Raw genomic sequence first — 72,089 nt, 5'->3', positions numbered from 1 at the left:
GAAGCGTTTCTCAACTAATCCATTGCCTTGATCTAATAGAGTGCGCGCGCACACATGCACAAACTTTTTACTGAATGGAAGCTAATAAGTATAAATTATGTTACGGATTTATAGATAATGACCTTCACTGGGCGCCTGGTTCACAAATGGTCCTTGAAAACCTTTGCAATACAAAATAAACATTCAAACAAAATGAAGGCTTCATGAACACTGGAACATATTTTCGTGCCAATTAAATCATGTGACTACTAACTTCAGCACTGAGTCTGTCTGGGGAAAAGACCATCTGTCTCTAGTACGTATGGCGGAGTGCTTGGCCTCATATGACTGTGATTCAGCTATTAGCTTCATGGATGCCTCGTGCTCTCATGACACAAAACACTCGGGGATTGCCGGTCTGTGTGCCTCTCCCGATCAAAATAGCAATTGGTATCATAATTCGTACTCTGCTAACTGCATCCTAAGATGATGAATTATGTGCTTTTACATGATCTGGGCCTGTAATTTTACCTACAGATGGCTGTCTGTATGGTTTGGTTTACAGGTAGGTGATCTTTTGATTTGACTCTCTGGAAAGGATAATAGAACAGATGGTCATCTGTGAAGAAAATGAAAACAAACACAGCCAGAAAGATTTAGCAGATGTTTCTTTATTCCCTTGCAATCATTAGCTCAATTTCTGTACTGTAACTTTTCAATCAAGATTCCCTAGCACGAAAAGTGTGTGTTAAAGTTTGCTGGTCACACTTATATGTGACAAAAAAAAATAGCACATTTTTACCACTAAATAGAAGTTACATTCAAAGTACTAACTGAACATCATAAAGGTTTTTTTATTAATCTTAATTTTAGTAAAAATGCAAATATTTATCTTCTTACTCAAGATTCTATTTCAGTCTAGCATATTTGATGGATCTACACAAGATTAAAGATACATGACATTGCCAAATTCTCTGCGACATAGGTACCCTTGTGACGTTTGTCATTGTATTAGCCAAATTTATTAGTCTCCAAATTACCGAGTTGAACTCTTTGAACATAGTACCTCCATACTCTGCCATTAAACAACGTACATAAAACATAGAGCCAGATGTATGAAGCCATTTAGCAGTCGCAAACCTGTGATATGCTCAATTGAAAGGGCTTGTGACTACGAATGACTTTTTAGTAGGTTCTAACCCAATTTTGTGATTCAGCAAGTGCTGATTGAATCTCAAAATGAGTTTAGAAATGCATACTGAATGGAGTTCAGAAGGGGTGTGTTTATGGCGTTCTTCCAAGTTGTGATTCACAATGCTGTGTATCAGTGGTTAGCCACTGCAGTTTCGGTCACCAACCGTAGATGGGTTACTGACTCCTCAAAGGAGGTAGTAACTCCCCAGCAATGGGGTTGTACAAGGGTGCAAACACAGCTTTGCTCTTTTGTGAAAAGTGGCTGACAAATGCTACGATGTTCAGAACTTGTAGCACAAGTTAAACAACTTCTGCTTTGGTACACCAAGCATTCCCACATCCTCAGCAAATGCCACTTGACTACCAAACCACAGGCTTAACTTAACTTCCGTGAAACGTAGATTCACAACAAACAGACTTCTTTTGAGCAGATCCTTGACCCTCAGTATCCTGGGGATTCAAGAGGAAATAGGAAGCCATCCTCCCTCTCTGAGCAGTATGGCCTATGTATTGGTTTCTTGTTCTGACTTATGGTCAAAATAGTCGTGCAATGCCAGGCACTCCATTTTCATGAGGTAGCCTCATCTAAGCCTTATCTTAGTTTCTATCTCTTTCCCTGCCAGCTACTCACAAATCCAAACTCCTATAGCTCCCTCCAGAATCAAACCCAAAACTAATACTTCACTTATAGTTTAATCACCCCCCCCCCCCCTTCACCCCCGAGAAAGTATGGCTTCTGTCATTCTCAGGAATCCACGAGCTTCAAAAGGGGCACTGTTGTGGTTTCCATCCGACTTATAATTACCAAAGTATGAGTCATGATGCCATTTGTGGAAGCTAACTTTTGAAGAGTGTCAAGCTGCCTTTGATACGGTTTAACTACTGAGATAGAAGCTACTGATAGCCTGCCAATCCTTTTTCTGAGCATGCCGAGATAAGTGGCAAGCTACATTTGTCCAATAACTCTGTGTGCAGAGGTAAGACACACTCTAGCTGTCAGGTATTGTAGGCTAACAAATAATGTTTTGGAGAGGCCATTGTATTAATGCCAGTCCCACCTGATGGTCAGTTTGGAATTTGTAGGAGCATTTTATGGAGTAGGCAGAGATGGAGACTGAACTTTTTGGCTACTGCATTGTTTTGCAGGATAAAAAGGAATTCTGAGTCAAAGAGTATCCCCACAATCCTAGCTTTTTTTAGGGATAGGGTTTGAAGGCCGGGTGCAAAGACGTGGCAACAATCGAAGAGCAGTGACAGATTCACTCGCTCCCATTAGGGTGTTTTCCGTCCTAGTTATATTCATTCAGAGAGAGAACCCACCTTCATACAGTGGACAACGTAGTTCAAGCACAAGGAGATGCTGATGGTGTGACGTGGAGTGTTGTATAGCCTAAAGTAGATTTGTGTGTCGTCGGGGTACATCTGTAAGTTTTCTTCATACTGTTTGGAAGCTGTTTCAAGGAACTCACAGGTGTTGAGCACTGGGTAGGAAAGGGATTATCCTTGGGGATTCCGGGCGTGTGGTTGACTCTGCGATATTTTGCTATAGTTCGAAAGATAGAGGACTGTTTGACGGCCAGTTTATTCTGTGCAGCGGTATCGATTGGTCAGCAGTGTAATAGGGCATGGATAGGTCGAGGAGTTTGTGAGCTTTTTTCTTATCTTCATTGAATGAGAGGAGGGGGGCCCCCTAATATCTATCGTGGTAGTTTCGTGCTCCTTGGGGGCCTAAAGCCAGACTGGGAGTTGTGATTCAATGAAAATCAATACTAAATGAGTCCAAGAAAGGCAGCATAAAATCGTGCCTTGTCTTATTGACAGTAGATTCAGAGTACTGAATGTTCATATGTTCGTCTCACATAAATACAAAACTCAAAGTACATGTTTTTCCTTAAAAGTTAGTAAACATTTTGCATTGTATTTTCTTATCATTCTGATAAGTTTACATACACCCACACTATACTGGACTGAACGAAAAACGCGCAGACTTGTACCGAAATGCACATTCTACTTAAGTTAATTACAACATTTTACTGCTTTTGGCAGGAATGCCCTTTACCTTTGTATTGGCATTTCGAATTGTATACCTTTACCTCTGATGCTACAAGGACGTCCAAAAAGAGGTGTCCTATAACGTATGAGTATTTTAACAAATGTCCATTAGTATTAACTCACTTGCGAAGGACATTGCTATGTCGTGGCACTACTATAATTTCTGAAAGTCTTTAGCCATGCATGGTGAAAATCATTAATACAAATAATATTTTTCAGAGCAAAACAAAAATATCAAACATATTTGAACATTATTACATTAAATTCCCTTACACCACAAGAGGGCAGAAGTGGTCTAAAAATGCATTCTATCCCCTATATACCAGTGTTGCTTACTTGGAGATACATTTTATTTACACAAACATAGTTTATACCTTGATGGTCAGCGAAATGCCGCACAAACACCTATATCTCTACTCGGAGAAAGACAAAGACGAAGATAGATGGCAAATATACAAATAAATATATCTTGTGATGTCATGTATGTAGTCTGAATATCAAAGTTGCTTCTTTATATTTGGTTTATTTTCTTCCATCTTTAATAATAAAACATATACATTCCCGTTTCGTGATCGGAACATTTTATTATTTAAATTTACGTGCTACAAGTAACTGACTAGTCTGTCCTTTTTTTTTCAAGTTATATAGTTTTTGAAACATTCCTTTGAAGATCATCTTCACCTGTATTTAATCAAAATAAACGTTACACCTTAAACATTAGGGCCCGTATTTATACTTTTTTTGCGCCGCATTTGCGTCGTTTTTTGATGCAAAAACGGCGCAAACTTGCAAAATGCCATTGTATTTTGTAGGTTTGCGCCGTTTTGCGTCAAAAAGCGGCGCAAATGCGGCGCTAAAAAAAGTAAAAATACGGACTACACCAACAGCCGACGTTACTACGGAGCTTATATGACAACCTTAGCATACAGTGGGAATGTTCTGCTCTAGACGGAGCTGCTGAAACCAAGACAAATAGAAGAACACAGAACTGCGAATGCTAGTTCTCCTCTGACAAAAGGGACGCCTGAGCAGGAGTAGTACACGAAGCTAGACTATGGGAGACATGTCCCCACTATTGTTATTGAAGAATGCTATACTACAAAAAAGTCACCTTGAAGGCATGACATGCAATCAATCCATCCAGTTTTTTAGATCCATCCTCAAGTTCATCGATGAATTTGGACCTCCTTAGGGAAAAATACCTGGAATTTACCCATAGAAACATAGGTGAGGAGGAAATGTAAAATTAGAACATGCATTTAAGTTCTCTATCTGCCTAGAAGCACCTAACCCAGTTCATTGGAGTTACTCAGTTCAGGTAGTTATGAATTAATTGTGTTTCTTCAATTGGTCCATTGTGGTGTATCATAACCGTTTTTGACTGGAACCTAGACACTGTCAAATATGGATTGATAATCTAATATATGAAAGCAGAAACCAATCAGATTCTCCTCTACCAAATATGTATAAAGTGCGTTAAAAGTTCAACGCGATCTATATGTACCAGTCACATGCAGGCTCCTTATTTAAGTTGTGACAAGGTCACGCGTTTAATTTCAAGTGGAAATCCATACAGAGTATTCACAATAGCCATGTGCAATCAATGAACCACCATGAGGGGGATCACAATGCCTTGTGGATCACCGTTTAGGCTAAGGGCATAGAAATGTCTTCAAATATCTTTTTACTTAGTCAAAAGTCTCGTATGTGGGTGATCTATTAAGAGTATCACGCTAACGGCCTGTAAAACATGAGACAATAAATCATTTTTTGTGCTGCTGCATTTCATTAAAGGTATCCATTGCCACTAGCAGCGTTGCCAGTGCAAATGTCAAATACCACGTCATAACAACTGTACAGAAAAAGTGATATGAGAAAAAGAATGTTTACTGCCTCAGAGATGGCATGTTACAAGGACTCTAAACAGGAATACACCTCTCCAGTCACGTGGCATCGTCAAGGTGATTTAACCTAATTGAACCAATATAACCACGGTGAAATAAATGACATAATATTGATGTAGGAGGCTGGCTCTCTACATAGTGTGCAAAATGGGCAAACACACGTTGGTTCACAGAGATAAAAACTAGACCACCTAATGTTTTAATTTTTATGGTAACTTGGTCGAGCAGTTAGGCCAGTTTTGGGGAAGTGCTAAGTATTTGTTGTACTCACAATATCAATAAATGAGGACACACACTCAAAGGAGGAACTCAAGATTAATTTACAAAAATATTTCGGATTTTTATAAATTTTTTAAGACCAAGATCATCAAAATCAGGTAAGTACTTTTAAAGTTATGATTTTTCAAAATTTAGAAAATGTCTTATTTCTGTGCATAGTTACGCACCATAGGAATCAATTGGAGATGTCCTGTGAGCCAGCTGAGGAAGGTTGGCAGTCCTCTGGAGTTTTAAAGAGTCTGTCCAATGTCTAGTCAACTCCTCAGCGGCGATTGTTGAGTCCTGAGTGCAGCAGGCAGTGTCTAGCGCCTTGTACTTTGTGCAGCAGGACTTCTGTTCTCGAACCTTCGATCTTCATTGTTGCTGGCCTTCTTGTGTCTGTAGAATCTGGCCTGATGGTCTAGGGCTGCCCACTAAAAACTGCATTTAGTGGGCGTTTAGGGGGGTTCCGAAGAGTGGCCAATGGGCCATCTACCTTAGGGTGGCTACACCCACTATGTGACCACTTCCCGTGGGAAGAGGTCACTTCCCTATCCCTGATTGGCTGTTTTCTTACCATGCAAAATGGAGGAAAATTAAATGGAGGGGTCACCTCGAATACAACACCTTAGAGTAGTCACTCCTCATGTCCATTGTGCATGTTCCCACCATTGCTCCTGCCAAAAGTGGGGATTTGGAATGGGGAGCCATCTGTTGCTAGCAGCAGGGCTGGGGGTCAAGTTTCAAGTGCGGCAAGCCCTTTGAAGGTCGCAGGCAGGGCTGTGCAGATTCCTGGGGGAGTAGGTGTAACAGCTCTGCCTAGAAAGGGCTTTGTTTTCTGGACTCAATGAGCAAAGGCTCTCACCCCAGGGTTCCAGAATCTTGTCTGCTGGTGGCAGGCTGGTTGTGGCCGGCCATAAACCATGCTGGGTTAGTTAGCTTGTGCAGGGCTCACCCTAAATGTGGCCCCTGGGTTAATTTTTAAATAAATCCAATATTAGTATCAGTTTGCATTTATTGTTCTGAGTTGTCTGATGCCAAACAACCCAGGGTTCAGAGTGGCCATCATGTAGCTGGGAAACTCATACTGACCAGTGTCCAGCACATGTATTTAAATTGGCTGCTCTGTATACTTACTTTGTCCCAGGTTTGGCAAGGACACTGTAGGTGCATATTGCTCAGGCATCTATGCCCACACATGCAGTATAGTGCACCCTACCTTAGGCCTGAAAGGCTTGCCAGAGCGGCTACTTACCTATGATGCATACAGTGTGAAGGGGACAGGCCAAACAGCCTGTGCACAAAGTCGGTTTTGCATTTCAGGATTGCACCAGGACACATAGCCTGCAATGGCAGTGCTGGGTGCACTTGGATGCATGGTCCCTGAGAAAATCCAGCTTATTGGTGAGGTTGGATTTTATATTACTATTCTAGAAATGCCACTTTTAGAAAGTGAGCATTTCTCTGCACTTAAAAAACATCTGTGCCTTACAGCCTGTCTCCAATCCACATCTGGGCAGGGCTGATTGACAGCTCCCTTGTGCATTTCACCCAGACAACCAAAACACAGGAAACCCAGTCACACCTGCACTCACCTGCATATTGAATAGGTCTTCCTGGGCTGGAATGGTGGAGGGCCTGACACTTACATTTCAAAGGCTAGTGGCCTGCCCTCACACAACAGACTGCCAAACCCCCTACTGGGACCCTGGCCGACAGGACTTCACAGAAATGGGAACTTGTGCACTTCAAAACCACTCTTTGAAGTCTCCCCCACTTCATAGGCATTTTTGGGTGTATAAACAGGGTCTCTGACCCCACCAACTCAGACACTTTTGGACCTACACCTCAACTCTTTCAGAAGACCTGCCCGGCTTCCCAAAGGATTCTATGGACTGCTTTGCTGAAAAGAACTGCTGCCATAATATTGCCCTGGTGCCCTGCTGGTCTCTGACTTTGCTGGAAGGATTCTGCCTTCCCACCAAAGTGCTCTCCAAGGGCTTGAATTAAGCTTGCCTTCTGTTCTGGTGCCTCACGTACTGCAAAGACCTCCACTACTAGCTTTTTGCTAGTACACCAATTTCAGTGACTTCGGAACCACTTCAGTGATGCCAGCGACACCACAGCCTGCTCCCGCTCCGTGGACATCGCTGCATGACTCCGGCCTGCAACTCAAGTCCAACGTCGATGTGACTCTGCTGACATCACCCAGGGTCATCACGACACTGGGAAGTCGACACCACGTCCTGACGGACAAGACCCAGTGACCCTCCCGGGTCACAAGGAATTGACGCATTGCAGACACCGCTGCATCATCTCCCCTTGCATCCGGACAAAGCTGATGCCGCACCTCCACCTGCTTCGCAGCGGGGAACCAATGCCTCTCTCCTCAGATGCCATAAGGGACTGATGCCACACCACTTCCATGACACCTCTGTCTGACTCTGTGTGATGCCCTTGTTCTTCGTTTTCCAAAGGTACCATACCTGGGGGTCAGTGTGACTCCGTGACCGGCACCGGTGGTGTCTGATTGTTGGGAACGACTCCGTCAATGATGCCGTGATAGCCCCAGTTGGAGCTATTGTGTTTTCTACGTGCTTTATTTGGATTTAATCTTTAAAAATTCATAACTTTGCTTGTGTACATTGGATTTTCACTGTTTCAAAGTATTTTATTCAGATAAATATTCTCTATTTTTTTAATCATGTGTGGTGTCTTTTTGTGGTGTTTTCACTGTGTTACTGTATGACTTATTGTACATATACTTTACACATCGCCTTCTAAGTTAAGCCTGACTGCTCAGTGCCAAGCTACCAGATGATGGGCACAGAGTAATTTGGACTTTGTGTGACTGACGCTGACTAGGATTGTGGTCCCTCCTTGGACAAGGATGTATACCTCTGCCAACTAGAGACCTCATTTCTAACACAAAGGTGTTTCCAATTGTGTCAATGCATCACAACAGTTTTGGGAAAGAGATCTGGTTAGCAGGGGCCATCGGCACGAACAATTTTGAAACCACATCAAATACCAAGCAAAAAGTGGGTGGCTAACCATGTCAAAAGAGTCACTTTCTCACAATTGATGGATTCAATCTTTAAATACAAAAATGTCACATAATAAATATAGTTCACAAAAACATTGACTTCCTATATGAAACTAATAAACTACAAATATCGAGAGATAACACATATCGTTGATGAAAATATAATTTTTTACTTATATTGAAAATGCAGATATCAGAAACAAAAATATTGTAACGTTTAATTAAACATATAATATATTCGACATTTTGATTCACACAATATTGACTACAATTATAGTGGCCAAAAAATTATATTGGCATTAATAAATATAAAAAATACACATCAACACCTTTAAATAAATGTATAATATGTCAAAAATATTGAATTACACAAAATCAACTACAACATGCCAAAATAATAATTTTTTTATTAAAAAATATAAATTAAATATTTTTACGTAGAGCAATTATTTAAAATAAACGTAAAGCATTTTATTCACGTTTGCATTGAATTTTAATGTATTACATCACTAAAATATAAATTTTAAAAAATCACGATACAACCTAAAAAAAAGAATTCTGCTTTCACTGCAAACCTTTAGACAGCACAGCTGATAAAAGATCTGGGAAAAGCATGGAGAACTGAATTAAATCAATGGATGGAGATGACTTCCCTAAAGAAGTATTTTGAACTCAAGAGAATACCCAAAGGCTTGCAAATAATGTTACTGCCGACTATAAGGACATGGATCATGACTTGTTAAGAAGGGGTGTGATAATACAGGGGAGTGCTGAATAAAACTAATGCAGACATTAATCAGACATACCAAAAGAAAGATGGAACAACAAGCCACAACAGTGGAAGATTATGAGAGAATTTGAAAAACTCAAAGAGGATACCATTACAAAGGACATGTTAACTAAAATGGAGACAAAATGAAATGCACAATTACCAATAAAAAATAATGAAGAGAAAAGCCCGTAAGGTTACAAGGGACAGTCTGGACTACCAATGTGGTCACATATATTCCTTTGGAAAGAAATACGACCATTTAAAAATAAAGGACAAAGCGGACAAATCTACTGATCAGAGACCATGTACTTATTTGCGCTACAATGTGAATGCAACAAATTGTATATTGGCAGCACCATTCACAAACTGAAAATTAGAGTTCTGCGACATATGCGAGCAATAAAAAATGGGGATAAAAGCTACCCTGTGGCTAGCCATTTTGAGAAATGTCATTGCTGTTCTCTGAATGGGTTCAAATTCTATGGACTAAATCACATAAAAAGACATGTATGAGGAGGTGACAGAGAAAAACACTTATGAAAAGAAGAATCTAGAGATAGTACTAACACTCATATTGCTGACATCATGAAATTAAATCAAATGGGTTTCACAACAGATATCATTGAACCAAGTAGCTATAAGGTCAGGTCAAGATTTTGCCCTCAACTAGCACTGGGTAATAAGATTGATCTCTTTCACAAATTAATTGTTGATGATCTAAACAATTTAAGAATTAAATGGCGGAACAACAAGCACACAGGTAACTTCTCCCCAAAGGATTGGCATGACATGTCTCTGTTGAAAAACAATACCTCCTTGATTATCAAACCCTCTGATAAAGGGGAAACATTGTGTTGATGGACCTTGAGACCTATCTAATGGAGGCAAAACGCCAATTAAATAATACAGCTCATTACCAATGTCTACCCCTTAATCCCATGAGAACCATGGGGAAAGAATTTCACCAAAAACTAACAGCCTGGTATGAGAAAAACTTATTGGACTGGGATGAATTGCAATATTTGAAAACAGAACATGCTAAGGTTGCAACTATCTATTTTCTCCCCAAAGTCCATAAGGACGTGAAAGCTCCACTTGGCAGGCCCATTGTGAGCTCTTGTGGATCACTTTTGGAAAATTGTTACAATATTTGGATCTGTTCCTTCAACCCTGGGTAACAACCTTACCTTCACATCTAAGAGACTCAACTGACTTCTTGAGAAAGAGAGATGATATTGTGTGGGAACCGGAGTACATCATGGTAATACTTGATGTGGTATCCTTTTACACCCCTGTTAATCATGAGGATGACATACAAGCATGTGAATACTTGCTTGGAGACAGGCTCTTGAGTATTTTGAGCATGCACAGATGGTATTGGATAAGTTGAGATATGGCATCACACATAGGCGGTCATTCTGACCCTGGCGGTCAAAGACCGCCAGGGCGGAGGACCGCGGGAGCACCGCCGACAGGCCGGCGGTGCTCCAATGGGGATTCCGACCGCGGCGGTAAAGCCGCGGTCGGACCGGCAACACTGGCGGTCTCCCGCCAGTGTACCGCCGCCCCATTGAATCCTCCAAGGCGGCGCAGCTTGCTGCGCCGCCGAGGGGATTCCGACCCCCCCTACCGCCATCCGGACCGCCGGGATCCGGATGGCGGTAGGGGGGGGTCGCGGGGCCCCTGGGGGCCCCTGCAGAGCCCATGCCACTGGCATGGGCATTGCAGGGGCCCCCGTCAGAGGGCCCCTAAATGTATTTCACTGTCTGCTGTGCAGACAGTGAAATACGCGACGGGTGCAACTGCACCCGTCGCACAGCTTCCACTCCGCCGGCTCGATTCCGAGCCGGCTTCATCGTGGAAGCCTCTTTCCCGCTGGGCTGGCGGGCGGCCTGAAGGCGACCGCCCGCCAGCCTAGCGGGAAAGTCAGAATTACCGCCGCGGTCTTTCGACCGCAGAACGGTAACCTGACGGCGGGACTTTGGCGGGCGGCCTCCGCCGCCCGCCAAGGTCAGAATGAGGGCCATAATGTGTTCATATTTAATGGTCAATACTATCTGCAAAAACAAAGAACAGCTATGGGCACCTCCTTTGCCCCCACCTACTCAAATGTGTTCATCGAGTTTGGGAGAAGGAGGTGGCCTGGGCTGAGAGCAATGACATATATATGGAGAATGTTGTAGTTTGGTCTTGATTTATAGAAGATCTGTTCATTCTATGGGAAGATGGAAGAACACATTTGGAGGAGTTCATTGAGAAATTAAACGGCAATAATGTATATTGTCAGTTGACCACAACATTGAGTAGCATTGTAGGAAGTTGGCTCTGTATGCACTATTTCAAAGTAAGGAATAGTATGCACAGAGTCCAAGGGTTCCCCTTAGAGGTAAGATAGTGGCAAAAAGAGATAATACTAATGCTCTATTTTGTGGTAGTGTGGTCGAGCAGTAGGCTTATCCAAGGAGTAGTGTTAAGCATTTGTTGTACATACACATAGACAATAAATGAGGTACACACACTCAGAGACAAATCCAGCCAATAGGGTTTTGTATAGAAAAATATCTTTTCTTAGTTTATTTTAAGAACCACAGGTTCAAATTCTACATGTAATATCTCACTCGAAAGGTATTGCAGGTAAGTACTTTAGGAACTTCAAATCATCAAAATTGCATGTATACTTTTCAAGTTATTCACAAATAGCTGTTTTAAAAGTGGACACAGTGCAATTTTCACAGTTCCTAGGGGAGGTAAGTATTTGTTAGGTTAACCAGGTAAGTAAGACACTTACAGGGCTTAGTTCTTGGTCCAAGGTAGCCCACCGTTGGGGGTTCAGAGCAACCCCAAAGTCACCACACCAGCAGCTCAGGGCCGGTCAGGTGCAGAGTTCAAAGTGGTGCCCAAAACACATAGGCTAGAATGGAGAGAAGGGGGTGCTCCGGTTCCGGTCTGCTTGCAGGTAAGTACCCGCGTCTTCGGAGGGCAGACCAGGGGGGTTTTGTAGGGCACCGGGGGGGACACAAGCCCACACAGAAATTTCACCCTCAGCAGCGCGGGGGCGGCCGGGTGCAGGGTAGAAACAAGCGTCGGGTTTGTAATGTTAGTCTATGAGAGATCTCGGGATCTCTTCAGCGCTGCAGGCAGGCAAGGGGGGGATTCCTCGGGGAAACCTCCACTTGGGCAAGGGAGAGGGACTCCTGGGGGTCACTTCTCCAGTGAAAGTCCGGTCCTTCAGGTCCTGGGGGCTGCGGGTGCAGGGTCTCTCCCAGGCGTCGGGACTTTAGGTTCAAAGAGTCGCGGTCAGGGGAAGCCTCGGGATTCCCTCTGCAGGCGGCGCTGTGGGGGCTCAGGGGGGACAGGTTTTGGTACTCACAGTATCAGAGTAGTCCTGGGGTCCCTCCTGAGGTGTCGGTTCTCCACCAGCCGAGTCGGGGTCGCCGGGTGCAGTGTGGCAAGTCTCACGCTTCTTGCGGGGAGCTTGCAGGGTTCTTTAAAGCTGCTGGAAACAAAGTTGCAGCTTTTCTTGGAGCAGGTCCGCTGTCCTCGGGAGTTTCTTGTCTTTTCGAAGTAGGGGCAGTCCTCAGAGGATGTCGAGGTCGCTGGTCCCTTTGGAAGGCGTCGCTGGAGCAGGATCTTTGGAAGGCAGGAGACAGGCCGGTGAGTTTCTGGAGCCAAGGCAGTTGTCGTCTTCTGGTCTTCCTCTGCAGGGGTTTTTCAGCTAGGCAGTCCTTCTTCTTGTAGTTGCAGGAATCTAATTTTCTAGGGTTCAGGGTAGCCCTTAAATACTAAATTTAAGGGCGTGTTTAGGTCTGGGGGGTTAGTAGCCAATGGCTACTAGCCCTGAGGGTGGGTACACCCTCTTTGTGCCTCCTCCCAAGGGGAGGGGGTCACAATCCTAACCCTATTGGGGGAATCCTCCATCTGCAAGATGGAGGATTTCTAAAAGTTAGAGTCACTTCAGCTCAGGACACCTTAGGGGCTGTCCTGACTGGCCAGTGACTCCTCCTTGTTTTTCTCATTATTTTCTCCGGCCTTGCCGCCAAAAGTGGGGCCTGGCCGGAGGGGGCGGGCAACTCCACTAGCTGGAGTGTCCTGCTGGGTTGGCACAAAGGAGGTGAGCCTTTGAGGCTCACCGCCAGGTGTGACAATTCCTGCCTGGGGGAGGTGTTAGCATCTCCACCCAGTGCAGGCTTTGTTACTGGCCTCAGAGTGACAAAGGCACTCTCCCCATGGGGCCAGCAACATGTCTCGGTTTGTGGCAGGCTGCTAAAACTAGTCAGCCTACACAGATAGTCGGTTAAGTTTCAGGGGGCACCTCTAAGGTGCCCTCTGTGGTGTATTTTACAATAAAATGTACACTGGCATCAGTGTGCATTTATTGTGCTGAGAAGTTTGATACCAAACTTCCCAGTTTTCAGTGTAGCCATTATGGTGCTGTGGAGTTCGTGTTTGACAGACTCCCAGACCATATACTCTTATGGCTACCCTGCACTTACAATGTCTAAGGTTTTGTTTAGACACTGTAGGGGTACCATGCTCATGCACTGGTACCCTCACCTATGGTATAGTGCACCCTGCCTTAGGGCTGTAAGGCCTGCTAGAGGGGTGGCTTACCTATACTGCATAGGCAGTGAGAGGCTGGCATGGCACCCTGAGGGGAGTGCCATGTCGACTTACTCGTTTTGTTCTCACTAGCACACACAAGCTGGCAAGCAGTGTGTCTGTGCTGAGTGAGAGGTCTCCAGGGTGGCATAAGACATGCTGCAGCCCTTAGAGACCTTCCTTGGCATCAGGGCCCTTGGTACTAGAAGTACCAGTTACAAGGGACTTATCTGGATGCCAGGGTCTGCCAATTGTGGATACAAAAGTACAGGTTAGGGAAAGAACACTGGTGCTGGGGCCTGGTTAGCAGGCCTCAGCACACTTTCAATTGTAAACATAGCATCAGCAAAGGCAAAAAGTCAGGGGGCAACCATGCCAAGGAGGCATTTCCTTACACAACCCCCCCCCAAACGAAAGAGGATGAGACTAACCTTTCCCAAGAGAGTCTTCATTTTCTAAGTGGAAGAACCTGGAAAGGCCATCTGCATTGGCATGGGCAGTCCCAGGTCTGTGTTCCACTATAAAGTCCATTCCCTGTAGGGAGATGGACCACCTCAACAGTTTAGGATTTTCACCTTTCATTTGCATCAGCCATTTGAGAGGTCTGTGGTCAGTTTGAACTAGGAAGTGAGTCCCAAAGAGGTATGGTCTCAGCTTCTTCAGGGACCAAACCACAGCAAAGGCCTCCCTCTCAATGGCACTCCAACGCTGCTCCCTGGGGAGTAACCTCCTGCTAATGAAAGCAACAGGCTGGTCAAGGCCATCATCATTGGTTTGGGACAAAACTGCCCCTATCCCATGTTCAGAGGCATCAGTCTGCACAATGAACTGCTTAGAATAATCTGGAGCTTTTAGAACTGGTGCTGAGCACATTGCCTGTTTCAGGGTGTCAAAGGCCTGTTGGCATTCCACAGTCCAGTTCACTTTCTTGGGCATTTTCTTGGAGGTGAGTTCAGTGAGGGCTGTCACAATGGATCCATATCCCTTCACAAACCTCCTGTAATACCCAGTCAAGCCAAGGAATGCCCTGACTTGAGTCTGGGTTTTTGGAGCTACCCAGTCCAGAATAGTCTGGATCTTGGGTTGGAGTGGCTGAACTTGGCCTCCACCTACAAGGTGTCCCAAGTAAACCACAGTTCCCTGCCCTATCTGGCATTTGGATGCCTTGATAGAGAGGCCTGCAGATTGCAGAGCCTTCAAAACCTTCCTCAGGTGGACCAGGTGATCCTGCCAGGTGGAGCTAAAGACAGCAATATCATCAAGATAAGCTGTGCTAAAGGACTCCAAGCCAGCAAGGACTTGATTCACCAACCTTTGGAAGGTGGCAGGGGCATTCTTTAAACCAAAGGGCATAACAGTAAACTGATAATGCCCATCAGGTGTGGAGAATGCTGTTTTCTCTTTTGCTCCAGGTGCCATTTTTATTTGCCAGTACCCTGCTGTCAAGTCAAAGGTACTTAGGAATTTGGCAGCACCTAATTTGTCTATGAGCTCATCAGCTCTTGGAATTGGATGAGCATCTGTCTTGGTGACAGAATTGAGCCCTCTGTAGTCCACACAAAACCTCATCTCTTTCTTTCCATCTTTGGTGTGAGGTTTGGGGACTAAGACCACTGGGCTAGCCCAGGGGCTGTCAGAGCGCTCAATTACTCCCAATTCCAGCATCTTGTGGACTTCCACCTTGATGCTTTCCTTAACATGGTCAGATTGTCTAAAGATTTTGTTCTTGACAGGCATGCTGTCTCCTGTGTCCACATCATGGGTACACAGGTGTGTCTGACCAGGGGTTAAGGAGAAGAGTTCAGGAAACTGTTGTAGGACTCTCCTACAATCAGCTTGCTGTTGGCCAGAGAGGGTGTCTGAGTAGATCACTCCATCTACTGTGCCATCTTTTGGGTCTGATGACAGAAGATCAGGGAGAGGTTCACTCTCTGCCTCCTGATCCTCATCTGTTACCATCAACAGATTGACATCAGCCCTGTCATGGAAGAGCTTAAGGCGGTTCACATGGATCACCCTCTTGGGGCTCCTGCTTGTGCCCAGGTCCACCAGGTAGGTGACCTGACTCTTCCTTTCTAGCACTGGGTAAGGGCCACTCCATTTGTCCTGGAGTGCCCTGGGAGCCACAGGCTCCAGAACCCAGACTTTCTGCCCTGGTTGGAACTCAACCAGTGCAGCCTTTTGGTCATACCAAAACTTCTGGAGCTGTTGGCTGGCCTCAAGGTTTTTGGTTGCCTTTTCCATGTACTCTGCCATTCTAGAGCGAAGGCCAAGTACATAGTCCACTATGTCCTGTTTAGGCTCATGGAGAGGTCTCTCCCAGCCTTCTTTAACAAGGGCAAGTGGTCCCCTTACAGGATGACCAAACAGAAGTTCAAAGGGTGAGAATCCTACTCCCTTCTGTGGCACCTCTCTGTAAGCGAAAAGCAGGCATGGCAAGAGGACATCCCATCTCCTTTTGAGTTTTTCTGGGAGCCCCATGATCATGCCTTTTAATGTCTTGTTGAATCTCTCAACCAAGCCATTAGTTTGTGGATGGTATGGTGTAGTGAATTTATAAGTCACTCCACACTCATTCCACATGTGCTTTAGGTATGCTGACATGAAGTTGGTACCTCTGTCAGACACCACCTCCTTAGGGAAACCCACTCTGGTAAAGATACCAATGAGGGCCTTGGCTACTGCAGGGGCAGTAGTCGACCTAAGGGGAATAGCTTCAGGATACCTGGTAGCATGATCCACTACTACCAGGATATACATATTTCCTGAGGCTGTGGGAGGTTCTAGTGGACCAACTATGTCCACACCCACTCTTTCAAAGGGAACCCCCACCACTGGAAGTGGAATGAGGGGGGCCTTTGGATGCCCACCTGTCTTACCACTGGCTTGACAGGTGGGGCAGGAGAGGCAAAACTCCTTAACCATGTTGGACATATTGGGCCAGTAGAAGTGGTTGACTAACCTCTCCCACGTCTTGGTTTGTCCCAAATGTCCAGCAAGGGGAATGTCATGGGCCAATGTTAGGATGAACTTCCTGAACAGCTGAGGCACTACCACTCTCCTAGTGGCACCAGGTTTGGGGTCTCTGGCCTCAGTGTACAGGAGTCCATCTTCCCAATAGACCCCATGCGTTCCATTTTTCTTGCCTTTGGACTCTTCAGCAGCTTGCTGCCTAAGGCCTTCAAGAGAGGGACAGGTTTCTTGTCCCGTACACAGCTCCTCCCTTGAGGGTCCCCCTGGGCCCAAGAGCTCAACCTGATAAGGTTCAAGCTCCAAAGGCTCAGTTCCCTCAGAGGGCAGAACTTCTTCCTGAGAAGAGAGGTTCCCTTTCTTTTGCTGTGTTGCAGTTGGTTTCCCAACTGACTTTCCTTTCCTCTTGGTAGGCTGGGCCATTCTTCCAGACTCCAGCTCTACTTGTTCACCCTGTGCCTTGCACTGTGCTCTTGTTTTCACACACACCAGTTCAGGGATACCCAGCATTGCTGCATGGGTTTTTAGTTCTACCTCAGCCCATGCTGAGGACTCCAGGTCATTTCCAAGCAGACAGTCCACTGGGATATTTGAGGAGACCACCACCTGTTTCAGGCCATTGACCCCTCCCCATTCTAAAGTAACCATTGCCATGGGATGTACTTTTCTCTGATTGTCAGCGTTGGTGACTGTGTAAGTTTTTCCAGTCAGGTATTGGCCAGGGGAAACCAGTTTCTCTGTCACCATGGTGACACTGGCACCTGTATCCCTCAGGCCCTCTATTCTAGTCCCATTAATTAAGAGTTGCTGTCTGTATTTTTGCATGTTAGGCGGCCAGACAGCTAGTGTGGCTAAATCCACCCCACCCTCAGAAACTAGAGTAGCTTCAGTGTGGACCCTGATTTGCTCTGGGCACACTGTTGATCCCACTTGGAGACTAGCCATACCAGTGTTACCTGGATGGGAGTTTGGAGTGGAACCTTTCTTGGGACAGGCCTTGTCTCCAGTTTGGTGTCCATGCTGTTTACAGCTATGACACCAGGCCTTTTTGGGATCAAAGTTTTTACCCTTGTACCCATTGTTTTGTGAAGAGGCTCTGGGCCCACCCTCCTGTGCAGGTTTTTGGGGGCCTGTAGAAGACTCTTTACTATTTTTAGTTTTGGTTGTCTCATCACCCTTCCCCTGGGGAGTCTTTGTGACCCCTTTCTTTTGGTCACCCCCTGTTGAAGTCTTGGACACCCTTGTCTTGACCCAATGGTCCGCCTTCTTTCCCAATTCTTGGGGAGAAATTGGTCCTAGGTCTACCAGATGCTGATGCAGTTTATCATTGAAACAATTACTTAACAGGTGTTCTTTCACAAATAAATTGTACAGCCCATCATAATTACTTACACCACTGCCTTGAATCCAACCATCTAGTGTTTTCACTGAGTAGTCTACAAAGTCAACCCAGGTCTGGCTCGAGGATTTTTGAGCCCCCCTGAATCTAATCCTATACTCCTCAGTGGAGAATCCAAAGCCCTCAATCAGGGTACCCTTCATGAGGTCATAAGATTCTGCATCTGGTCCAGAGAGTGTGAGGAGTCTATCCCTACACTTTCCAGTGAACATTTCCCAAAGGAGAGCACCCCAGTGAGATCTGTTCACTTTTCTGGTTACACAAGCCCTCTCAAAAGCTGTGAACCACTTGGTGATGTCATCACCATCTTCAAATTTTGTCACAATCCCTTTGGGGATTTTTAACATGTCAGGAGAATCTCTGACCCTATTTATATTGCTGCCACCATTGATGGGTCCTAGGCCCATCTCTTGTCTTTCCCTTTCTATGGCTAGGAGTTGTCTCTCTAAAGCCAATCTTTTGGCCATCCTGGCTAACAGGAGGTCATCTTCACTGAGAGTATCCTCAGTGATTTCAGAAATGTGGGACCCTCCTGTGAGGGACTCACTATTTCTGACTAACACAGTTGGAGACAGGACTTGAGGGGTCCTTTTCTCCCTATTTAGGACTGGAGGAGGGACATTGGCCTCCAAGTCACTAATTTCTTCCTCTGTGAGGTCATCATCAGAGGGGTTGGCTTTTTCGAACTCTGCCAACAGCTCCTGGAGCTGAATTTTGGTAGGTCTGGAGCCAATGGTTATTTTTTTGATATTACAGAGAGACCTTAGCTCCCTCATCTTAAGATGGAGGTAAGGTGTGGTGTCGAGTTCCACCACATTCATCTCTGTATCAGACATTATTTTGCTAAAAGTTGGAAGACTTTTTAGAGAATCTAAAACTGTTTCTAGAATCTAATTTCAAACTTTTACAAACTTTTAAACTCTAAAAGAAATGCTAACAGGGACTAACACAAGGCCCTAGCAGGACTTTAAAGAATTTAGAAAAATTTCAAATTGCAAAAATCAATTTCTAATGACAATTTTTGGAATTTGTCGTGTGATCAGGTATTGGCTGAGTAGTCCAGCAAATGCAAAGTCTTGTACCCCACCGCTGATCCACCAATGTAGGAAGTTGGCTCTGTATGCACTATTTCAAAGTAAGGAATAGTATGCACAGAGTCCAAGGGTTCCCCTTAGAGGTAAGATAGTGGCAAAAAGAGATAATACTAATGCTCTATTTTGTGGTAGTGTGGTCGAGCAGTAGGCTTATCCAAGGAGTAGTGTTAAGCATTTGTTGTACATACACATAGACAATAAATGAGGTACACACACTCAGAGACAAATCCAGCCAATAGGGTTTTGTATAGAAAAATATCTTTTCTTAGTTTATTTTAAGAACCACAGGTTCAAATTCTACATGTAATATCTCATTCGAAAGGTATTGCAGGTAAGTACTTTAGGAACTTCAAATCATCAAAATTGCATGTATACTTTTCAAGTTATTCACAAATAGCTGTTTTAAAAGTGGACACAGTGCAATTTTCACAGTTCCTAGGGGAGGTAAGTATTTGTTAGGTTAACCAGGTAAGTAAGACACTTACAGGGCTTAGTTCTTGGTCCAAGGTAGCCCACCGTTGGGGGTTCAGAGCAACCCCAAAGTCACCACACCAGCAGCTCAGGGCCGGTCAGGTGCAGAGTTCAAAGTGGTGCCCAAAACACATAGGCTAGAATGGAGAGAAGGGGGTGCTCCGGTTCCGGTCTGCTTGCAGGTAAGTACCCGCGTCTTCGGAGGGCAGACCAGGGGGGTTTTGTAGGGCACCGGGGGGGACACAAGCCCACACAGAAATTTCACCCTCAGCAGCGCGGGGGCGGCCGGGTGCAGGGTAGAAACAAGCGTCGGGTTTGTAATGTTAGTCTATGAGAGATCTCGGGATCTCTTCAGCGCTGCAGGCAGGCAAGGGGGGGATTCCTCGGGGAAACCTCCACTTGGGCAAGGGAGAGGGACTCCTGGGGGTCACTTCTCCAGTGAAAGTCCGGTCCTTCAGGTCCTGGGGGCTGCGGGTGCAGGGTCTCTCCCAGGCGTCGGGACTTTAGGTTCAAAGAGTCGCGGTCAGGGGAAGCCTCGGGATTCCCTCTGCAGGCGGCGCTGTGGGGGCTCAGGGGGGACAGGTTTTGGTACTCACAGTATCAGAGTAGTCCTGGGGTCCCTCCTGAGGTGTCGGTTCTCCACCAGCCGAGTCGGGGTCGCCGGGTGCAGTGTGGCAAGTCTCACGCTTCTTGCGGGGAGCTTGCAGGGTTCTTTAAAGCTGCTGGAAACAAAGTTGCAGCTTTTCTTGGAGCAGGTCCGCTGTCCTCGGGAGTTTCTTGTCTTTTCGAAGTAGGGGCAGTCCTCAGAGGATGTCGAGGTCGCTGGTCCCTTTGGAAGGCGTCGCTGGAGCAGGATCTTTGGAAGGCAGGAGACAGGCCGGTGAGTTTCTGGAGCCAAGGCAGTTGTCGTCTTCTGGTCTTCCTCTGCAGGGGTTTTTCAGCTAGGCAGTCCTTCTTCTTGTAGTTGCAGGAATCTAATTTTCTAGGGTTCAGGGTAGCCCTTAAATACTAAATTTAAGGGCGTGTTTAGGTCTGGGGGGTTAGTAGCCAATGGCTACTAGCCCTGAGGGTGGGTACACCCTCTTTGTGCCTCCTCCCAAGGGGAGGGGGTCACAATCCTAACCCTATTGGGGGAATCCTCCATCTGCAAGATGGAGGATTTCTAAAAGTTAGAGTCACTTCAGCTCAGGACACCTTAGGGGCTGTCCTGACTGGCCAGTGACTCCTCCTTGTTTTTCTCATTATTTTCTCCGGCCTTGCCGCCAAAAGTGGGGCCTGGCCGGAGGGGGCGGGCAACTCCACTAGCTGGAGTGTCCTGCTGGGTTGGCACAAAGGAGGTGAGCCTTTGAGGCTCACCGCCAGGTGTGACAATTCCTGCCTGGGGGAGGTGTTAGCATCTCCACCCAGTGCAGGCTTTGTTACTGGCCTCAGAGTGACAAAGGCACTCTCCCCATGGGGCCAGCAACATGTCTCGGTTTGTGGCAGGCTGCTAAAACTAGTCAGCCTACACAGATAGTCGGTTAAGTTTCAGGGGGCAACTCTAAGGTGCCCTCTGTGGTGTATTTTACAATAAAATGTACACTGGCATCAGTGTGCATTTATTGTGCTGAGAAGTTTGATACCAAACTTCCCAGTTTTCAGTGTAGCCATTATGGTGCTGTGGAGTTCGTGTTTGACAGACTCCCAGACCATATACTCTTATGGCTACCCTGCACTTACAATGTCTAAGGTTTTGTTTAGACACTGTAGGGGTACCATGCTCATGCACTGGTACCCTCACCTATGGTATAGTGCACCCTGCCTTAGGGCTGTAAGGCCTGCTAGAGGGGTGGCTTACCTATACTGCATAGGCAGTGAGAGGCTGGCATGGCACCCTGAGGGGAGTGCCATGTCGACTTACTCGTTTTGTTCTCACTAGCACACACAAGCTGGCAAGCAGTGTGTCTGTGCTGAGTGAGAGGTCTCCAGGGTGGCATAAGACATGCTGCAGCCCTTAGAGACCTTCCTTGGCATCAGGGCCCTTGGTACTAGAAGTACCAGTTACAAGGGACTTATCTGGATGCCAGGGTCTGCCAATTGTGGATACAAAAGTACAGGTTAGGGAAAGAACACTGGTGCTGGGGCCTGGTTAGCAGGCCTCAGCACACTTTCAATTGTAAACATAGCATCAGCAAAGGCAAAAAATCAGGGGGCAACCATGCCAAGGAGGCATTTCCTTACAAGCATACATTGTGAAATCCTCAATGTAGAGTTGAATGTTGTGAATGAAAAATTAACAACAACAATACATAGAAAAGTTACAGCCATTAACTCAATTCTATATGCGAATAGTGGACGTCCAGTGGTTTTAAAGTGGAGTATCCCATATTGTCAAATGTAGGGGGCAAAAAGAATTTGCTCTACCAGTAAGGAGTTTGAATCAGAGACAACAAAGTTGATGGAAAGATTCATGCAATAGGGATACCCTCAAAGTGTATTACTGGATCCTAAAGAAAGAGCAAAAAAGAAAACTGGAGAACAAGTATTACATCACATTGGAGGAGGGATGATGGACAGAAAGAAAGAGTATATAAATAGATTATTTCTGGAATTCAATCCATCTCAATCTACAGTGAAAAGGATATTACAACAAATTGGCATATTTCACAAAAATATTAGGAAGGTGTAATTTGAAATGGCCCCAGGATAACATCTAAAAAAACACCTGAGGGACAACCTCATACATAGTCACCTTTGAGCCTATGAAGGAAGGGAATTTGCTAACTAATATAAATGGTGACTTCACAAAATGCTACTCATGTAAAGCTTGTCAGTATGGCGTAAACCAAAAAACATATCGGACATTTGAAGGCCGCATAATTCCCATACGAGACAGGATAACAAATGGGATGGACCATGTACTTTTTTGCTCTACAATGTGAATGCAACAAATTGTATATTGGCAGCACCATTCACAAACTGAAAATTAGAGTTCTGCGACATATGCGAGCAATACAAAATGGGGATAAAAGCTACCCTGTGGCTAGCCATTTTGAGAAATGTCATTGCTGTTCTCTGAATGGGTTCAAATTCTATGGACTAAAGCACATAAAAAGACGTATGAGGAGGTGACAGAGAAAAACACTTAAGAAAAGAAGAATCTAAGTTGATTGTGTTATTGGGTACAGAAGTCCCATGGGGCCATAATACGAATGCTGAAATACATGTCCATCTACAGAGTTGAACTATAACAACATTGGGAACAGTATCACGCCTTCCACTGTCATCTGAAGCCATAATATTGAGGATTGTACTGTCCTCTAGAGGTCTAGATAAGTGATTGCTGATAGAAATCCCCCATTCATCTGTATGTTAATCATTTTTAAGATCAAGACTTAATTAGATAATTGTGTAAAAATATATATTGGATTTTAGGTTTATATAACATTGTGCCATCACACTGGTGTTAGAAATGGGGTATTTGGTTGGCAGTCAGGTTACCCCCTGTCCAAGCAAGGACCCTCACTCTAGTCAGGGTAGAAGAGAATCACCCTCAGCTAACCCCTGCTCACCCCCTTGGTAGCTTGGCACAAGCAGTAGGCTTAACTTCAGAGTGCTAGGTGTAAAGTATTTGTACCAACACACAGTAACTTAATGAAAACACTACAAAATGACACAACACAGGTTTAGAATAATAGAACATATTTATCTAAACAAAACAAGGCCAAAACAACAAAAAATCCACAATACACAAGTTAAGTTATCAATTAAAAACCCAAAAGATCTTCATGTAGTTTTAAACACAACGCTAACACCGTTAGCATGAAAATGTACCTTGGGTGCATCCAAAATAACCCTTCATGGGCGAGTGTGTGTCAAAAAGGGCTTGCGATGCGTCGATTTCACACACGAGCGAGACTTTGCGTTGTTTCTCCTTTAGTCGGGTCGGCACGTGTCGTTTCTTCTCGCCGCAGGAGAGCGATGCATTGATCCGGTCAGCACTCTAGGGTCCGGGCAGGCCTTGTGCCTTTTTTACACACCCAGTGGTGTTTGCGTCGGAAATCCAGCCGCACGATGATCTGAAAACCATGCACCGCAGGTTGCGATCTCACCAGCCTCCATCAGCGATGTTGTGCATTGTTTCTCCAGCCCCGGGCATCGATCTTCAGGTCGCATTGCAGGCGAGCATCGATTTTCAGCCACAATGCTGGCGGCGTGTCGATTTTTCAGCAGCAGATCGGAGTCACATTGATCTTTTCCCCGCATGGCGGTCTGCGTGGATTTCTCACTCTTGGGCAGCTAGCGTCTCCTTTCAGGGTCCCAGGAACTGGATGGGCACCACTTGGCATGGTAGGAGTCTCAGCAGAGGTTCCAGGTGCTGGCAGAGAGAAATCTTTGCTATCCCTCAGACTTCAAACAACAGGAGGCAAGCACTTGGAGATCTTCACAAGAAGGAAGGCAATACAAAGTCCAGTCTTTGTCCTCTAGCACAGGCAGAAGCAGCAACTGCAGGATAGCTCCACAAAGCAGTCACAGGCAGGGCAGCTCTTCTTCCTCAGCTCTTCAGCTCTGATCTAGGTTGAGGTTCCTCTTGGTTTCCAGAAGTGTTCTCAAGTATGTGGTTTTGGGTGCCTTTTTTATACCCATTTTGCCCTTTGAAGTAGGCCTACTTCAAAGGAAAGTCTCTCTTGATTGTGAAATCCTGCCTTGCCCAGGCCAGGCCCCAGACACTCACCAGGGGGTTGGAGACTGCATTGTGTGAGGGCGGGCACAGCCCTTTCAGGGATGAGTGACCACTCCTCCCCTCCCTCCTAGCACAGATGGCTCATCAGGATATGCAGACTACACCCCAGCTCTCTTTATGTCACTATCTAATGAGAGGTGCAACCAGCCCAACTGTCAAACAGACCCAGACAGGGAATCCACAAACATGCAGAGTCACAAAAATGGTTTAAGCAAGAAAATGCTCACTTTCTAAAAGTGGCATTATCAAACACACAATCTTAAAATTAACTTTATTAAAATATGTATTTGTAAATTGTGAGCTCAGAGACCCCAAATTCCACATGTCTATTCGCTCCCAAAGGGAATCTACACTTTAATCATATTTAAAGGTAGCGCCCATGTTATTCTATGAGAGGGACAGGCCTTGCAATAGTGAAAAACAAATTTAGCAATATTTCACTGTCAGGACATATAAATGACATTTGTCCTATCTTAACCATACACTGCACCTTGCCCTTAGGGTTACCTAGGGCCTACCTTAGGGGGTACCTTACATTACGAAAAGGGAAGGTTTAAGCCTGGCAAGTAGGTACACTTGCCATGTCAAATTTACAGTTAAAACTGCACACACAGACACTGCAGTGGCATTTCTGAGACATGATTACAGAGCTACTTCTGTGGGTAGTACAACCAGTGCTGCAGGCCCACTAGTAGCATTTGATTTACAGGCCCTGGGCATCTCTAGTGTACTTAACTAGGGACTTACTAGTAAATCAAATATGACAATCATGGAGATTTACTCTATAAAAGACAACCTTGAAGCGGCTTCTGAAACTACAGCAATTATTTGCTACGGACCCACAATTCTCTTTCTCCGACTGCAACGGGAACCTACTTGACTATTCTATTGCCTGAACTTTTTCTTCCAAACAACATGTCCTTAGCCTTGAGAAAGTCAATGTGGCAAAACACGTGTCGGCTGTTTGTTGGATGCACCACCTATTAAAAGGAATAAACCTCAATCAATCAAATACCAGTGTTTTTTGGACTTTGAATTTACTTCTCCACTTGGCTTTACACATTTGGACTACATTGGTGTGCCCTGGTTTATATTAACATTATTATTTATCCTGTCAGGAGAGAGTTATGCTCTGTGTAGTATTTAAAAGTTAATTAGCTTGAACCTTGCATTCCTTGAGACTCTCGGGGTTCTCTCCATTATGACCTCCCACATTTTTTCTGGAATTGCTAGTGCCAGATCCTCCTCCCACGTGGCATGAAGGCCATCTAGAGGTTGTAATGTTTCAGTCTGCAAGTGACGGTAGAGGCAAGTTACAGCTCAGAATGTGCCAGACGCTTGTAGCACATAGGTGCAGCAAAGGTGGCCTCTAGGTTCTCTGTTTCCCATTCCTCAGTGTCATTGTATAATGGCCGTTATCGAGCCGTAAGGCAGGAAGTGGCCTCTTGGTATGTCAAATTCAGCCTGTTAGCCCTCAAAGGGGAGTATGGTGGAATCTCGGTAGAGATCGCCCAGTGTTTTGGTTCCCAGCACAAACCAGGACCCCAACTTAGTCCTTCTATTACAGGGTTGGAGCAGCAAGATGACCGTGATGGGAAGTGCAGATGAATACGGTATCTTAGTATTGGCCTTCCTCGTGCATGTTGCCCAACATTTCTGCATCATTCTGTGAAGCTGCAGGGGTAGCCAGGGTGATCTGGGAGCCTTCAGAACTAGCTTTAACAGTGTATTAAGGGAGGGCGTGAATTCGTCCACGTGCCCATCTGGGGAGTGCAAGCTAGCAATCCATCTTGTGAGCCATTGCAGCTGAGCCGCCAAGTAGTAAGTCTCAAAATCTGGAACCACCAAACCTCCCAATCAATGTAGGACGCTGAAGTGTTGGAAGCGCTACTCGCCTATGCCGGTTGCCCAAAAAAAAACCTGTGACTATGGTGTTGAGGTCGGTGAAAAAAGTTCAGGGCAGCCAAAGCAGGAGGGCCTCAAATAAGTATAAGAGGTAGGGCAAGGCCTCCATCTTTAGGATGGCAATGCAACCCGTCACTGATAGGGGGAGCATTTTCCTGAAGGTAATGGGCGTTTTCAAGTTCCGAATCACCGCTCTGTAGTTACCTTCCAAGGTGTCTGCAAGGGAGTGGTAAACCTTGACACCCAAGTAGGGGAGGAAGCAAAAGTCTAGCTCCAGACCCCACAGGGGCTCCCTGGGCCTGATAGCCTGGGCCAATGGGGTAAGTTTCATTTTGGACCAATTCACAGAAAGCCCGAGACCATTGCTAGCCCCATCGAGGTCTACGTTGGTGTGGTGGAGGAACATGAGAATGTCACCTTCCTATATCACAATCTTCTGTAATATGCCTCCCCATTGAAGACCTTAGTAATGTAGGCCAGAGCGGCCCAGGGTCACTTAGGGCTCTATAGCTAGGGCAAACAAAAGGGGTGTTCCCCTTTCTATATCAAAGCTGTCAGAGATGACTTGGCCCGTCTGCAATTGTGCTGTAGGGTTAGTGTATAGTAGATGCGTCCATGCCACAAAGTCAGCACCCAACCCCATGATATCCATGACATCATATCAGTAGTTCCATTTAAAAGCCTTTTCTATGTCAACTTCTAGCACAGAGGCCATTTCTTTGTCATAGGAGCTGTCTTACGAAACAGTCATAAGCCACTTGAATGTTGAAAGATGTATTGAGCTTAGGTATGAAGTCTGCCTGGTCTGGTGGATTAGACTGTCCATATGCGGAAGGAGCCGGGAAGCCAATATCCTGCTCAAGATTTTGTAATCGGTGTTGAGCGTCGACAGAGGTCGATATGCTCCAAAATCAAAGCCGGTTTCCCGGGTGTCAGCAGTGGGACTATCAATGCTCCTCTGCTGGTCTGTTGAAGGAGCCCCTCTGCTTTTGCCCCATTGTATAGTTTCACCAACTGAGGTGCCAGTTCTGCAGCTTATGCACTGTAGAACTCAAATGGTAGACCATCTGAGCAAAGTATTTTCCCCCTGGCCATTTCCTTGATTGCACCCAGGATCTCTGGCAGGGTAATTTTCACTCTGAGGGTCCCTGCATCTACATGAGAGAGGTGAGAAAGAGTTCATTGCTGAAGGAAGTAGGATCGCTCTGGCACCCCAGGGAGCAACTTGTTTGTGTAAAGGTACTGATAAAATGAAGAAAAATGCTGATTCGTTGCCTCCTGGGTTCCTAGTGAGGGCCCCTTGTGGTGGGTAATTCCACCACCGGTGTGCCTCCTCTGGCTGGATTAGCCAGCCATGCCAGTAGGCGACCTGCCTGGTCATGCTTAGTGTGCGATCTTTCATTGTACATCTTGTAATCATAGGATCGTAGGCACTCAGTGTGTTCTGCGACCAACTCCCGGGCGTCCTGGAGCTGTTGGTGCCAATCAGGGCGGCTCGGTCTGTCTTTCTCCATTTGGCGCAGTTGGGATTTTGCTGTCTCAAGGTCACACATCAGGGTGAAATGCACCCCAATGGACTCAGCTATGCAATGGCCCCGGATAACTACCTTGAAGGCCTCCCACTTGATCCGGGTGGCAGAGGCTGTGCCCTCATTGTCTGCAAAATAGCTAACTATCTTTCCCCATATGGCATTGCAAAATTGGGGTTCTTCTAAAGTCTCAGGCTTCAATTTCCAGGTAGGGATCCTAGCTAAAGGGGTATCCCAGTTTAGCTTTGCATTGTCGGGTTATAGTTGGATATGGTGCGGGATAAATGTTCAATACCCTTCATTTGTGGATATACATTGGGTGAACATAGAAAGGCATCAAGGCATGCGTGTAGTTCATGGAGTAGTGAGAAAACGAATAGTCCCTCTCCTGTGGGTGGCAGTGCCAACACACATCTTGGAGGCTCTAGTTAGTTTGCAATACCCAAGGGGCATGTTGAGGATTCCGGAAGTAGGGGTACGATTGATCTAAATCAGGATTCACCATGCAATATGAGTCCCCACCCACCACCAGCGTGCCTGTTAGTATGTCAGTGAGTTGGGAAAATAGTCTTTCAAAGAATTCAGACTGATTAACACTGGGGCCATACACATTCACCAAAGAGAGAGGTCCCGCTCATTCAATTTGCCCACCACTACTACAAATCTATCCTCAAGGTCTGCAAAAGAGCACATAACCTGAAAGGCACACCAGCCCTGATCCATATCAATGTCCCCCTGGCGTATGCTGAGTAGGTTGTGAAGAATACCTGTCCCCTCCACTGCCGTTGTAAGGCAGCCCCCTCTTTGGCTGCGAGGTGAGTCTCTTGTAAGAAAGCTATGTTGATTCCCCAGCTCTGGAGATAAGGAAACAATTTGTATTGCTTATTCATAGTATGGATGCCCCTGACATTCGAGGAAATTAATTTATAGTGGTGGGCCGGTGCCATGATCCATCAGTGGACTATACACTGGTGCCCCTGACTAGGAGAAACAGGTCTAAAGTGCTGCAAAGGGTGTATGCTGTGGGTGGTTACTATAGGTGCTTGACTCAGGGGAGTGCCCTCAATAACCCACTTCCCAACAACTACTGGAAATGCTCAACGCCTGCACCCCAGCAGAGAAAGGAACAACCCCCACATCCAAACCAAGAACATGGAACCAAGTATTAGCATTTTCTGTTCTGCGTAGGGGTGGAACTCAGCAGCGCCCGCTCCCAGGAGCCACAGCTACTCACCCAATGCTCACCAAATGCTCTCAATGCATGCCCCATCCAATAGGACATCAATTTCTGCCAGGACTAAGTAGCTACCTCTCCCATGTCAGGGCAGACAGTAAACCCCTTTGTACCGGGGTCCTAGATTATATTAGATGGCCGGCAGTTCTAGGGGTTACCACTGGCAAGTGAATACTTGAATGGTCAGAGTTCAGCAACCCGCTCCCAGAGTCCAATTTCTCGTCTCTGTCCTGCTGTGAGGGGGTTTGAGGGCCAGAGGCCATTCCACTCATGGAAGCCACCACACCAACAGCCCTCTGTCATTCTCATTGTGCCTCTTCTCCCGATGGGGGCCCCACTGGGGCCCACGATCCTTGTCTGCAGGATTGAAGTTGTTGTCGTCTCTTCAACCGAGGGGCTGTCCACTTGAACCCAGTCATGGTTGACTCTCTATCCATGCCCAACCCTCCAGTGGTGTGGTGAAAAACTACACACCTCCTGGCATTGCTACCCTGAGCCTAGCTGGGATCTGCATGAACTATACAACCTCAAGCTCCCTCTTCTTCTTATTCACTTTGTTGAAGGCAACTCGTTGGTGTTACACCTCATCAAAAGTCAGGGAAGATGAATACTTTTTGGTTTTCAACCATGATAGACTCCTTACATCTGGCATGTTGAAGGATGAGGTCACGATCTCGGAAGTGCAGAAGGCGCACCACCACCAGTCATGGTGGGGACCTCAAAGAGGGCAGCCAAGCTGGCTCTCAGTGTGCCCTTTCTAGGACAAAAAAAGGTTTCAGTCCCTCCGGTGCTATTTCATGGCACAGCCAGTCTTCCAGATAATGCACCATGTCAGGGCCTTCAGTTTTCTCAGGGAGGGCCACAACTCTGATGTTGTTGCAGCATACCCTATTTTCATCATCCTCCGCCCTGGTTTCCAGAACATTCAATCAGGTTTTAATATCAGCCATCTGTGTGCCAGTCGCCGCCACCATTGGGGTGGTTTCAGACAATTCCCTCTCAGTTGCTGCTATCTGTTCCACTGGAATTTGGTGGTCGTCTCGAAGGAGTCCAAAGTTGGTGCTAAGTGTTCCTATTTTAGTTTCCAGGGTCTCACAAGATGCAGCTATGGCCTGTAACACGTCATGTAGTAAATAAGAGAAGGGATTCTGCCCAATAGGTGCTGGCACCATGTGTTCCAAGCAACAGCGCTAGGTTGGAGGGTGCCCCCCAGGTCTCCATCTTGCTTCTTCGTGCTCTTGCCCATGATGGCGGTGGGGAGAGTCAAAGTCCAGCACAAAGAGAGCCAGGTAGTTCAGCTGTGTGAATGTATCAGTGCACCTGCTCCCAAGGGCTGGTCCAGGTGGTGGGCCAATAGACCCGGACGCTTCTTCACCCAGGTAGTAGGTGCAAAGAGCTCTGACCCAGCCATTGTGGAATCACCACGAGGCCAATGGGGAACTATAGCCTGTGAGAGAAACGCCCAGGGTCCCCTTTGCTGTGCCTGTCTCCCATCAAATGAAGGGGTTCCACAGTGTTATTTCCCCTGGGCAGGGAGAGCAAGGTATCACAAGTCCCTCCTGTCCGATGTCTGCCAGGAAGAGCAGGACGAGGGGAGGCCCCATTCTTTCAGCCCGGTTCTCTCTCTTCATGGGGGCCCAGCTTGCAATGTTTTCCTTGCCTGTGGAGGTGAGAGGGGCGTCTGTGGGCTATGGAATGTCCTTTAGTGTAGCCTCCCCCCCCAAGATCTGCATCCCCCCATTCAGCCATCCCCGGTGATACTACAGGTCCAAGTTACTACATTCAATTGGTGGGTGGGGCGCAACCTGGAGCCCTCAATGGACTTAAGTGTAAGTCATCTTGCTCAGTGTTTATTATTTGGTGAGTGGCCATATGTGGTGCCCACTGGGCCTCCCTTTGGTGGGATGGGTGGGGATACATGGCCTCCTGTGTACAGTTTCTCCAGGAAGACACAGAGTCTGAATCACAGCCCTATGCCCCAAGCTCTCTTTTAGGGAGAGCCAAAGCATTTAATGTAGTGGATGCTTGGCAAATAGGTCTGCTGTTGGCAGGCAAGCATGCCCAGCTCGGGAACTCACCCAGCAGAGTAGGCCCCAGACTGCTCAGCAAGGGTCATGGTGTCCAGATCTGTACTGTTCTCAGAGGGGGACAGGCCTCTCAGTGCTTGTGGTTCACATCTTCTCCACCCCTCTGCGCTCACCTTTGTATGGTTGCGTGGCCACATGACCATGCCTGGCCCTTCCAGCACTGGCAGCCGGAGGCCCATTTGTGGCGGCCATGGGCTCAGAGTCGTCCCATCAGCGAGCATCTTCACTTGCACCACTGACAGGATGTCTCTCACTCCTCTCCTGTCTGTATGGTGGGTCCTGGTGCTTAAGGTTTCAGAAAGGGCTACTGTACAGCACAGCTGCCTCAACAAGGGAGCCACATGCATCATTGGCTCAGCTGCCAGTAGCTTCCCTCAGGGGGCCGGCTCCATTTTGGGTTGGTTCCCGCTCTGGGCTCCTGCCATCAAGTTCACCCTAGGCACCCCATCGGGCTCTGTGCCACACCAGGGGGGTCCGCCACCTCAGGGCTGTTGTTTAATGCTCCCCCCCCCACCAGGGGTCACTGAAAACCGACAGGATTAGGGTAGATAGGGTCGGTTACTCCAAAGCTACAGGTGGTGTTAAAAAAAAAACACTCTGAAAACCTGAAAACAAGAAAAACAAAGAAAATATATTGGTTTATTGTAAACCAAAAATGATTTCTTTAAACCAAAAATTGTAACTTCAATGTCCATAAGACATGTTTGTTATCAAAAACCTGTAAACAAGAAAACCAGCCAGCAAAACACATGAGAGTCCCAAAAATACATATACATCACAATTAATAAGCAAAATGAAGAGAAGATAACACAATTTAACAGAACATAATGATGCATTATTAAAACAGTGCCTAAAAAACAAAAACTACAAACTAGTAAAACATGCTACCATCAAGATACTATGGGACCGATTACGAGTTTGGCAGACTTGTCACCGACATCACGGTGGCGTCAGAAACCCCAACTGCCAACTAGGCGGTCTGCCAGCCAAATTATGATGTTGCTGGTTTGAGGAACTAGAGACCGCCTGAGTCCCTCTGACACCTCTAGCCATTTGCCGACTTTCTTGATGGCAGCTGGGGAAAAGCAGCTGTCAGAGGGCAGTATAGGCAAGGGTACCGCCACCCACATTGCAAAGTGTTTTTCCATTGAGCTGATAGTAGTGAGGTGACTGCCTGGTTTGAGATGGCTTAATCAAAGGAAATGGGGTGCTAGCTCTCCCATTTCCTGTTTTTCTCTTCAGTCTCTGATGTGGACCCCTTCGTCCAGGGCCCCCCTTCACTGCAGCAACTGCACCAAAATAACCCCCTCCAAAAATACAGGTATGTACCTTTTGCATTTTTTGTACCATTGACTGCACTGGAAATATATATTGCCCGGTTTCCAGCAATGGAATGGTACACGTACAAATATTTTTACACATGCCAAAATGTACACACCTGCATCAACAAAAATGGAAGAATATACCTTGTATTTCTGATCGCTTCCCCCAGCGGTTCACCGCCATCAGGAACACCACTTCTGGGCCAGTGGTTACATTGTTATACCATGTCCGACCACCTAACTCGTGATCTGGCTTTAAATCTAAGGAAAACCCACAAACAACACTTTAACTAAACACTAGACCTCCCTTCTACACCACCCAAACTCTTAAAACAAATTAAAAAAGAACTTGCTTATTGCGACAAACAGCAGCAGCTATGGCTCCAGAAACATGGATTACAAAATAGTAGGTAGTAGTAAAAATAGCCACTAAACAAAGCTAAAAACAAAGACCATCTCCTCATAGAAAAGATTGGGAAATAATCTAAAAATGTTGAATTAACGTACTAAAAATGTATAAAAAATATGAAACATGCAAACATTTAAAAATGTTAAAAATGCAAAATGTGAATGAAGTATTATTTAATGAAGTAAAATTATTTAAAATATACTGAAAAAATGATGTTAAAATTATATTAAAACTATGTATATAAAACAATTTAGGAAATGTTAAAACGTGTTGAACAATGGGAAATGTACAACATACAATACTATTTCAATATAATTTAAATTTTTATTCATTAATAAAATGTCATTAAAATGTTTTAGTTATGTGTCTGTGTATACATGAAATATATATGTTTTAAAATGTAAAAAAAAACCATTAAATAAACTTTCAAAACATAAGCAAAATGAGAAAAAATTTTCATTTATCTTTATTCAATAATAGAAATATGTAATTTATATAATTTATTACAAACATACAACTAACAATTTTTATTACATTTGAAAACACCAACAATACTAATTAAAGAATACAAACTATTTATGCTACGTTAAAAATATAATAAACAAATTATTTAAGACTAAAATGATAATATTAAGTAATCACACTCCAACATAAACCATTTTAAAAAACGTGTTGGACACGAAAGGGGTGATATTTGCTATTTCCACTCCAGTCTAAACTAAGGACCCCATTACTAGGCTGGTGGTCTTGAGACCGCCAGCATCGTGGTGGCGGTCAGGACTGCCGCTGCTGTGGTGGTCCGCCCGCCATTATAAGACCCTGGAGGTTAGACCACCAGGGTTTTGTCGTCTCCAATGGAATCAGTGATCACAGGTGGAAATTGTAGCGCCGTCCTGCTGATTATAACCTCGTTCTTCACCACCATAAAAAGGCTGGTAGAGAACAGGTGCAGGGGGCCGCAGGGGAGCCCCTGCACTGTTCATGCACTTGGCATGGGCAGTACATAAATGGAAACCTTGGTTTACTCTCATTAGCCTAGTGGTACAGTCTTAATGGGTCAGGCGGGCAGGTAGCTAGTGTGGCAGCAACCTCCCTGTCAGAAGTTCAAGGGATTGGGCTTTCCGTCCACCAAACTCCTAATCAGGCCCTTATTTGGAGAAGGTGTTGGACGTTGATGGAGTGTCAATTACTATTCCCACTCCAATCTAAACTAACTTGGGGAAGGTGTTGTACACTGAAATTTACTTTTCTCACTCCAATTTATGCCAATTGGGAGAAGGTGTTGGACACTGAAAGGGCGTCATTTTTTATCCCCACTCCAATATAAACCAATCTGGGGAAGGTGTTGAACACTAAAAGAGTAACTTTTTCTATTCCCACACCAATCTATACTAATTTTAAGAGGGTATTAAACACTTAAGGGGCAGAATTTATTTTTCCCACTCCAATTTAACCTAATTTGGGGAATGTGTTGTACACTAAAAATACGTTATTTATGATTCTCACTCCCATCTAAACCAATTTGAGGAAGCCGGTGGACACTAAATGGGTGACATTTACTGTTCTCACACCAACCTATGCAAATTTGAAGAAGGTGTTGGTTACTAAAGGGGGTGACATTTACTATTCCCACTCTAATCTAAACCGATTTGGGGGAGGTGTTGAACACTAAAAGGGTGACATTTACTATTTCCAATCCAATCTATTCCAATTTTGAAAAGGTGATGGATACTAAAGGGGTGGAATTTACTATTCTCGCTCCACTCTAACCCAATTTGCAGAAGGTGCTGTATGCTAAAAGAGTGACATTTACTTTTCCCACTCCAACCTAAACCAATTTGGGGAAGGTGTTAGACACTAGGGGCCTGTTTACAAGGCTGGTGGCCCTAGGACCACCAGCCAAGTGGTGGCAGTTGGACCGCTGCAGCTGTGGCGGTCCGACCGCTTCATTACAACATTGGTGGGTGGCTCGGCCTAAAGACTGCCGTTCCCGCCAGGATCATAGATCCTGATAGGGTGATAGCGGTCGGGCTTGTAATCAGCCATGGCAGCACTGAACTCAGCACTGCCTGGCTGATTACAACCCCACTTTAATCCAGACTGGTTGAAAGCCAGTGCCTGTTGCCTCCCTGCCCAGCACCATCGGAATGTGCACTGTCTGCTTTGCACATTCTGAGGGTGTTGAAGTGCTATGATATTGGCCTCAGCTCCCTTATTGGGGAGCTGAGGCCAATATCCTAGCACTGTTTACCCTGGGCAGCCCGGTGGGAACGCGTATTACAATGTTCTCGCCGATCAGCCTGGCGGGAACATTGTAATATGCTCGGCAAGAACATCACTTCCATCGCAGTGGCGTCCTCCTTGTAAGTTTGCCAGTCCTGTGGTGGGACCGCAAAACTCATAATGAGACCCTAAGAGGTGACCATTACTCTTTCCATTTGAAACCTATACCAATTTGGGGATGGTGTTAGGCACAAAAAGGGTAACATTTACTATTCCCACTCCAAACTAACCCTATTGAGGGGAAGATGTTGAAAAGTAAATGGTGACATTTACTATTCCCACTGCCACGTAAGCCAATTTGGAGAAGGTGTTGGGCAATAAAGGGGTGAAATTTACTATTTCTATTGCAATCTAAAACATTTATACAAGGTGCTTCAAAGAAAACTTAATATAGACACAATTAGTACTCTATACTATTTTTTTCGTCTAAAATATACTAAAAAAGACACACTGACCAAAACTACAAACCTATTTATTCATATTTACACAGTAACATATAAAATATTTTGATCACGAAAATGAATATATTTTTTACCTATTTACTGTATTCTGAATCTTTAAACCATAAAATAAAATACAATTGTAATCCAAAATTAACAAGCATAAATATACAAAAATATATAAAACCAAATATTTAATTAAAAAATAACATATTATTACAATGAAACTATCATTTAAAAACAAAAAATATTAAAATATTTTCATTAAATTTTTCCACAAAAAATATACAGTTTAAAAGTTTATTTAAAAAGTTCAACTATTTTACTTTATTTAATTAAATGTGAAATTATTAAGATAAAACAATACATTTAAACATCATTCAATAATAATCTGCATATACTTAAAATAATTAACATAAAATTTACTATAAAAAATATTCACTTTTAAAAAACTCCTCTCCATTATCCCCTAAAAGCCCAATATCCATCTGTAAAAAATAGAAATCCATTATTTTTATACATTAATAAAACCAAAAGTACAAATTTCAACAATTTAAAAAGACATGAAAAATGATTTTCCTGAAACACTTTTTTCATTAAAAGGGGTAGAAAGATAAAAGACAATACAACCAGCATAGTTCTTTTAGATATGATAAATACAGAAGAAAAGCAATTGTAGCAGCTTAAATTACATCCCTCAGCTCTTCAACCCTACAACATTTAAAGTGCATATTAATAATTTAAAAAAAGTCAGACATGTAAAATGTGTAAACATGCCTTACTTAGCATGCTTTCATCAACTTTTCACACTGAAATTTGCCAACATTTCTGAAAATGATCCAGATTGCTAAAGTGCCTATGTGCATTACTAATTCCTTAAAGTGCTTTAGATCGAATAAAGTGCCATAAACAAGAATTTACAATATCAATTATGAGCATATCAGGAATGCAGCCCATAATACTAAAGTGCTAGTGTGCGAATTGCATAAGGACTAGAATCTAGGGGTTTCCACTCCCCCCCCCAAATTCTTGAAACCCTTGAGATCACTCCCACTCTTTTAGCATATGCCTCTTCGAAGATTTTAGTCTTCCTCATCTTTTCCATCCATAAATTAATGGTGGGGACATTTGTTGATTTCCAAAATTGCAAGATCAACGAGTGTGCTACCGCAATTGCAATTGAAATAAACCATTGGGAGAACTAATTGACCTTACCTATCGCAGTAGAAGAACCAAATTAAGCCAAAGTAGGTTCAGGTAATACATTAACCTGAATTGTCTTATTAATCTCAGCAAATCCCTCTGACCACAAAAGCTGCAGCCTGGGACATAAAAAAAATATATGACCCCCAATATCCTCTATCCTTTGCCTTACGATGAAAACACTGATTGGGATGTGAAGAGTATATTCTATGAAGCTTCAACGGAGTATATTATGCATACTATCTTGCAAGGTATGCCATCCTCTTGCAATTAGCCACTCTAAGAGATTTGTACCCCATCTTGCTAATATGCTGCCATTCTCTTGGTGTTAGCTTGCATCCCGTTTCTCCATTAACTTTCTCTAAAAACTATGGAACCACTGTTTGACTTATATCTCTTCTAAGAAATCTATACCAATTACCCAGTTCTAAAAGTTGATTCTCATACAACAAATGGACCAGTGAGCAGGTTTCACTCTTCAATTCCCGATAATTACTCTTTAAGAAACATATTATTTGTCTGTAACTGAGATGTAGCTCTATAGTAATACACCCAAAACACCAAATTACTTGATCCCAAGATATTAATGTAATGCCTGTCTAGAAATCTCCCAATTTCTTAAATCCCTTCTCTCCTCACTGACCTAAAATAGGGTTCAAAACAGTTTAGCCCCACATTTCACTCTCCTGTAAAAAAGGTGTGAGCATGACACAGTGGAATCTCCCAGTGTTTACAAAACACTTGGTAAGTGATGTACCAGCATCCCTAAAGTTTTCTACCTCGATTTCTTAGGTAACTTCACCGTCTTCAAAAACACCAGAAATGTAATCTCGCTTTCTTTGACCATAAGTTTAAAAAAAAAATCAATCAAGTCCTGAATCTGGAATAGAGAGTCTAATCGGGTTATCCAGGAAGGCAGCCTGATAGTAAGTCTTGATATGAGAGAAAGCCAGAACCCCATGTTCTATTCCCAATTCTAATATTTCCTTCTTCACACTAGGGTTTTTACTCTACCATAAAATGTTTGTAAAATTGCCTCCAGTTCACTAAAATATGCAATAGTTATTGTTAAAGGTATATTAATAAAAAGAAATAAGAGCAAAGGCAGAGTTGACATTTTAATTAACAAAACTCCCCCTATAAAGTAAGAGGTAATAAGGTCCATCTCTCTAGCAGTGCTTAATTTTTTTTTGAAGGTTGCCATATAATTAAGTTGAAAAAGATCCACAAGTGTATTGGTTACGTAGATTCATAAATATCTTACTGTGCACTGAGATAACAATTGGAGACAGACTGGGAAATCTACATTAGATACGTTAAATAACAAAACCTAAATGTTTGCCTCATTCATCTAATAGTCTCCTACATTCATGAAGCCTTTAATCTCATCAATTACCGGCTGAATATTCTCACTTTCTGCTTTTAAATATCACATCATGAGATAACATCTTTATCTTAGGCATTCCTACCATGGGAGTTGCTATCAGGTCATTTTCCCGAATTCTAATAGCTAACGGCTAAAAAAAATTTTTCAAACAAAATAGGGGATAGAGGGCATCCCTGCCTATTGCCACGATAAGGACTGATTATGAGTTTGGCGGACTGAAACATCAGTCTGCTAAGCTCCCGACGGGGAGGTCGCCATGATGCTGGCGACCTCCCCGCCTGCCCCCTTATGTCTTTCCCACTGGGCTCCCAGTGGGAAAGGTGTGGCAGCTTTGTTCCCGGCTCAAAATAGAGCAGGCGGCAATGCTGCTGCATGCAGGAGGCACCTACATCCTCAAAATACACACTGTCTGAACAGCAGACAGTGTGCATTTCGAAAGTGCTGGACAGTGGGACCCTTGCACTGCCAATGCCATGGCCACGGGCAGGACAGGGCCCCCCTATGGCCCTTGCACTTGTTCTCCACCAGCCCTTTCATGGCCATGAAAAGGATGAGGGAGAACAAGATTTTAATCAGCAGGGTGGAACTGAGTTCAGCGCTGCCCTGGCTGTTTACAACCAGGACTGCCCGCCAACCTTGTAATGTGGCAGTCAGATACCACATCCATGGCGGTCTTCAGACCTCCAGCCTTTAAATAAGGCCCTGAATCTTTACTCTGCCTGCTTCTTTAATATTAACTATCACCCTCGCCTCTGAACCTAGATATAGATTCTTCAACATGATAAGAAATTGAGCCCAAAAGTCAATTGTCTCAAAAATAAAAAACAGGCCCTTACAATTCATCAAATCAAATCTTTTTTAACATTGATTATTGAAATCACAGCTTTCTGCTGATTGAGTGAAAAGTGATTTATTGCTTGTGATAAGAACTGTGTGTATGCTGCCATCGTTCTTTGGGGGCAAAAACCCACTCAGATCTTTATGAATAACTGCCTGTGCCCCACTGCAATTCGTTGAGCCCAAATGTTCATAAACAATTTGTAGTCTATGTTCAACAGACTAATGGGTGGTATGAGTTAACATCCAATAGCTTTTTATCTTTTTTTCAGAAAGCTAATAATATAGATTTCTTTAAAAAAATTGTGGAACTCTAGTCCTTCTTTAATTTGATTAAACAATTGTGTTAAAAATGGAAGAAGCTCCATTATAAACATCTTATAAACTTCTGTCTATATTCCATCAGTGCCTGTGGCTTTTGCATTTAGCATCTTTTTAAAGGCATTTGCCACTTCTGACTGCTCAATTCTCTCAAGAGGAGTTCCTTATGATATATTGAGACCTGAGGCAGATGAAGCACTTCAAAATAAAGTTTGAGCTTGACTCGGGGGATCACCTCTGCTCCTTCATATACACGCCTTTAACGAACTATTAATGCCTCAGCTATTGCAGATTCCACACATTCCATCCTACCTGTAATCTGATTTTTTGGCTTACTTACCATCTGTCTGTTGTTTTTCATTTTTGTTGACCAGGCCAAATATTTCCCTATTTGCTGACTTTCTTCATATACCTTTTGCTGAAAGGCTTTATTCCCGGCAATCTCTTCCAAATGAAACAAATCCCTAAATTCTTGCTTTGCTTTTTCTAACAGTCCTTTCTTTTCTTGGTAATCTGTCAAATCTATTGATTTGCCCCTGGTTGCAAAAAGCTAATTCGAAGCCTTGTCAATCTCTGACTGAAGCTTCTGGATTTGCTATTGTTGGGACTTGTTATGTCTCACTTTATAGGCTATGACTTGCCCCCTAAATGCAGCTTTAAAAGTCTCCCACACCCTGAAATCTAATGCTGAATTACAGTTAATATCGAAAAAATATTTTATAAAGAGCCTTATCTCATCTAGCCAGTTCAGGTCTGAAAGAAGCTACCTACCAAAATGCCACCTTGGCCTAACATTTGGAAGTTGATTTATTTTGAACGGCAAACTCACTACTGAATGATCGGAAAATGAGTTTGCCATAATTTCCACGGACCCCCACTTCAGTGTATTGGATACCAAAAAGAATTCAAGTCTAGAGGCAGAGCTAAATTGCTTTGACAAGTATGTATATTGCAGTGCCTCTTTATGGTTGACCCGCCCCGTATCCACTAATCTAAAATTCAGCTTCATTGCTTGCAGCAACCGGGCGGTTCTTGGCTTCAACTGCCTTTTCGCTGTTCTGGAAGAATCTATTTTTAAATCCTGTATAAAATTTAAATAGCCCCCTAAAACTATTGCTCCCTCTGCATCCATGGCAAGGTCATAAATATGTTTCAGAGGCTGCGAATCATCATACACAGACCCCTAGTAATTTACAAAATTCACTCTCCCTGAATTATAGCTTTCACCCCAATCTACCTCCTCTGGTTATCCCTCTGTACATTCTTAATGTCACATTGTAGCGCTGGTGAACAGTATTGCTATGCTCCTCACTGCTGCTCCCGCCAAAGAAAAATACATCTGAGAGAATATTCCCGGAAAGCACCTTTTTGGACTATTACTTTTCAAATTGGTTTCCTGGAGATAACACCTGGCGGATAAGACAAAAGCCATTTTATTAATGTACCACTTTTCCGCCTGTTCCCAAGCCCGTTCACATTGCATGATAAGATTTTAGCATATTACATTACCCCAGTATTTAAAACAGAAAAGCACTACTAAACCTAAAACCCTGTACTTGCTGCATTGGTTACATGCTTGCATGTCAATTTGTTCCTTACATTCAACATCCTCTTTAGACTTGTCACACTCCATTCTCACTCTGTATTTTTTGTTATTGATAAGTGAACCTCCCAACACCGTGCCCTATTCCTTCCCTGTCCTTGTCACAAGGGGCACCCCATCGACCCCCCACATCTCCCAGGAGTTCCCAGTGTAAGAAGGGTTTCCTGTTACTGCACCCGGTATTCGTGGTATGACCCTTCCCCTTGCTTCCTTGATAACAATAACCTCTCAACCTAACTGTAAGCAATACAACCCCTAAGAACAGTGCTTCATGCCTCCCGGAAACTCAGACCAATTTTCTCATCCTCTCATGGTCTGATCTCGTTAACTTTCCCATCATTCAAGGTTTTGACATTTTTACAAGAAACTCTTGAGCTTCTTCTACCACCTGAAACACATGGAATCGGCCCTCTGGCAGTACTTTGAGCTTTGACTTCTAGAATAGCGACGCTAGGACCCCCAATTGCTTGAACTCTTTAATCAGTCCTTCAAACACTCTTCTACATCAAGCCGCTGATATCAAAAGGTCTGAGAAAACTCTCATGTGGGTATTTTCCAATAACGGAATTTTTTTTTTGTTGATTGCCACTTGCAGAATCTGTTCTTTGATCTGATAATCTAAAACCAACCAACATTGGCCAGGGGAATTTTGTGTTCACAGGCTGAAACATTAGGACTCTACGCACCATCATAATTGTCAAATCAGGGGGCGTGTCTGCTAAAATATGCTTTGTAATAAGGGAGTGCATCAGCTGTGTTATACTCTGTCCCAAGCTTTGAGACTCACTCCCTTCCAGAATCGCAATAAGCTAGAGGTTAGTCAGTCTTGAATTGTTTTCCGTTTCCTCCATCTTATTCTCTAGATAATACACCCTCTTTTGCTCATCCCAGATTTGCTTATTAAAGGTGTCCGTTTTGTCCTCTAAATCAGACATTCTCTGCTCAGGCCTCCAGCAGCTTTCTTGCAAACTTCTCAAATATCTCAAACGTCTGCTAAATTCTAGTCAGTCGTTGCTGTGGTGTTTCAATTTCCTGGACCTGCTGCTGCCTCAGATCTCTAATTTCAATCAAAATAATCTCAAACAATGCTTTCATTGACTCAATTTGAGCTAAACAATCTGTGCTCATGGTGGCCGCAAATCATCAGAATATTGCACGCTCTTTCCTGTGTTATCAGTACCAGTCCCAGGCTGCAGCCATTCCTCCCCCAAGACTGCTCTCCGAACATAATCCGATACAGATAACTCAGAACTAACGCCTTGCCCTACATTCATAATCAAGATCAAATGTGTCGATTCAATCCTAATACACCTCTGCTCCTTGCGCCTTGTCTCTTTTCCCACTGGGGCACCTACTACTTTCTGGAATAGAGGACATTCTTTAGCGCTTGTTACTGTACCCCTGATTACACCAGAAGTAGAAAAGGGGGCTTTATCTGTCCCACCAGATGAATTGCCTTCTTTGCTAAGCTGATTCACATCTTTATGTCTCTCTGCCGGTTGTTTTGTTTGAAGAGGGCTGGCAAATGCCTCTACACTTGGTAGAGCCTGCGCCGCCTGCGTATTTATCCCTGGGATAGGAAATAAATGCCTCATAATCGTGCTTCCACTTTATCTCTCCACTTCTGTCCCCACAACCCTGTGGGACACTGCCAAGCATCCTTGGCCCGCCCACCTCTTTCCCTTCTGTGCCGAAGCTGCTGTGGTGACTGGGGACCTTGCGTACTGTTTCCTCATCTCAACGAGCAGGCCTCCTATCACTCCCTCCGCTCTCTCTGCCCACACCCTCTTACCTTGACTCTTCGTGGTAGATGGACACTTACCCAATGGAAGAGGGAGTCCGTCACCCTGTCTGCACCCTTGCTCACGCCTCAGCCCGCCTGTTGTTGCTGTTTGGTCAGTCTCCAATCTTCAGGCAGCCCCCATCCACATCCGCTTACCCCCACCCTCGGGCTTCCTCAAATCTGTTTCTCTGCAATGGAATGCTGGTCCGAATTGGGGGGGAAAGATGTGCTGTCAGAACGGGCAAACATGCCACACAACACAGCCTGCAGATCCCGCCATGCTACGCCTTCAGCCGAGCTCGCACTTGGCACAACACATCGTCCACGTAAGGTGAAGGACCCCCCCTGACAAATGCTAGCACCATGGCATGTGGGCTGCACCTGCTAGGCTTATCTTACTAAAAATGCAAATAAACGTAATAAACACAGAATCAAACACAACAAATTACTTATGAATTAACACTTACAAACTATATTATATGCAGCAATATTTTCTAAATCGCTGATTTTTACAACATTAAAAACAACACTTAAATTGATATTTTTCCTTTGATAGTCCTGTCAATGAAATCTTGACATCCTGATGTTTTTGACATACCTTTTTTGGATTACTATATTGTTTTCTGATATTTTGTGTAAACCGCACCCCTTGCATCCAGTTTTTGACTAAATACCTTTAAAAAAAAAAAAAAAAAAAAACTACGGATGACAGAATGTCATGTCATAAAGCCACGTAGCCATATGTGCAGATTTAATATGCTACTTATTACCTTTGTTGTGGGCTTGGGAGGGGCATCCTGACCTTCGCAAGTCTTTGCCTTTTGTGAGTCAAGCCCCTTCCTCATTCTTAATAATACTAACACATTTAATATTACACTGCACTTCTGCATATATATTCTTTATATGAGGGTGCATGACTGCATGCTTGTTACCGTTCTCTAATAATATAGTACAAACCATACAAATTATTTTAAACAACTTTAGTTATAAGAGTATTATTATTAGGCAATTAAATATTAATTCATACTGAAATGTAACTGTTATAATGAGATACCTAAAAATAGATCTCCCAATGGTGGCAATAGATATTAGATATGACATTTATCAATTAAATTCCTGTAAGTATGAGATGCCACGTAACCAATTACATTATCTTTGATATCAATGACTCAGTGAATGTTACCTCTTTTCTACAACAATTTTCTTACAGTGGAAAAGTAGCTTTCCTACTATGTGTATCCATATGGGGATGTCTATTTGACTTTTTTTTATTTTTAAAATGTATTTAGCATACAATTGCATCCTGACGCTAAGTCAAAAGTACAGCAGAACTTCAGAAAACTATAATAGACAGACATCTCATAACTAGTGAGGGGGCAACATAAGAAAACTGTTAATGAGTTGGTAAATAAACAAGAGTTTTCTAAAATTACCATCATTATATTCCTCTATGATAGAAAGCAAAAGTTGACTTCCTGCCTTCACCACTAAGCAGGACAATGCTCCTCCAGCTGCTCTGGCTTGGTGAATTTCAGGCACCAGGTATTGCTCTATGAACAGTGCAAAGAAGTTTAAATGAACTCTGTTTTGTAAAGTGCAAATCGGTTGGATGGTGCAAGATGGTATCTTCTCTCGTCTTATCTCATCTCATGAGTCGTAATACTTGTCTTCGAAAATTGAGGGAGGGGAGTAATGCCTAAATATTAGTACTGCAGCGTCCCAGGTACCAGAGCTAATAGAATTTTTTTACATTTCCAAGTGTGAAAACATAGGTAGACAAGCACGTTAATTTGTGTCGTTCAGGTTATATTGGATTATGGTTTAAATGTGGTCTTTGGTTTAAATAAAGACTACTGCATTACTTCCATGGTGGGCTGCTGCAAATTGTGACTGAAAATAAAGCCAAGATATCTGAGTAAATTCACTTGAGTATGTGAAGAGCCGTGGCTGAAGGACCCCCCAAAAGGAAAAGGAGAACCACGAGGATCCTTCTAATCACTATGAATTAAATTTTGTCTGAATATGCTGAAATTTTCCACCCGTATTCATTCATCCTCATCTATCAAGAAGAATTGAGAGAACAGAACATGAAACTGCAAGAGAGTATGAACACGGATAATGGTCATAAATACATATCTGATAACGTGCTACTGATCGAAGAGCCCTGTGGAACCAAGCAATTGTTTAGAGGGCTATCTGTGTGGTCCTGGCAATAGTGCTTCAAAACGAATTGAACCAGCCCAACACACTGCCTTCCACCCCAACCTGAAAAATAAATTTTCAGAGAACTGGGTGGCAACCAGTATCGAAGATTACAGAAAGTCTAAATGGACTATGCTTGGCGATTTTTCTGCATCACTGGTAATGTGTAGATATTCTAAGGCTGCTGATACAACTGACTCCATAATATCCATAGTTATGAAGCTGCAGCTTTCCATCTGTAATTGATATCAAGGAAGAAATGCATTGCCAGTGAGTCTAATCACATCATGCTCTATCATCTCTGGAGACAGTCAACTATCACATCATCATTCAGCTCATCGATGACATCACTGAAACCACACATCTGTAGGATTGTTTGGCTGCAGTCATGTCAGGCTAATGCCTCAGTTGTGAGTGAACGGTAGGCAGTAGGGTGAATGACAGTTTATTAGTGGTGGTAGTAGCTCATAAAACTGTAAACAAAAGTACACATACTTTCCTAGCATAGCAAATCTGTACATTGGAGCCTTCAAAGAGAAGCATCATTGGACCCCTTTTATGGAATTGTTCTTCTTTGGTCAAGTACATAGATGACATTTACTTCATCTGGAGAGATGAAAAAGAAATACTACAAGAATGTCTAGAATGTCTGCTGTGAGCAAGTCGATAATGCGGGTGAGATGTATGCTCCAGAAATTCTGAATATCTTTTTGGATGTGATTCTCTTTGGCGACAGAGATGATTGGTAAGCTGGACAATAGGTTCTGATGAATGTATGCATGCTTATTGATTCATAGGCAGAGGTTATTTGCTGAATAAAATGAAGGGATCCTCTGAAAATGTGTAAATTGTTTGAACAAGTTTTTGCTACATAATTGGAGCTTGATGTACCATGTTGACTAGTAGAAAGATGTGGGTTGGGAAACCTTGTTGTATATTGAAGAATGAAAGATTATGAAGTACAGTACAATGCATATGTTGGGATTTGGGGTATTTGCTTGAACATATAAAGTTTGATATATGTACCTCTTATTATTGCTATATTTTGTGATTAAATGGAATGTTGTAGCTTGGGAATCTGTGATTTGAATATGTGTAAAATGAACTATTATGCAGAAAGATACAAGTTATAAATTGTAATTTGCAACATTTTCCTCACTTTACACATTCTTTCTGTAACTATGACATTTTCCATGGTTGTGCATTAAGATGTTATGTCTTTTCTGATTATTATGGTTATTTCTGTTCTTAATTGTAATTATTTTCTCTTTTGTTAGACACCCTTTAAATTTAAATTTCAGATTAAAGACCCTTACTCCTTGTATCATCTGTTATTTATGCGGTCCTGATAAAGGTAGAGGGAAAATTCACTATAATCTACCGAAACATGTGTTGACATTTTTAACCTGCCTACTGCTGTTGGTCACACAAGGAGCAAAATATTACACAGTCTCCTTGATAGTTGGACTGTTGGTTTACAGCAGGGACCTTGTTTTCAACTTAAGGGCTGTACTTGCTTTTGTATTAACTATATTATTTTGGGGATTCTCCTGCTTTCTGTTTTTCTTTAGTTGATTTACAAATCAGTTGTATGCGTATACAAATGTGTGTCTGATGTTTGAAGGATTTATTGTTAATTCCATCTTAGTAGTGATTAATTGAATAAGATTGTAATGAAAAATTATTGGTACACAAGCATCGTTAAAAAAAATGGTTTAGTGCAAAGTAAGTTTTTATACTCTTTAGCTGCATTTCTTCAGACGTGGTTGACAATACATTAGATCCATAGTCATATACATGAGCTTAAGTAGATGTCAAAAAGATTTGCAATTAGATATGCAATAATATAACCCCGGAGCTTGTATAATTATTCTATACAAATACAGACCTGGCTGTTTCAGCAGCAAGGTAAACGGGGTTGGAAAGATATAGTCTTAATTAGATGGTAAATGATTAAGATTGTAATTAAAACTGATTGGTATACAAGTATTGTTTAAGAAAATGGTTTAATGTAAAGTGTAAAGTACGTTTTTATACCCTTTATCTGCATGTCTTCAGACATGGTTGACAATACATTATATCCATAGTCATACACATGAGCTTAAGTACATGTCAAAAAGACTTGCAATAAGATAGGCAATAATATAACCCCAGAGTTTGTGTAATTGTTCTATGAAAATACAGACCTGGCTGTTTCAGCAGCAAGGTAGATGGGGATGGAAAGATATAGTGGTCAGGACACCTTCCTGCTCAAAAACAATCCTGAGAGGAATGCATCACACTTAAAAAGAGGAAAAAACAAGGAGAAATATACATGTTTCTTCTCGTTAAGCCTCTCCTGGGGAGGTGTATATTTTTGTTGCATCCCAAGTTTTACAAATTCTTGTAAACCTGGGAATGCATCAAAATACATTGATGTTGTATGGGAAGACCCATGCAACACCCAGGGAAACACCTTGCTGTTACAGAGTAATGTAATGCAGCAATTTGCACTTGTGTTATTGAGTACTCGAGAATTTTGAAGTCATACAGGGCCATGAAAGATGCCTTGTGTGGATTCATAAATCTCACTTAAGATTTGCGTTGCTCTTGCGCCACGTTGTGTTATGCAAGAGCAACGCAAACAAAGTCATAACTATGGCCCTATGGCTGATAAACTAGGCATCTTTGTATTGGATGACTGAGACAGTTAATTTGTAGGAGGTGTGGGCCTCATACTTGCATCATATAACATGGCACATGTGCAATATAACCATACAAGTCACACATGTGAAGACCTGCTAAGCCACTGTGAATATCTCAAAATGTTGGAAATATACTCAGCAATTTAACACTATGAAAAATGCTATGTTGCAACACTGTGTGGAAGGAAGGGCCTCCATGTCTGTTGTCTGTGTTTCCATAGGTAACTCACATTGGCATGAGGCATGTCATGTTTCCAATACCTGTGAAACTGATAAATGTTTCAATTAATTGTCCCCATCCAGCTCATTTGTAACATGGAAACTTACATTAGTCATCAAATGCACTCTTGCATTCCTATGTGTGGTCCATTTTGGGGCACACAGACCTAGTCTGTCAGTCCTCCAAGGGTTCAAACTGTGCAGCAAGGTAGACCCTCATGCACAAAGTACATCCCATAGAAAATACAACCACACATTCACCATTTTGCTCATGTGCCTGTCTTGTGCTATGCTGCCTATTGTATGCCACTGCAGCCTGCAAACTCAGGACACAACTGTATGTCCATAAAAATGTCCTATACTGCCCTCACTCAGAGAAGCAGTGCAGTGCTGATAGTTTACTAGTTGTGGATATGTTGTGAGTATATGTACTGGTGCAGTGTACTGACCATCAGACATCCTTCCACAATCCAAAGGGTATGTAATTGTAAACTGCGTGTAATGACTGTGTGTGTGTGTGTTGTACATCTTACCATTTTGAACAGTCTCATAGTTGTGTAGGACAGTTTAGTGAAATCATATTCTGATGACTGTGATCAGAGGCACATATGATGTGCATGGGACCCAAGTGCAACCCATACAGTCTACATATGCTACGTCAATGTCTGCAAGAACATAGTACATTCATCATGGCATCTCACATAACACATATCAATGTGGATTTCTCAACTATGCCAGTGAAGGATTGGCTACCTAGGACCAATACTGCTACACATGTGCCACTAGGCAAGGATGCAACTGGAACCAGCAGGGATGTATGTTACCATGTTGGTGTGTCTACCTCAGATACAAACAATGAAGTCACTCATACAGCTCTATGTATGTGTGTATGTAAAAACAGGACACACAGAGTTAGAAAATAAAATAATTGCTTTGAAACAATGACTATATGCAAGATAACTTCTGCCAAGGTACCTCGCAATGATGCATTCCAGGCTATAGTAGCGGAATGTGTCATTAAATGCACAGATGATCATCTTATGTGAATGCCTACCCACCCTAAGTTCACTAAAATCCTCAGTATAACAAACTATGGTGATGCATGCCAATAATAAAAATATACCTCCTTGGAAGTGATCAGACTTGTTTTGGCTCCCCAAGCTGGCCTCATGATCTAAAAATATAGGCTAATAATTCAGGCAAACACTAATGTGCAGTGGTACTGTGCATATGCTGCACAGATTGTTCCAGACCCAAGCCCAGATAGTAGAAGTGTTTGTACCACAACATGATGGGTTTCTCTGTATTGTAAATGTGTTTTGCACATATTGACATGAGTCATCTAGGCCAAGCCACATACATTGAATATCTTGACAGTGAATCTGTCCCTTGGATACCATACACACTGTAAGCTGACTGAACCAGCCAGAGTATGTCATTCCCTGAGTCGGTAATGCATACATTTCACATCTTAGGTTAGCAAAGGATTCAGATATGGGCCTATTTGCCAGAGGTGGGTGCCGATGGTGCCTCACTGCTATTGTACCTCAGGTGAAACAAGCCTCTCAACCATATCGAAGAGGCAATGCTAAGTCACGTCGGGCACTGAAATTGGCTGACTTAGTTTACTCTATGCCATGGGGGCGTTCCAGAGGTCTTGCAGGTGAGATTCCAAGGCCACACCCATGGATATGTTGCTGGACTGAGATTTACTTATTGATATAAACTTGGTGCCATAGCAGAAGCTTATGCAGACATAATGTGGTGTCATTGTTCTGTAATTCATAATTTCTAACTAATTCCATGTTTGCTGCATTATGCTGCACACATAGAAAGAGGAGCACACCTCTTGTTATTGCGTATTGTGCAGGAAAGTGCCCATACCTATTCTAAGACAATCCTGTATCCAACACAGACACCCTAGCACCATGGTGCAAGGGTGCCCGTGTTGGCATAAGCCAGCACTTTTTGCGCTGACAAAGGGATGAAAGACAGGAACTTACTGTAGTTAATAAAAATGGTGCTTTCCTGTCACATTCACTTAGGCGTAATGCAGCACTGCAAGAAGACTTGATGCGCAATTTGCCACAACTCACCCATAAAAATGGGCTATATGCAGTCATAAAAGTGTGCCCATCATCATGTATTGCAATGTGTACATCATTTGCATACAAAAGCTACATCTTTGCAAATCATGTAAAAACAACTCATCTAGCCACGTTCACCCAAACACGATACTAACAGGAATACATAAATTGAGGGTCTCATTTACAAAGATTTGGCACAGAGCTGGTCTGCAAGTCTTTTTGCTGAACTACCCTATGCCGAACCAAGAGAGCAGGAATGCACCAGATCTATGATATAGGGTACATTCCTGTCCTTCCAGGCAGTGTTGCCACACAATTTGCAGGCTAGCGCCAACACAAGCACCCTTGCACCGGTGCAAGAGGGTCCGCATTGTTGACAAGATTCTTGTTGTATAGGAAGGGACAGCTTCCTGCACAAAAACAATCCATGGAGGCATTTTTCTTGGAAAGCGGTAAAAAAGAGTAGAAATGAAAGCATTTCTCCTCATTATGTCTGCTCTGGGTATATGTTAATTTTTGTCACTGTCTCAGGTTTACATGATGATGTAAATGCCCAACGATAGATTGGAAGGTCACTTGTGGTGGGGAGCAGTGGGAGAAAAAGAAAAAAAAATTGTCCTCAAGGTTGTTCAGGCCCATGGCCCTCATTTTAAACATGGCGGGATAGCCCGCCACCGACCATGCTGACTGTGGACAGAAGACTGCCAGTGGCGGCGGCAAATTCTGATGCATGGAGACTTACTGACATTGATGGCGGTGAGGCCCGCCATGCTGGCGGTCGATGGCGGGGGTGGATGCTGCTCCACCCTCACTGTCACGTCAGTCCAGACACCGCTACACCTATAATAATGCAGTCATAGGCGTCACGGTGTATGGAGGCATGGCAATGCTGGCGGAGCAGCATCCTTGGAGCCCGTTCCCTCCTGGAGCAGCGCCACGGAACAGGTAAGTGCTGCACGAGAAGGAAGGGGGAATGGGGGTCTAGGTATGTATGTTGAGTGAGTGAGTACATGCATGGGGGTGTGCGTGTGTGTTTGTAAAGGGGGATATGTGTCTGCGTGTATGAATGCGTGTGTGTATGTCGGAATATGTGTGCCTGTGGATGTGGGGGGTTGGGGTTTGTGGGGACCTGTATGGAGGTGGGGGGGTTGTGGACGGCCTACAGGGAGATTGGAGGGAGGAGGGATGGGGGGGTTGATTTTCAGGGTTCCCCCAAACCCTGAGAATCGTGGGGGCAGTTCTAGGGGCTTGTGAGGTGGGTGGGGTTTGTGGCAAGGGGGGGCTTGGCATGTCACATGCAGGTGACAGGAATGAGAATGGGTATGCGGAAATCCCTGGTGGAAATGGGAACATTATCCTACCGCTGGTCTGGCATCCACCGCCGGGTTGAAAGTGCCTACTGTCGGCCTGGCGGTCGAATCTGGCCTGGCAGGGGTAGTAGCGAACTGGCTGCTGTGCAGCCAGTTCACTACTGTTTTCACCATATGGTGGTCTGAACCACCATGCCGTTTGTGGTAATGACCACCACAGCCGGTGGTGCAGTCATTACCACCATGTTTAAAATGAGGGCCATGATACTTAAACGGAAGCAACCAGATTTATGGGATTAGGGCATAGCAGGAATTGCTACAGCAGAAATTAGTTTGGGTGAGAGAAATATCACGAAAATGTGGGCAATATTTTGTTGGAACGTAAATGGGTTACGGGTAGGCAAAAGGTGGCAAATAGTCTTACAATATTTAAAAGAAAGTAATGCTCAGATACTTATGCTTCAAGAGACACATCTCTTATGTCAGAAGTGCAGGGAGCTTTTCTTAAAGCCACAGTGGGTGGAGACTATAGTTGCAACAGAGCAAGCACACTGTTCCAAAGGAGTTGCCCTAGTATTTAAAGTTAATTCAGGGGTGAGCCTTGTTTGGTATAAGATGGATAGGAGAGAATGATGGATAATTGCAGAGATAAAGGTTAATGGCTCCTTGTACACCGTAACTAGCTATTACGGCCCAAATGTGAATGATACTACCTCGTTATCTGAGCTTTTTGAAAATCTTCTTTTTAAAGCCCCTATTATTGTAGGGGGGATTTTTAACATCTTATTAGATACGCGCTAGACAGATCCTCAGAGAGAATACAGATTAGCTCTGCAAAGATGAGAGCCTATTTGATGGACTTGATGGAATACTTTGATTTATGTGATGCCTTTCGCAGATTGAAAGGGAATTGTAGAGATTACACTTTGCATAGTAAAAAAACAGATACTATTCAAGGTTAGATACATTTTTCTTGGAAAGAAAGGAGATAAAGACAGTTATTGGTTTTGAGCATTTGCCTATCCATCTATCAGATCATGTGGCTTTACTGTTAAAAATTTAACAGAACAATATCTGGGAGGAAAGGCAACAGACAATGGACAGAAGGATTTTGACACAGTCTAAGTTAGTTGACAAGATATCACAACAATCCAAGGAGTTTTTCTTCTGGAAAAAGGAGTCTTCCCGATACATGTGGTATGGGACTCGTACAAAGCCTGGCTAAGGGGAACAAGAACTAGTTTAGCCGCCCATTAGGCAAGGGGGGAGAAATTACTACAGATCCAATTGGAGGGGGAGATTGCGAGAATGGAAAAGGTGCTAGAAACCAACACTTTAAACAAGGCAGGAATAAGGGAACTGCTGGAAAAGCTAGAAGACTTACAGTTAAAGTTCAGGGTCATGATGGAGGAAAAGGTGTCACAACAGTGGAAGGCTAGTAGAGCAACTAATATAACACATGGGGAAGCTTGCAGTAAACTGCTGGCATGGAAATCCAGACTGGAAAAGCATCAGAATAACATTAAGAGGATAATATGTGGTGACACAAGGGGGGTGGTCAAAGATAATTCCAAGATAACAACAGCTTTTAAATCCTTTTTTCAAGAGTTATATACAGAAAACTTGGACTCTGATTTAGAGGCAGTAGGAGCATGGCATGAGCAGAAGCACCTCCCTCGGTTATCCACCAAACAAAATCAAGTACTGTGTCAGGAGATATCTGAAGCAAGATTTTAGCTGCTATTAGAATGGCAAAGAAAGGGAAAACGGCAGGGCCCAACGAGATCCCCTGTGAACTCTAAGTGGCGATGGAGGAGGTTGTCATCCCAGCTTGGATACAGCTGTTCAATGCCATATTGCTGGAGGGTGGCCCTATCCATAGCTCTTAAAATGACATAGTAATTTCACTGATATTGAAACCATGCAAGAACCCTCAACAGTGTCTTTCTTATCGCCCAATATCCCTACTTAATTGCGATTATAAAGTCTTTACTAGTATTTTAGCAGACTGGCTAAATAAAGTTGCGGGCCACTTAATGCATCAAGACCAGAGGGGATTCCTGCCTGGAAGGAATATGAGAGATCTCAACCATACTTTAATTGGCTCTATTGATCTAGCCATAACTCTGGATAGCCCATTAGCTATAGTGACGGTGGATGCCGCCAAGGCGTTCGACCGAGTAAATTGGCAATATCTTATGACAGTGTTGGCCCATTTTGGAATAGGTGATTCCTTAATTAATGTGTGTTAGACTTTTCATCCTTGGCGTGGTATCCCTTCACTTTTTGCCTCTGTTCCCCAGGTTGTTGATGTGTGCTGGACTCTGTTTTTGCTGTTTTTGTTACTCTGGGCTCTTTACCACTGCTATCCAGTGCTAAAGTGCAAGTGCTCCTATTCAAAATGTGTATGTAATTGGTTCATCCATGATTGGCATATTTGATTTACTTGTAAGTCCCTAGTACAGTGCACTAGAGGTGCCCAGGGCCTGTAAATCAAATGCTACTAGTGGGCCTGCAGCACTGGTTGTGCCACCCACATTAGAAGCTCTGTAAACCTGGCTCAGACCTGCAGCTACAGTGTCTGTGTGTGCAGTTTTAAACTGCCAATTCGACTTTGCAAGTGTACCCACTTGCTAGGCCTAAACCTTCCCTTTTCTTAAATGTAAGATGCCCCTGAGGTAGGCCCAAGGTAGCCCCAAGGGCAGGGTGCAGTATATGTTTAAGGTAGGACATATACTAATGTGTTTTATATGTCCTAAAAGTGAAATACTGCTAAATTCGTTTTTCACTGTTGCAAGGCCTATCCCTCTCATAGGTTAACATGGGAGCTGCCTTTAAATATGATTAAAGTGTAGATTCCCTTTGGGAGCGGATACACATGTAGAGTTGGGGATCTCTAAGCTCACAATTTAAAAATACATCTTTTAGTAAAGTTGATTTTAAGATTGTGTGTTTGAAAATGCCACTGTTAGACAGAGAGCATTTTCTTGCTTAAACCAATTCGTGGATTCCCTGACTGGGTCAGTTTCACAGTTGGGCTGTTTGCACCTCTCTCTAGACAGTGACACAAAGGGAGCTGGGGTGTAGCCTGCATATCCTGATGAGCCATCTGTGCTAGGAGGGAAGGGAGGAGTGGTCATTCACACCTGAAAGGGCTATGCCTGCCCTCACACAATGCAGTCTCCAACCCCCTGGTGTGTGTCTGGGGCCTGTCCTGGGCAAGGCAGGATTTCACAAACAATAGGGACTTTTCTTTGAAATAAGCCTACTTTAAAGGGCAAAATGGGTATAAGAAGGGCACCTCAAACCACAAACCTAAGATCACTTCTGGAAACCAAGAGGAACCTCTGCCTGGAAAAGAGCTGAAGAGCTGAGGAAGAAGAGCTGCCCTGCCTGTGACTGTGCTCTGTGGAGCTATCCTGCAGTTGCTGCTTCTGCCTGTGCAAGAGGACAAGGACTGGACTTTGTGTGCCTTCCTGCTTGTGAAGAACTCTCCAAGGGCTTGAAACTGAGCTTGCCTCCTGTTGCTGAAGTCTCAGGGACAGCAAAGACTTCTCTCTGCCAGCACCTGGAGCCTCTGCTGAGCCTCCTGCCCTGCCAAGTGGTGCCCTATCCAGTTCCTGGGGCCTTGACAGGGGAAGCTGATGGACCAAGTTTGGAAATCCACACATAGATCGCCGTGTGGGGAAATTTCCGACGCAACCTCCAAGAGTGGCTTATAAACGACGTGCCACCAGCTCCACGGCTGAAATCGATGCAGCGCTTGCTTAAATAAGCAGATAAAGCCTTTTGTGGTAGAAGATTTTCATAGGAAGATCGCCCTATACACAGATGATCTGATGGTATACACCTCTGATGTGACTTCTGCCCTTCTACACCTTTTAAGACAAGCTATGGTTCTAAAAAATGGGTGGATATGAGATAAATGAGGAAAAAACAGAGATAATGATATGGAACCAGAAAAGTGAGGATCCTAGAAGGGTCTCAGAGATGAGGTACTTAGGTATTAGAATAATGTAGGACGTGGGAAAGTTAGCGGATAGAAATCTGGAGAAGGTGGCCGATGAAGTTGGGGTTCTTTTGAAAAAATGGGGGAATCTGCCACTTACTATATACAGGTGGGTTAACTTAGTAAAGATGTCTATCCTGCCAAAAATTACCTTTCTATTTGATGACATCCCCCTAACTTTTGATAAAAATGCCATTTCAACTCTGCAAGGGAAGATAACCTCATTCACCTTGGCCAGTAAAGGCATACGCCTATCTTGGAAAAAACAGAGGAGGGGGGTTGGTGTTTTTGGGCTGGCTCTCCCTGACCTGCAGCTTTATTGTTATTCAGTTAAGGAATGACAGAATGTTGTTACTGACCCGGAGAAGTCGGTACTCAGGACCATGTGCAAGGCAATGTTGGCAGGTCTATCCGTGGACGGTTTGTCTTACAAATTTGGAGCACCCAAGTTCTTTAAGAAAGTCAGATTGAAGTACTTACGGCGGCTGCCATGACTTGGTATGAAAAAAGATCCCTCCTAGGCATTGGATATTACAGTAAATTAGCTCCCATCTGGGGCTCATAAGGGACCCACGATTGTTTATAGGACAGTTTAGCTTCGTCTCTGAAGCAAAGCGGAGTTACTAGATGGGGTCAGCTAGTCAATGAAGGTCAAAGTCTGATATGGGAGTATTGGAGCCATTGGACGGAAGGGACAATATCCAGATGTAAGAGTTTCTGGATTAATGGATGGCTTAAGAGTCAAGGGGGTTTGGGCCCTGAATCCACTCAAATGGAGATAGATCCACAGACATTCGGGGCAACAAAGAAGGAAGTTGCACAATGGTACCAGTACCTTCTAGTAGCAGTGGAGAACTTGACGCAATCTTTGTGTTCCGGATGGAGTGGATTCCTACCAGACAAAGAGCTGGAGCAGTTATGGCAAGTATCCTTTTCTACATTATATTCTGTGGTCAAGTCTGCTCCCCCAAGGAAACATTTTTTTTTACCCTCCATATAGCATATTGGACACCCCTAAAATTGGCAAAGATAAGAGGAAGTGCAACTTTCAATTGTAAGTGGTGTGGCAGCTGTGAGGCGGACGATGTCCATATGTTCATTTCCTGCCTGAAATTAGAGGGATTCTGATCTATGATGGGTAATACCATCTCAGACTGTTTGGACCTTACAATCGAGGTGAGGCCTTGCTTAATCATGTTTGGAATTTTGCCTCAGAAACTTGGCTGCCCCCTGTCCAAGCCACAACATAGAGACATGGTGTTCTACTTGATATTACTGGCAAAGAGAAATTTGTAAAGTCTGGGGTCAAACCTACTCTCCAAGTTGGCATCCATTGAAAACATCAGTACTATTCTTCAGAGAGGTAGACAAAAGAGAGGTAAAAAGGAATGGGAAAGGACTTTGGTTCTACATAAAGTTTTGTTGTGCTTGAGGTGTTTCAGGTCCAATGATTAGTCAGCCCTGACTGGCTAGGCTAGGAATTCACCCCATCCCATGACTTAGAGGGACATGCACGTCATGAACCTACAATGCTGTTGGTTGGAGCTTGTGGTGCCGTCACTATGAGGACAAAAAAAAAAAAAGATATTGTATATGTGGGGCAGCATCAAAATCCATGTGTGTAGCATGAGAACACCCACTGCAAGGCCCATGGAAGGCCTCCTTGATGCAGAGTAAGGCAACGCAGTGCTTTGCACTGTCTTGCCTTACTCCACAGCTATGAGGCCATGCAAAGCCTCACAGTATGATTTTACATTGCCTCATACACATGATTGAAAGTCCTGCGCCACCGGGGCATCAAGCAAAGTGACGCTCCTGTGGCACAGAACTATTGTAAATGAGTTCTCTAATGGAAACCTCTCAAGATCATATAATATGTCACAAAATTCCACTTTGATACATTGCACGCCTCAGTTTTTAAGCCAGTAATGACATCAGTCATACGTATGTGCACTATTAACATTCACATGTAACACATTCCAAGTCTGCAAGCATGTCTCCTCAGAAATTTGCAGGCAAACCATTGATCCCTGGAAGTGTTTCCATGCATTGCACAGTACACTACATTGTAAAACACACATTTTACCCTTGCGTAAATTTAAACAGGCACATTAGCCTAATGTGTGACAAATTGCATTCATCATGTCACGTGTAAGACCGGCATCCACGTCATTGTGTCAACACTGAAGCATTGTGCATTGGCATGCATTGTGCGTAATTCACGCATTGCCTAATATTTAATGGATGTGTCAGAAAAAATGATGCATTGGGAGAAAACGTGATGCATCCACCCAGGAAATGATGCAATGGCTCTGCCATGCTGCAAACCAGGAACTGTGAAGTTACTTTCACTTACAGTCTTTGTTGTCTGTGGTGGCTAGAGGTTGTGTCATGTGGTTGCCTGAGAGTTTTGTGCAGTTCCTTGGTATCTTTGGTGTCTGTGCTGTCCCTGTTGTGTCCAAAAACTGCCATTTTTGTCTGGTAATTGTATTTTGCATTGTTTTTTTAGTGTACTGTAGGGTGTTTGTTTCAGTAGAGGTTTATAGTTTTAGGTGTATGGGTGGCTCTAGGTTCTAGTAATTTATTGGGTAGGCTGTTTTTTTCATTGTTGACAAATTGGGGAAGGGCAGGCCCAGAAATTGATTTGAGAAGGAGTTTGGGGCCTCCACTCGCTGATCGTGCACTACCTCTCAAATATAACAGCCACAGGGGCTAGAGTGAGCGAGGGATACCATAAACATGACAGGAAGGAGCAATGAGAAAAGCAGCAGGCCTCATCCTCCTGGACCTATCAGCAGCCTTTGACACGGTCTGCCACCGCACCCTATCAGCACGCCTCCATGACGTCGGTATCCAAGAGAAGGCCTTGGCCTGGACCACATCCTTCGTCTCCGGCAGAACCCAGAGCATCCGCCTCCCACCCTTCCGCTCCAAAACCACCGAGATCATCTGCGGCATCCCACAGGGATCCTCCCTCAGCCCGACACTGTTCAATATCTACATGGCCCCCCTCACCCACGTCACACGACAACACAACCTCAACATCATCTCCTACGCCGACGAAACCCAGCTGATCATATCCCTCACCGAAGATCCCCACACCGCCAAAGCTAACCTCCACCGAGGAATGAAGGCCGTAGCCGACTGGATGAAGGACAGCAGACTGAAGCTGAACTCAGACAAGACGGAGGTCCTCATTCTCGGACCCACCCCATCAGCCTGGGACGACTCTTGGTGGCCCACGTCACTAGGCACAGCCCCGGAACCCACGGACCATGGACGCAACCTGGGGGTCATCCTCGACTCCACTCTCTCCATGACCAGGCAAGTCAACGGCGTCTCCGCGTCCTGCTTCAACACCCTCCGTATGCTCCGCAGGATCTTCAAATGGATCCCCCTCGACACGAGAAAAACTGTTACCCAGGCCCTCATCACCAACAGACTCGACTACGGGAACGCCCTCTACTCAGGAATTACAAACAAGCTCCTGAGACGACTCCAACGCATCCAGAACGCCTCGGCCCGACTCATCCTCGATGTCCCCCGCCGCAGCCACATCACACTCCACCTGAGAGGCCTGCACTGGCTCCCCGTCAACAAAAGGATCACCTTCAAGCTCCTGATCCACGCACACAAAGCACTGCACAGCACCGGACCCACCTACCTCAACAACCGACTCAGCTTCCACACTCCCTCCCGAAGCCTCCGCTCAGCCAACCTCGCCCTCGCCACAGACCCCCGCATCCGAAAAACCACCGCCGGCGGCAGATCCTTCTCCTACCTCGCCGCCAAGACCTGGAACACTCTCCCCACCATCCTACGACAGACCCAGGACCTGCTGGCCTTCAGAAGACTCCTCAAGACCTGGCTCTTCGACCAGTAGCACCCCCCCCCCCAGTGTCTTGAGACCCTCGTGGGTTTATTAGCACGCTTTACAAATGCAGTGATTGATTGATTGCAGGCCGGGTCTGTGGAGTAGACAGGACACCATCAAATTAAGCATCGATCAGTGGACTTCATCAGCCTTGAGGAGGATCTGATTGTTCATCTGGGCATGCAAGTTGATGAGCCTGTCAGTAAGAAAATATATACCAAGAGCTCATAGATGTGCCTCCTTGACAAAAAGCTGTCCTTGATGTTATAACTGTGTAAGAGTGTCAGATGTGTTTTGGGGATAGCATGGCATGCTACAGAAAAAGTCATTAAAAAAGCACGCCACAGAGCAATGTTCACTGTGGCCTAGCAGTGGCACAAACAGACCATGCAGTGCTAAGATGCTTGGGGACCCATCCGGCACTGTGGGGCTTATTTACAAGCCATTGCACCACCGCTGTGTCACTTTTTTGGGATGCCTCAGCAGTGAAAACTTTGAACTCATATCTTTGAGGCCACACAAAGCCACTTTGCATGGCCTTGAAAGGACTAATAGATATGGAGTAAGGCAGGCCAGCAGACTTTGCTGTGCTGCCTTACTCTGCGCAAGGGAGGCATTCCATGGGCATTGGGGTGGGTGTTCCCACACAACACCCATGGATTTTGACACCTCTCCAGATATACAAGACCTAGCAAACCTAGGGATGCACAAAAAATCTTATGCTTCCCCAGGTGAGGCGCAACAATTAGAAATCTTCGTTTCTCCTCATTTATTCCTCTTGCTATGTGTGCTGTTTCTGTGGCACACAAAGAAAGAAGAAAATGCTTCCAGGGATTGTTTTTGTGCAGGAAGGTGCTCCTTCCTCCACAAAAACAACCACCTTGCGTGAAATGCAGGCACCGTTGCACCACTTTGCAAAGGTGCTGGCATTGCCACTAGGCTGCTACATGGGTTCCAGCACAGGGAGAAAGGACAGGAATGCACCATATGGCACACTCTGGGGATTCCCTGTCTTCATCCTGCACCAGAAGAACTGAAGAAGTCTCCCGTGGAATGATGGAATCACTCCCCTGCTCCAAGCAGGCACTTTCCAAGATGATGACCAGTACCCTGGGACTCCTCTCACAATGACGAGCATGCTCCTAAGCACACAGAGGGTGGACATCATTAACATAGACTGTCCTGAGGTCGTGCTGACACAATTTGGAGGAGGTAAGACCTTGTCTTCCCCAAGAACGATGGTACCCCGTGTATTGTGTCTTCTTCATCTCCTGAGGCCTCTGTGCACTCTTTGCAAAATTCCTTCATGCCCAGCCTGGCCCACTTCCCCAGCACTCCAGCCTGCGATGCTCAACTCACTGAGTTGTTCTCCGGCGGCGTTGGACCTTCTTTTGTTGTGCTTCATCAACCATGTTTTGCACCTACTTTGAACCCAGATCCAGCAGCTTCTGGGGGTGCTGGCTGGCATCCTGAGGGCTCTCTGAAGTGCTGAGAGCCCCGTCTTCCTCCTCACACAGAGCACAGAGTTGAAGCTCCCAGGCCCCTCCTGGGTCCATCCGGCACCATTATGACAAAAAACACACTTTTGTCGTAGCCAAGGCTTGTTGGTGCCTTCCAACACTAAATCATATCTGCAACAATTTTCATGCAGTGGGACATCTTTTGCATCATGCAGTAACCCGCTGGCATCTTCCTAGGGTGCATTTCTGCACTCTTTGACTAACCACGGACTCTTCTTTTGCACCCGCTTCTGAGTTAGCAGGGGCTCCTGTCCTTCCTGGAACTTCTTTTGACTTCTGGACTTGGTCCCCTTCCTTTGCAGGTCTTCGGGTCCAATAATCCAGCAGTTGTTCTTTGCAGACTTGGTTGGCTGCTGCAAAATTCCAAAAATGAGGTGTAGTGTGTCCTAAGGAAACTTGAAGTACTTTACTCCTGCTTTTCTGGGCTCTGGGGTGGGGTAATATACATACCTTTACTGTTTTCTTACTCTCCCAGTGATTCTGCACACACTACACTTGTCTGGGGGGGGAATTCGTGATTCACATTCCACTTTTTTAGTATATGGTTTGTGTTGCCCCTAGACCTATTTTCTCTCATTGCATTCTATAGGATTTCCTACTGTTTGCATTGTTCTATGACTATTTACTTGTCTAATTTTGGTGTCTAGTGTATATATTATGTCTAATACTTACCTCCAGAAGGAGTACTGTCTCTAAGATATTTTTGGTACTGTGTCACCCAAATAGATACCTTTATTTTTGGTAACACTGAGTATTGTCTGTACTTGTGTATAAGTACTGTGTAACTATAAGTGGTACTGCATGAGCTTTGCATCTCTCCTAGTTCAGCCTAAGCTGCTCTGTTATAGCTACCTCTATCAGCCTAAGCTGCTAGAACACTACTACATTCACTAACAAGGGATAACTGGACCTGGTATAAGGTGTAAGTACCCAAGGTACCCACTACAAACCAGGCCAGCCTCGTACATAGGCACAGTTCTTTCTGCAACAACCTCAACAGTTTTTTTGAGCCACAGGCTGTCCAGATAGAGACTGTGGAGGATACATTGCATGAGAAATGTGGAGGAGTGTTTCAGTAAGGAAGAGGAGGAGCAAATTGCCAATAGGGAGATAGGCCATATCAACAGACCACAAATGGGTGAAATCAACAGGTGGTACAGCAAGTTGAGGACAGTATTAGTTGGGAAGAATACTGGCATGGTCATCGGCACTGGGCAGAGGAGAAACTGGCAATCTAGCACAGAGAAATGCCACCGGTCAGTTTTACGGTGGAAAGAGTTGAGGCCCACATCTTTCTCCTCTGATGTGTCTGGTGCTTCCTGCGATGGGGGTGTTGTCGGTGCAGGAGCTGACAGAGACACACACACATATGGGGCTGAAGATGTCGATCCCCTGTCCACAGCAGCATTTCTCTGTGCCAACGGTGATGCAGCACTGCATTGAGAAGGTCCTTCTGGGTTACCAGCACAGCAGTGGTAAGCACTCATTGTTACGATATATGTGTCCTGCTTCTGCTCCATGGACTCCAGGGTGTTGCGGATTGCCCCCAGCTGTTTGACAGCCTCACTGATGCCACTTTGGCAGAGCGGTTGTTCACCTCTCTGCCTCACGATACCAACAATGTCAGCCAGGGACTGTTTGAGGCCACAGGGAAGGTAGGTGCAGAAGTGTCCATATTGGAACTGAGGCACCTACAGGTTGCCTCTAGGGTGCCTGTCACGGTCTCCATCCCCACCCCATCTATCATCTCCCACCGGATTTCTACTGAATAACATTGGAATTCAACCTGGGGGTCCTCGGAATCCAGGGCTGGGGCGGGCTGGCAGGTGGTGTTTGTTGGGTGATGGTTGGATCTGGTTGAGACCCGCAAAGCTGTCACCCCTTCCCACACCTGGAGATGGTTATCAAAGGGGGCCAGGATTTACTGGAGGGTGTCGGTCTAGGGATAGCAGGCTGTTACATGGAGGTACTGAGTCCAAGATGCACTGTAGTTGCCTTTCAGATGGCAGTATATCTGCATTGTTCATACAACCACTGTGTGACAAGGCTGACGTTTTGTGTCATGACACATATTTCAATACAGTTACACAGCTAGTTGGGCCTACCATTCCTGAACGTATGATAAGAGGTCAGGTGCACATCTGCCATGGTTATTTGCATTCTTTTTAATGATGTCCATACTGATTGTGTTTTGACATATTGATATCACTACTATTCACATTGCGCCTAATCCCCAAAATGCCTGCAGTCCCTGTGGCCAGTATTCAGCGCGCAGCTCCTGTGCAGGTGATGTGGGTCTGACCATGAATTAGTTGTGATCCTGCCATCTGGCTTTCATGCTGTGCACTATGGTACTCAGCCTTGTTAGGCTATCCTGCATGCACATTGTGGCCAAGGGTTGATTTTGTAACACATATCCTGCACAACTCTACACACCAAGCAACATTGCTACACTGCAGGAATGTGTGAGGGCATTACTTACCATTTATTTCCTATTTGTTTGTACTTATGTAATTTGACGGGCTACACATTTGGCTTCATATTTGGAGACAGTGGGCACTATGTACCAAACCTGAGGGGATGGGCCTCATCACACTAGGTAGGTTGCTAGCTAGCAATGACACTCACCACAGTTGATAATTGCCAGAGTTATGTATCTTCATAGTATTACTCATCCTTTGACTCAGGCCCGTTCACTTGCACATGTACATGCCTCTTCTGCCACTCCTCATATGGTGCCAGGGACTCAATCTAATACCTCACAGTGATGTAACCCAGGTCATACATTGACTCCTATATGCCTAAAACACAAACAATATGTGTGACAATATCCAATGGACTGACATGGCTGGCTGTTACTGAGGGCTGTAGGTCAAGCTGTACCCCACATGGTAGTAGTGCTGGAATTGGTGACCTTGTACCTACACAGGTTTGCAACATAACTGTGCACCTCAACCTCAGTTTCCAGCCATTGCTTACTCCTGCCCTTTGTGGTTACAGACTCATTTTTATGTACCTTGAAAGATGCCTATTTCACATCCTCCATCTGAGGCATATATGGCATGATGAGATAATTTCCTTTCAGTCTCCTTCCTACCACATGCTACATCTTCACCCAGGAACACATCACATGTAGAACGTCGTACCTTAATGGTCTCCTCTCTCTCATCTCTTCACAGCTGCAACACAAGTGGGACACTGTCAGACACAGCAGTGCATGTGTATTGGTCAGGCTACCTTGAAGACCACATATCCATTCTGATCTCCTTGCTATATAATGTCTCCCCATTCAGACACAGCGGCAGTTTAACCTACGCAGCCAGCGCTTACACTGCCCTGCACAACCAGGGGCCCACCAGTGTAAATTCAGCATTGGATTTAACACACATGGTTGTCTGGTGTTTATTACCTGCATTCACCATGACACAGTCTGTTTTAGTTCATGGCATGACTTCTGGTGGTCCCTACCATGGCAGCTGACACCTGTGTGGTCTCACCCCGCATGTCGGGATAGCTACGTGTTATGTAGTGTCATGCCCATTAATATACATACGGCTTTTGGCATGTTCCTATGTATTGATACTTCACATGCCCCACACTAAACCACCCTCTCTGGTGAGCTATTTCTCCTTTGACAAGCCCATTTCATTCCATTGTATTACATTCCAGACTTGTGTGCATGGGCCCAAGTAAGACACAATGCTTCATGACGCAAGGTGGCCTGTATTGTAACTGTCATGTTGTGCAGGGTTCAAGTGTACATGCGTGATGTGTTGTTCCCACTTTGTATTATGGGACTTGTAGTGCTGGTGAGTCCTTGTACATTCTACTACATGTGCCAAGTATACAAAAGTGGACCTGGACTGGTGCTGCACTTCAAACATGGAATGAGAAACGTGATGGGGCATAACTGAGCTGTGCAACATATAACTGGGCAGCGTGACTGATATTTCTGTGCCATTTAATGGGACATGATCCAGACTCCTGCCCTTTGCCCTGCACACAGCGCAGTGGAGCACTGGGACATAGCTAGCTCCACTGCACAACATTACTTTTTTGCCCACATTGCCCCTTGTTGATAATTACCCTGTGACTATAAATTTTCCTTGTGTGCTCCACTGTTGTCCTGTTACTCCAGCCACCAACTCATCTGGGATGACAGCTGTCACCTGCTCCTTTAAGGCATTCAGCTCTTCTTAGGGTGCTGAGGTCTCTCCTCCAGTCTGCATTGCTGCCTTCATGATGTTGGACAGTTTCTCCTTCGTCCAGTGCTTGTAATCATGTTAGCGTTTTTTCAGTCTGTAACAGTCCTCTTCGCTTTCCCACACTGTTGATCTTCTCCACTATGGACAGTCAAATGGCCTCTTTTCTTCCATAGTGGCCATTTAGAGCTGACTAAGAGCTGATGTTGGTGATCTTTCACCTAAGTGATCACTATGTCATTGTTCTCCCCATTGGAATAGCACTTCACTTATTCTTCCTCTGGGAGTCTGTCCGGACATCCTGGGTGGTGCTGGGGTTGTCCTTGCTTCCGTGCTCCAGGGCTGCCTTCTGTTACATGTGCAATTCTTTTGCCAGATTTTTTGTACTTTTTTAGATGCATTATGCATTCAAAAGTGATGCAGGGCCGATTAGCATTATTTTATGTGCCACAAGTCAGCCTTGCGTCACTTTTGGAGCAGATGCATCAGATTTCCTTACGCCATGGTGCGCACGGATGCATCATTTTTTTTAACGCAGCCAAGATCCTTACGCCATGGTGCGCCTTGTTGTAAATATAATGCATCCATGGCATAGGATTCTGTTGTACTGAAGCGCAAGTGTTTTTGACACAGTGCTGCTGCAATGCAACGATGCATAATTTCTTGTAGCTATGGCCCTTACTCCCTCTACCAAATGGTAGAAAAAGCTCATCTCAAAAACAGCTAAAGATGTTGTGACTTGGCTACGGCCTGCGACCATCTCAGGCGGTACACTCATATTTGATGCTAGTCAACCGAATCGTACTCATTTTAAGCCCTCAGTATTGATACCAAAAACCATTCATCAGTCAAATGTGTGTTTAGAAATGTCATTTTAAGAACGGAGGCATGTACAACGGTTCCACTGCAGTCTGCGAATGTTTCATTCGTTTGTAATCTGCTTTCAATCAAGCCTGTAATGAAGACCTACAGCTGTAAATAATGCATTATGAACCCTGAGATGTGCCTTTATTTGGCAACCAGGCTACTTGTAAATTGTCATCACACTTTTTACCAAAAAGTGTGAATTCCACAGAAAATGTACATTAGGCACGCGGAGGGTGCAGTGCAGAACGAACACGACAGCAGAGAGGTGTTGCTCTATTCTGCACTCTTCCTATCTCTTTCAGTGATGGGGTTTAACATAATGGCAAGGTTAAACTCAAGTGTCACATTTCCCATGGCATTGTTATTGAATTTCCAATTAAAATTTTGAAACAATGTGATTACATTATCCCTTTTAGCATCTTCAATTGGAGGAAAGGAAATGTAATTCTTTCGAACACAATGTGACAATTAAATACTAGCTGGTGCAATATATTTGTTAATTAGCCACCGCATTAGTAATTACAATAAGTCTCATCATGCAGTTTAACAGATGGAAAATGCCAGTGATTGTATTTTTGCAACTAATTATTTATTTATTTATAGCACATAAATAGTTGCAGCTCTAGGGCACCATCTATCTTCTAGTTTAGGAGAAAGAGGAAGGAATAGAATTGCTCTGTTTCAGAGGTAGATCGTGATGTTTTGCCTGATGGAGGTTGCGCTGGTGAAGTGTGGGAATGTAACGAATTTAACATCTGCATAAACAGACCGTAATTATCTCTTGCTCGTGTATGACAGTACATCGTCTTGTTTAAAAAATATTTTTACAGCACAATTTATTTGGTTTTTAGCTATTGAAATTTGCACACGGTTTGGTTATGGCTCTCCTATCCAAGTCTTGTGAATCTGGGTAAGGATCTTTGATTATCAATGCCATGGTTGTTTTTATACCCTTTGACATGGCTGGGCCACTACACATAGCCAGTATTGGGAGGTGTCTCTGACGGGATCTCCCACGGCTCAGGCTTTGGATGTGAAGGCTAATGTGGTGCATTAGCCTGCCTAAATGCTTCCAATTCTAAACAAGCATTTGCAATGCAACGGGTCTCGCGTTTGCTCATGTTAGCGCTGATCGCGTTGTAAACTCCTAACCTGACTTTTCACCTATTGGGCAAAAGTGCATTTATGTACATAACCCAAAAAAGTGAAATTAACTTTGTAAAGCGCTCGACTTCTGCCAAGCGAGATCACGCTCGTAAATTAGAGAAAAAGAAGTCCACGAGCCGGACAGAAAACAGCGAGCCTCGCATGTTTTCTGTACTTGGTTGCTGCGCTCGAGGAGGGCTAGCCACCGGAAAAGGCATGACCTATGCGCGCCTTCGACTAATGACAGCAAGCAGATTTTATTAGGCAAGCCCACGAACCAAACTGACGTGATGTTGACAGGGCTCCGAGCCCTTTTCTGAACACTAAAGCGTCTCTCAGCGATACGCATGCGCGAGCGCATGCAACGCAGGCTCAACCCAAAAAAGCACCCTCTCGCCGACATTCCCGAAATTGTTTGCAAGGAAAAACTTTAGAAAGCGATATAAATGAACAACTTTTCTGGAAGGGCACAAGATCCTGGACCTTCACAATTAGGTTTCAGAGCAATGCATAGCAGGGAGAGTGCACTAGTGGCAGTCATAGTTACGATCAGACTGTCACTAGACGCAGACACACATGTGACATGAGTCATAGTGGACATATGTTCATGAAGAAGGAATATATGGAAAAGCACTACACAGGCTCATGGAGTTCCTTGATAATCAAACCCAAACCATCTCTCTTGATTCCTACAAGTCTTAGACACTGCTGATCAACAAAGGAGCCCCATAGGTTTTCTTCCATGAACCCTACATTAGTTAATATCTGTGTAGCCCTTTGGTGCATATTTTAACATCTTGCTGATTTGAGATTGTATTACATGCCAATGACAGCCAACTGCTATCTTCTTTGGGCAGGATCTAGAAATATTTAAATCTCCGTTTGTGAGCTGTATGAGAGAAATTGCTGATTGGATGACTAAAAACTGCCTCCAATTGAATGGCGAGAAAACTGAAATAGTGCTGTTAGGCAACACCCTTGAACTCTGGTTGGCGGATTGTCGACCTGCTGAATTTGGTCTAGCCCCATGCCCAAAAAAGGTGCGAAAGAACCTTGGCATCAAACTGGACCTAACTTTATCCATGAAAGACCAGGTCAGGATGTCTTGTGGCAACTGTTTCGCCACAATGCAGCTCCTAAGAAAAGCCTTTCCTGGGCTTTCCTCCACATGGGGAGAAAGACCCTAGTCCAGGCACTAATCACAAGTTTCCTGGACTATGGGAATGCACTTGCAGTGGCAGATAACACACTTCTGTCTAAACTGCAAGTGGTGCAGAACATGGTGGCTCAGCTGATCTGCAACCTCTGCTCACTCTCCTCCTCTGCACCCATTTTGAAAGCCTTGCACTGGCTGCCCATTAGAAAATGGACCACTTTCAAGCTATGTTGCTCGACCCACAAGGCACTCAGTAATTCATTACCTACTTACTTGTACTTCAGACTCCGTCACTATCAATCTACCAGGCTTCTTAGGTCCGCAAATAAAGCTTTATTAAATATCCCTCATGTATGCATTTCCAGATTTGGAGGCATATCTTTTTCTTATATTGCCCCACTTCATTGGAACAAACTCCCTCTGCATATTGGCATTTGTCCTGATTTCCCCAAGTTAAAAACAAATCTAAAGATGTGGATGTTTTAATTGCTTTGTATCACCTCTGAGTATCACGTAATGCCAATAATGTAAGTGCCAATGTTGCTTCCGATGCTCTGCTCAACATTCCATGTTTGGGTTTGTATCCATTATACACTCCATTCAACATTCGCTGGGAGCTGATTGGTGTAATAGCATCACTCATCAGAAAGTGGAAGGCACAACCAGCCAATGAGTCCTCTACTATGCTGACATGCAAAGGCTGCCTCCAATGAGGTTTGCCAGGCACTACTGGATGGAGCTTCATTCCGAATCCTTGCCCCCAAATTATTGCTTCCAGTCATCACTTTCAATGAGGGATGCATATATTTAATTGTTGGAAATGGCCCTTCCTTTAAGGTGACCCCCAAACGCTTTGCCCTTTCCCCTGCACTTTTTGCTGAATTTGTTTTTGTTGGCCTTAGGACCCTGAGCGCTTTAACAGTGTTGACTAGTGCTAAAAGTGTGGTGCTTACACAATGAGCATATTTAAATGACTTATAAGTACCTTGTAAAATGGTATACCATATACCCAGGGCCTGTAGGTTAAATATTACTAGTGAGCCTGCAGCACTGAGTGTGTCACCCACTTAAGTAGCCCTTTAAACATCTCAGGCCTACCACTTCAAAGCCTGTGTGTGCGGTCTCACTACCACTTCGATTTGGCATTTAAAACCCTTTAACTCCCCTCTTATCACATATAAGCCACCCCCTAAAGTAGGCCCTAGGTAGCACACAGGACAGGATGCTATTTAACTAAAAGCTAGGTTACATGCACTTCTAAGTTTTACATGTCCTGGTAGTGAAAATCTCCCAAAGTCATTTTTTACTACTATAAGGCCTACCCCTCTCATAGCCAGCATTGGGAATTCCTTAATATACCTTTCAGCTGTAATTCCTGATCAGGAAGGAACAGCTGCATCATGTTTCATATAATTGTAATGATAAATCCGCTCTACTAGTAAAATTGAATTGAGCATTACTATTTTAGAAATGACACTTTTAGAAGATGGGCATTTCTCTGCTCTTACAGCTCTGTGTGACTGCAGCCTAATTATACTTTGAGCATTCCCTCTTGACAGCAACAAACACATGACGGTTAGGTGTGTCTGAGTGCTCATCTCCATTCATCTGCATTCTGATGGGTCTTCTTGGACTGGAAGGGTGGAGGAGAGCTGACACTTGTACGTGAATAGGGAGTTCCTTTCCTTACACAAAGGGCTGATTATCTGAGCTAGGGCTGAGGAAGAAAGGGCCTCTGTGCACTTCAAAGACCCTTCTTTGAAGTCACCCCCACTTCAAAGGTACATTTGGGCATAAAAACTGGATCTCTACCCTACCAAATCAGTACACTACTGGACCTGTGAAGAACTCTACCAGGAGTAAGGACTGCTGTGCTACACGGACTCCCACTCTGCTGGACTGATTTCCAAGAAGGACTGCTCTCTGCTTTGATGAGTTACCCTGCTGCTTGCTGATCTCTTCCCTGATGAGGTAGGATTGAATCCCTCTCCTCTGAACCCAGAGTGAACCTGTCACAACTCAGGCTTGTGCCCTTTTGGTGCCTCTGTGCCCGGAGTCCCCCCAGTCATGCTTCCCTTGTGGTGCCGCCCTGCTTCTCTATGGCTTCTTTTCCTCCTGGGAAAGCAGAACCATTGACTCTCCTGTTTTGCTGCTGTGCAAGATTTGTCTAGTTTGCCCCTACAGATATCACACGTCTATTTGGGATAGTCATATTTGACTGTGAACCATTGAATTGTACTATCCTGCACTTGGGGTTCCACTGTACTTGCTATTGTGGTCAATTACTGTTCGCACCTGGTACCTGCTAGGCTTCATTTCCGTTGTTATGTAACATGATTTTACCCAGGTTCATTGGAATATTCTACGCTTCCACGTGGGACACATGCCCTTCTGGAGCACTCTTGGCTCAGTGTATAAATACTCCCTCTGAGCTTTGCATCAGTGCTTGGCCTCAATCCTGTTCACATCATTCGCAAGCACAGTTCGTGCACTCACCTACCACTGTTTCAGTGCTGCACAAATCTCTTGCCTGCGCTCATCTCCTGTGTTGCCCAGTGTTAGAAATGGGGTCTTTGGTTGGCAGTCAGGCTACCCCCATTCTAAGCAAGGACCCTCTCTCTAGTCAGGACAAAGGAGAAACACACCTGGTTAACCCCTACTCACCCCCTTGGTAGCTTGGTATGAGCAGAAAGGCTCAACCCAAAAAACATTTTGGTATGTACAGAGCCTATTTTGCTATTCAGTAATCGATTTACCGAATAGAAAAATAGGTTTATGAGTCGCAATTAGGAAGCGGCGTTCCCTTCCTAATTGCGAGTTGCAGTGCCATGTGGGATTGCTTTGTGATCTTGAAGGCGGTCACATAACAATTGCATTTAGAACCCTATTCGCAAACAGGAAGAGGTCCCCATGGGAACCCTTCCCCTTTGTGAATGGCAGGGAAAATATTTTTTCAGAGCAGGCAGTGGTCCCATGGACCACTGCCTGCTCTGAAAAAATGAAAAGAAAACAGGCTGCATTTAAAAAAAAAAACTGCTTTATTTAAAAGCAGTCACAGACTCCAGTCTCCAGCAGGCCACCATCCCTGTGAGGGTGGCCATTCCCAATGGTTTGCAAATTGCGACCAACCTCATGAATATTCATGAGGTAGGTCATTTGCGACCCCATAGTGAATCGCAAACATTGTAAAATACACTGTTGTACATCCGGTTTTGCGACTCGCAGTTTGTGAGTCGCAAAAACAGATCTTTGTACATGTGGCCGTAAGAGTCTTACTCCATAGGAAACAATACAAACATTGATTTTATACAAAGTACCTGGTTTGCATCAAAAATAAAGCCGCACAAGTGAGCGTGCATCAGAAAAGTCAGTGAGGCAGCGATTCCTTACTCGAAAGTGAGGCTGTGTCCATTCTTTTCCGGTCAGGTAGGTGATGCATCAATTTTCTCCCTCGCAACAGAGCGATGCGTCGAATTCCGGATGGGGCACCAGAGATACGTGCAGGGGTCATGATGACTTTGACGCCCAACGATGAAGCATGAGAAATTTGGTCACACAGTGCTCGAAAACCGTGCTTCGTGAGGTTTGCATCATTATCAGCAGCCGCAAGCGGTTGTTGCGTCATTTCTCTAGCTGCAATGCATTGATTTCCCAGTCGTAATGCAGGTGGGGTGTCAGTTTCAGCTGCAAAGTGACGTGACGTTTTTTAGCTGCGTTGCAGGTGGTGCATCAAAAATCTCCCCACACGGTGTTCTGTACGTGGATTTCAGTCCTTGTTCGGCCAATGTCACCTTTCAAGGGCCCAGGGACTGGATGGGGCACCACTTGGCAGGGCAGGAGTCTCAGCAGAGAGTCCAGGTGCTGGCAGAGGAAGTCTTTGATGACCATGAGACTTCAAAACAGGAGGCAAGCTCAGTCCAAGCCCTTGGAGATTCTTTACAAGCAGAAATGCACAACAAAGTCCAGTTATTGTCCCTTTTCACAGACAGAAGCAGCAACTGCAGGATAA

Source organism: Pleurodeles waltl, chromosome 4_2, assembly GCF_031143425.1.
Source record: "Pleurodeles waltl isolate 20211129_DDA chromosome 4_2, aPleWal1.hap1.20221129, whole genome shotgun sequence".
Taxonomy (NCBI): Eukaryota; Metazoa; Chordata; class Amphibia; order Caudata; family Salamandridae; genus Pleurodeles; species Pleurodeles waltl.
Note: the sequence above shows the minus strand (reverse complement) of the source record.